At 40.6% G+C, this 72,089-nt stretch overlaps 1 protein-coding gene and 1 long non-coding RNA gene across 2 annotated transcripts; one reads left to right on the top strand and one right to left on the bottom strand.

The window, feature by feature from the left end:
* Window positions 1-61,262: 61,262 nt before the first annotated feature.
* Window positions 61,263-62,810, bottom strand: LOC110933472. Its single transcript, XM_022176692.1, has one exon. It carries the CDS (start codon window positions 62,808-62,810, stop codon window positions 61,263-61,265), a length of 1,548 nt encoding a protein of 515 aa, XP_022032384.1.
* A 6,586-nt stretch (window positions 62,811-69,396) lies between these two features.
* Window positions 69,397-70,579, top strand: LOC110934709. Its single transcript, XR_002588565.2, has 5 exons — window positions 69,397-69,621; window positions 69,700-69,741; window positions 69,915-70,107; window positions 70,249-70,395; window positions 70,465-70,579. It is a non-coding gene; the product is annotated as an uncharacterized LOC110934709 (long non-coding RNA).
* The last annotated feature ends 1,510 nt before the right edge of the window (window positions 70,580-72,089 follow it).

Raw genomic sequence — 72,089 nt, 5'->3', positions numbered from 1 at the left:
TTCTTTGTTCCTATAATGGATGCATGCTTACGTATTTTCTTGGTGAAGGTACTCTTGGATTTGAGAGAGGTAGGGGAGATGAATTTCATCAAAATCTTCATCAGTAGATGAGTTTCAAATGCGAATGAGGAGAGAGACATTGGTGGCAGAATATCATTGGTGGAGACCAAATTATCCTTTTTGTTGGCAGAATATCATTGGTGTAGAGTGGTTCTCACGGTTCTTACAACTGGGGGTGGTTTCCATTTTATATATATATATATATATATATATATATATATATATATATATATATATATATATATATATATATAGGATAATGCTAGATAAAAAACCTTAAAATTCTTAGAAAACTCTGGAAACCCAAATGGGAAGCCATTTTTACCCAACCTCCCGACATTTTTTTTTTTTTTGAAAAAAATTACACATGTAATATACATGTTTTAGAGTGTTTTGGGCCAAAAAAAACAAAAAAGCGCCGAAGGGATTTTTTAAAAAAAAAATAAACAAATTTCAGCTCCTAACACGTGTTAAGCAAAAAATCCATAATTTCGCTGAAAATTGCTGAAACTTGTTTTTTTTTTTTTAAAATATCCCTTCGGCGCTTTTTTGATTTTTTTGGCCCAAAAGTCTTAAAAACATGTATATTACATGTGTTATTTTTTTCAAAAAAAAAAATGTCGGGAGCTTGGGTTTTCTCGGGTTTTTTATATATATAGGGTTTTCTATCTAGCCCTACCCTATATATATATATATATATATATATATATATATATATATATATATATAGGGGAAGGATCCACTAAAAAGTGGATTTTGCCTAAGTAGCCTAAGAAGGATTGTGATGATGACATGTGACACCCCTAATAAGTAGGAATAAAGGCATTTTGGTCCTTATAAATAGGAGTGAAAATGACACGTGGCACCCTTTTTATTTTTTAAACACACAACAAAAAATCTAGTAAAAAAATCTAGCACAAAAATCTAGTACGAGAAATATAGCACAAAAAATGTAGTACAAAAAGTATAGCACAAAAAAATCTAGTACAAAAAATATAGCACCAAAAAATTCAGCAAAAAAATGTAATACAAAAAAATCCAGCACAAAAAATTGAGAAAAAAAAATTTAAGACAAAATAATTCAGCACAAAAAATTTAGCACAAAAATATAGTAAAAAATCCAGCATAAAAATGTTATACAACATAGAAATACAACACATTTTAGTGGGTTTTTTTTAGTCGTCATATTTTATATAGCAATATTGTACTCAAATTAAAGATAAAAAGACACTCGATTTTACGGTGAAATTTGTATGAAAAAATAATGTCGTATAAAAAAGTTTTGAACGTTTATAAAATGGGGGTGGAATATGCATGTTCCTTGAATGTGGAGAGAACAAGTCCATAAATAAGATTTTCCCAAGATACCCTTGCACTGCTTCTTTCTCCTACACTTTCATCTTAAATCTTAACCGTTGATTTGAAAAATGAATGGTTAAGATTCTTTCTCATCATACTTAGGCAAAATAAACTTTTTATTTGATCTTACCCCTATATATATATATATATATATATAGGGGAAGGATAGATAGAAAACCCACTTTAATTTAGAAAACCCGGGAAACTCTGTAATACCTCGGAAATTCCTGTCCAATAAAATAAAGACACGTGTCATGAGGGACGAACGTGTCAGGAAAACCGGATTAAATATAAAGATGTATGGTTGGATTTTAAATGAAAGGGCGTCATGTTATTTCAAAATACCTCTGAACGACCCAAGGGTGACATGTTATTAAAATACCTCTGAGCGACCCAAATTTATAAATCCCGAGATCCTTAAATCATTTGACAAACATCTTATATATATATTAGCCGGTCGTTTCTAAAGTTCCATCTTTTATATTTATATGGAATTTGGATTATTGGGAGTGTTGCTACTAAAATGCTGAAAAAATTCTTGTGTAAAAGAAATTAATAATAGTTAACTAACATGACCAACTCTTGTAAGAGTCCAAGAATTAAATCTTTGGAAATATCTGTCACTTTAAGAGATTACAAGATGCCAAGGTTGTAGAAATATGAAAGGGACATACAAGCATGCAATGGCTGAGCCACTAGGTCCCACAACTGAGAAAGTTAGCATGTAATTCGGCATCCACGAGGTTGCATGGTCAAGACTTGAAGTTTGTGAAATTTTTGTTTTCTGATCACCGGTTACGGACCGCAAGGAGGGTACCTGGGCGATTTCAGCAAGGGTCGGTTACGGATCGTAACTGTTTCAGCATACGGTCCGAAAGAGGAGATTACGGACCGCAAGGCCTTAAGCTTACGGTCCGTAAGGCAGTCGCTGGCAGCAGAAAATGGACAGCTGCATGTTCAGCCTATTACACCGACTTAAATGAGTGGTTTTCGAAACCAGGGTCTTGCTAGGCAGTATTTAGCCACATAGGGGCACCTGGAACCATCTCACATCAATTGTAGAGTTGCTTGTCATGATCTTGGACCATTTGGACCACTATATAAGAAGCTAAGTTGTGACCACTTAGACTTGCTCATTTTGCATTCTTGTTCAAGGCATTACTAAAGCTCCTGGTGTACAACAAGTCCTTCTTAGGCCCCATAAGCATTCTTAGGACTCTTGTAAGTGTCCTTAATCCTCTCTAATTATTTTTAGCTTAGTTATTTAGCTAAAAGTCAAACCATCGTAATTAAGGTTTGACTTTGGGATTAGTCTATAATTATTCACTAATATCCCGAATTAAAAATACCTATAAGTAGGTAATTATGTGGGTAACAAACCCTTAAAAGGGTATTTCCAGATTCCCACTCTAACTATGCTAATTGTCGAGTCAAAGCTTATTATAAAAAGTCAACAGAAAGGTTATTTGCGAATTAACGCATAATTAGCAATGTAGGTTACATGCAATCTGTTTGATCATTAAAATAACTTGGTAATTGATGTAAGAACATGTTCCAACATGTTCAACTCGACAATTTTCAGTTTAGGCTCGGTTTGGAACCGAAAGTCGCAAAGTTTGACTTCTGCTTTGACTTTCAGTTCTGAATCGTTTAAGCCAAGATTAGGATTGCCTTAGAGCTTCTTTTGAACCTATTTACATGTTAGTATAACTCTCTGAGATTATACAACTTGGTTCATTGGATATCCTATTCACATGCATGTTTCCGTTAATCGCTTATATGTTGACCATTATGCCCATTTGACCTTAAAACGTGATTTTTGAAAATATAAAAGGGTAGGCACCTTAGCTACTGATTTATAAACTTGCACCCAAAATTTGAAGTCAGTTTGAGGTCTAGATTAAGAGTTATGCTCAATAGCGTAATTAAGGGCTTTTTAGATAATTAAATGGCGTAAATTATATATAGCCTATCAAAACCCAAATTCTTATACCAAACTTTTTACCCACTGTTATAAAATAATATTTTGGGATTTTTGGTGATTTTTATTTATTTTTAGGCTGAGCATAACTTAGTGTTCTAAGATTTATTCGGTTTATGCCGGTTTTGCCCTTTTTAGCCATAAAACAAGTTTTACAAATCCTTTTGACCTCAAACCAATTTCTACTGATTTGTTATGATAAATAAATTATTTTGGGCCTTCTGGAATATTAAAAATATCAGCTTTTTACAGAAAACCCGGAAATGGCTCCAAATCGCATTTTTAGGCATTTTTAACACATAAGTGTGCTCTAGAACCTTATTAAGCTTAAGGGTTTGAACCTGCTAATGCAATCAGTGAATTTTTATATTTTAAACAGTAGGCAAACGTTTTGAACTCAGAATTCCAGAATTGACCTTTTAGGCACATGTGAAATTACCAAAATGCCCTTACGGTGCATAGTAAGGTTAAAAAATAATAAATTTCACATAAATTTGATACCCTACTGTTATAACTTAGTAAATTAAGTATATTTACTAATTTATTCAGACCTGTAACTCAGGTTATCATTTTAACCCTTTTACACCTTATGAAATGACCAAAACGCCCTTATGAGGCATAGTTTTGGTTTAAAATCATTTGGGGCATAATGGAAGGTATCATTCTGATATCACAACATTTTTTAAGCATATTGACTTCAGAAACTTGTATTTGACTCTTATGGTTACTCGTTACGCATTATACGCGTTCGGATCGGCTTTTGTGACTAGTTTGGCCATTTTAGCCGAAACGGGTCAAACCATATCTTTTTGGTCTCAAAATCCAGAATGTGATTATGTTACCCATATAAAACAAGTGTGCAAGCTTGTTGGGACAAAACCAAATTCTAAAACGGTCTTCGCCTTATTGTGCGTTTAAAACCGTAATCTTTCTATAAAGCTAACCGGTCTAAGCTTAAGACCTGTTAGGATTCTAATAGGTTATTAAAACCTTAATTTCCAGATCTAGGAGCCAGTAAAAGCTACATGCACTCGTTATATTTGGTTTATACTTTGCTCAGGTAAATACGTTTAACTTATTTTCCCTATACGGGCTTGGGGTACGGTATATAAAATACCGATTGGTCGGGGAATTGACCTTAACCGGTCTTGGTTATGTGCAGTCAATTTAACCCATTTGAAAATGTTGTTTTGTTTGTTTAACGCCTTTGGGGGCTTAATGACCATGTCCCGGATATCCTTGGCATCATTCAAAGAATGGCCACGACCTTAGCACTCGGGTGTAGGCGTACACCCGTAGTGTTGTACAACATGTATAATCGTCGGTACGAGAGAAGTCTCGCGGGGGAATTATATTAAGTGGTGTGTCTATTAATCTTTAACCCGGCATGACCCGGGCTACCGAACGCAGAACGAACATGTAATTCTTTTACATGATTATTAAGCAAATAATTATCCCAAGTTATAAAAAGTTTTATGCCACGAGCATTTAAATCAATTTTAAACATTTTCAAAATGAGTCAGTTAAATTGTATTTACCAGTGTAAACTGACGTATTTTCCAAAAAGACTAGGTGCAGGTACTACGCGTAATAGGCTGGTCACTCCTTAAGCATCCATAGAAGTCTCGCAAGCTTAGGATGCATGATGTCTGTTGAAATGAAGTTTCCTTTTTATTTGATTCTGCCTGTGGATTCTATTTCGACATTTTGTGATACTCGAATATTACAATAATTTAAGTTGAAATGAATCTATCTTTGCTTCCGCTGTGCATTATAATTCGTGTTGTTTGACTATGATGATATCAACTACGTCACGTTAATCCCCCATCGGGCCCACCGGTGACTCGTGGAAATTAGGGGTGTGACAGGTTGGTATCAGAGCCAACACTGAGTGAATTAAACACTAGCCTTTTGTGTTTAGTCTCAGTGCACGAATTGCACATTCCTCGAGTTCCGAGTCTAGACAAAGAACATAGGACAAACTCTGTTTTGTTTTATTTTTGGGTCTTATTATTATGTTGTTATTGTTATCTAAAACTTGTATGCAGGTCAACATGCCACCAAGATTTCTTCACGGTCGAGGCAAAGCACCAGTCACGGGTCACGATCACGAAGTCGGGCCTTCGCACCGGCGTACCCCATCCATCACCATGAGCACTAGTCCACAAGAGCCGTGGAGGCTCTATGTTGAACCCGGGAGACGGTCAGTTTCCCTCAGCTCTTCACCTTCTTACCAGCACTCCTTTGGGCCCCAATCGGAAAATGAGCCCAACGAACAACCACCCTCTTTCATACCGTTACAGAGATTCAACTCGCACCATTCCTTTGGTGACCCAACCCTAGTTTTCCAAAGCCGATTCAACCCGGCCAACATTTTCCCAGAACCCGGGGGTTTTAACCCACTCGGACCGGAAGACCACTTCTCTGGGGAAAATTACATGGACGAGGATACTGATCCAATGGATCCTGCTACAGGAACGCCGAACCACCCCATCGAAATCTCGGATGGGTCATCTTTCCACGGATCACCATACCGCGGTCCGGATAGTTATCAAGAGAGGTTCAAGCAGTGGGACTGGTACTTCACGCCTTCTGAACACTCGTCCCCATATCAGCAACAGCAGCAACAACAGCAGCAAGATCCTTCTGAGGATCAACGATTCGTGGCAGTCACTCCGCCACCACCACCACCAGTGGAACAGCAGCCGCCTCCGGAGCCACCGAGGCGGAGGAGGTCAAACGCACGGATGTCTGTGCGAGGGGGTGTCCGTATCAGCACACCCCAACCATCAAGTGGCAGCCATTATCCGCCACTTCAGGAGGAAGAAGAAGAACCACAGATGGGGGTTCCATCAAACCACATTCCAGATGTCAACTCAGTGCCTGGGGCGCCTCCGTTGGGTTTTGACAACCCAATTCCTGCTTATTCTGCGGCATACAACCCGTTTGAAATGCCGGGCCACAATAGCTTTAACTATGCCAACGTGGACCCATATCAGGAGGCTTAGGATTACAACGCTCGACACCCTGAAGGGCCCTATGGTGGTCCTTGGACTACCGGGTACCCTCCATATGTGTTCCAACAGCCACCACCTCCTCAGCCGTTGTACCAGCCGCCGCAGCCACAGCTTATCCCGCCAGAGCGTCAGCAGGAGGTTCTTGATAGGTTGAACCAGGTCGAACGAGAAGTTCGAGAAGACCGCAGAGAGCGGCAAGGCTTCTTCAAGGGTCTGTCAGACTTGCTAAAGGGGAAGTCCAAGAGGAGGGGTCACTGAAGACCTTGTTGTTTGTTGCTTAGTTGTAATCAGTCCCTGCGTGGACTTGTTGTTTCTGTATTCAGCTCCTACGCGAGCTTGTCTTTTTATATTCTGCCCCTGCGTGGGCATGTCTTTCAGTTAACCCCTGCGTGGGTTTGTTTGTTGGTTGTTTTGTTTGTTGTTAGTTGTATTTCGCCCCTGCGTGGGCATGTTATTTGTAGAAGCCCCGTTTAGGGCAAGTATTGTACTATTGAATCTTTATTTAGTGAAATGTTGCATTTAAATTTTCATGATTATTGCTATAAATAAGTATATAAATAAACTTAAAATAAAAAAGGTAAAAATGAAAATGACATTTCTTAAAATAAAGAAGACCTACCATTAATATAAAATGGCAAAATCTAAAGGGGGAGAAGACCTAGCCACATGTCATTTTAAGACAAGGCCAAGATGGTATCTCCATAATTAGATTCAGGTCCATAATTAACGTCTCAACTTAGGATTGATCTGCGTTATAAAGAGAATCTAAGGGGTAAAGCCTAGCCACGTGTCGTCGCAGACATGGCTAAGATGGTAGAACCTGTCTAGAAGATTCCAAATTCTGTTAACATCTGTAAGTATGTTAACATACTGGGCAAATTGTGACACAGTAAAAGTCACATAAGCCATCATTGAAAATTGGGTTAATTTAAAATTCCCTGTTAGTAAATGTCCATTCCTTGAGAATGAAGTGCCTACGGGTAATGATTAATGTCCTAGGGACTAAGAGACAGTTTGAGTCTGCAACTCACTGTCTAGAATAGGGTGATGAACTGTGATTCAGACCCTAATACCTTGATTCTGTAAGAATCCGGGTTATAAACTAACACTGACCTTGTGACTAAGTTATATGTTAATTCTTAACTATAATATAGGATTATAATACAGATCCTGAATTAATATTTGATTAATAAATTAACCTGCAATGGCTATTTAAGACCATGGTTAATAAAATGCATAAAATACTGTATTACCTGTTAAATAAAACCTTGCCCATTATTGTTATATGTAGCATTTGAAGCTACATGGCGGGGTCGGATGAAGTGAATAGTCGTCCGGTGGAAAACCACGATAATGCAAAGATACAGTTAACTGGTGCGGAGTTGAAAGCACTGGTAGATGATGCGGTTACAAAGGCATTAGAAAGACAGTACAGTGAGTACAGTGGGACCCACAGTAGAACCCTGTCTACACCGCATAATAAGTCTAAGACTCATTCGGAGGCTCACAGCAAGCCACCTTCTGTCCAACCCAAGTCTAAAAATGAGGAATCTAAGAAGGAGGATGATAGACATTCTTCGAATGAAAATGATAATCAGTCCAAGAAGATTGTGCTTTATGATGCCCCACGTGCCAAGGGTTGCACGTATAAATACTTTGTGTCTTGTAAACCCCGGGATTTCACTGGGGAGAAGGGGGCAGTGGACTGTATGACTTGGCTTGATGAAATAGAGACAGTAGTAGATATAAGTGGCTGTGCTGAAAGAGATATTGTGAAGTTTGTAACACAATCTTTCAAAGGTGATGCACTTCAATGGTGGAAGTCGCTGATTCAAGCCACCGGGAAGATACCTCTTTACAACATGTCTTGGGAACAATTTGTTGCCCTAATCAAAGAGAATTACTATCCCCAACACGAGGTGGAAAGGATAGAATCTGATTTTTTGTCCTTAGTCATGAAGAACCTGGACTGCCAGGCGTACCTCACCACCTTCAACACCTTGTCAAGGTTAGTTCCCTATCTTGTAACACCTGAACCAAAGAGGATAGCCCATTTCATTGGGGGTCTGGCCCTAGAAATTAAAGCGAGCGTCAAGGCCTCTTGGCCCACTACGTTTTGATCCGTAGCTGATATATCTCTGTCCCTTACGCAAGACGCAGTTAGACAGAGATCCCTGAGAGCTGCGGATGCCGAAAAATGAAAACGCGAAGATGATGGTTCGCGACGCTCAGATAAAAAGCGAAAGGGCAATGACGACCACAAGAAAGGGTCGGGATCCAGGAAGGGGGATCAACAGTCAAGTGAAAAGCCTAGGTGCAAAGTTTGTAAGAAGCACCATTTCGGGAAATGCAGGCAGGAGTCTAGATCCCAATCTCAGCAGAAACTAAGTGGGATTTGCAAGTCCCCGGATCATAAGGCATTATATTTCAAGAAACTTAAGGATGCCACCTGCTACAATTGTAATGAGAAGGGACATATTAGACCCAACTGCCCGAAGCTTGCCAAGAAATCAGAAGAGGGAAAGAAGACTAATGCAAGGGTCTTCCGCATGGATGCAAAGGAAGCTATTCAGGATGATAATGTCATAACAGGTACTTTTCTCATTAATGATGTCTACGCAAGAGTATTGTTTGACTCTGGGGCGGATAGATCATTTGTAGATAATAAGTTCTGTGAACTGTTGAAATTACCTGTTAAAGTTTTAAGTATGAAATATGAAGTGGAATTAGCTGATGGAACAATAGAAACAGTTTCGACTGTGTTAGATGGATGTGTCCTATCCGTTAGGAACCACTCTTTTCCTTTGTCCTTGTTACCCTTTAAGCTAGCAGGCTTTGATGTAGTAATAGGAATGGATAGGTTATTGCGTAACCAGGCCCAGATAGTGTGCAACAAGAAGCAGGTAGTAATCAAGACCCCATCTGGTGAGCCGCTCACTATTCAGGGAGATACTCAACACGGAATACCAGAGCATGTGGCCATGCTTAAGGCATCAGGATGCACGAGTAAGGGTTACGTCATTTATATGGCACAAGTAACCATTGATGAGAAGAAGCCCAGGATCGAAGACATACCAGTCATTTCTGACTATCCCGAGGTTCTTCCGGAGGAACTACCTGGTTTGCCACCAGACAGGCAGGTAGAATTCAAGATTGACATCATCCCCGGAGCTGCACCAGTAGCCAGAGCACCATATAGATTAGCACCAACAGAGATTAAGGAATTAAGGACACAGCTAGATGATTTACAAGCTAAAGGTTTTATTAGACCTAGTTCATGTCCTTGGGGAGCGCCAATTCTGTTTGTTAAAAAGAAGGATGGATCAATGCGTCTATGCATTGATTACCGTGAGCTAAACAAGGTTACTATCAAGAACAGATATCCTTTGCCTAGAATCGATGATCTATTCGACCAGCTACAGGGAGCGAGTTACTTTTCTAAGATAGATCTCAGGTCAGGCTATCATCAATTAAAAGTTAAGGATGAGGATGTACATAAGACCGCGTTTAGGACTCGTTATGGTCACTACGAGTTCCTAGTGATGCCTTTTGGGCTCACTAACGCACCTGCCGTATTCATGGATCTCATGAATCGCGTATGCAAGCCTTATCTGGATAAATTTGTCATCGTCTTCATTGACGACATCCTCATCTATTCAAAGAACCAAGCTGACCATGAGAGGCACCTTCGGTGCATTCTTAAGCTGCTCCATCAAGAGAAGCTCTATGCCAAGTTTTCAAAGTGTGAATTTTGGCTTCGCGAAGTCCAGTTCCTTGGACACGTTGTGAGTGAGCGTGGAATTCAAGTGGATCCCGCAAAGATAGAAGCTATCATGAACTGGCAGGAGCCCAAGACACCTTCAGAGATTCGTAGCTTCCTAGGTTTGGCTGGATACTATAGGCGTTTTATTGAAAACTTCTCAAGAATTGCTGCACCCTTGACGTCGTTAATACGTAAGAACATTAAGTTTAATTGGGGGCCTAAGCAGCAAGAATCTTTTGATATCTTGAAGCAGAAGTTAAGTAACGCACCAGTGCTAACTCTACCTGAAGGCATTGAAGAATTTGTGGTGTATTGTGATGCATCACACACCGGAATGGGTTGTGTGTTAATGCAAAAGGGCAAGGTCATAGCCTACGCTTCACGTCAACTAAAGGTGCACGAGAAGAATTACACCACCCATGACTTGGAGTTGGGTGCCGTTGTATTTGCACTAAAGCTTTGGAGGCATTATTTGTATGGGACGAAGTGTGTAATCTATTCCGACCATAAGAGCCTTCAACACCTGTTCAATCAGAAGGATTTGAACATGAGGCAGCGACGATGGATGGAAACCTTGAACGATTATGATTGTGAAATAAGGTACCATCCAGGCAAGGCCAATGTAGTCGCAGATGCTTTAAGCAGGAAGGAAAGAGTGAAGCCGATAAGGATCAATGCCAAGAGCATTGAAATTAAGAGTAGTTTGAATGAAAGGTTGTTAGCTGCACAAAAGGAAGCTGTGTTGGAAGCTAACTATCCTGAGGAGAAATTAGGAGTAACTGAAGAACAGTTGTCCTACGACAAAGACAGAATGTTGAGATTAAATGGACGAATATGGGTTCCTGTATATGGAGGACTTCATGATGTTATCCTCAAGGAAGCTCACAGTTCCAAGTATTCTGTCCATCCTGGGGCTGATAAGATGTACCAGGATTTAAAGGCGAATTATTGGTGGATAGGCTTGAAAAAGTCTATAGCTGCTTATGTAGCTAAATGCTTGACGTGTGCTAAAGTCAAAGCTGAACATCAGAAACCGTCAGGTTTACTGCAACAGCCTGAAATTCCCACTTGGAAATGGAAAATGGTGACGATGGACTTCATCACCAAATGGCCTAAGACACCGAAGGGAAATGATACTATATGGGTCATAGTTGATAGACTGACTAAGTCAGCACATTTTCTGCCCATTAGAGAGACCTTCAGCTCTGACATGCTAGCCCAACTGTACGTGGATAAGATTGTGGCCTTGCATGGCGTACCAGTATCTATTATCTCAGATCGGGATACTAGATACACATCTCATTTCTGGAAGAGTTTCCAACAGTCTCTGGGCACTCAATTGAATTTCAGTACGGCTTACCATCCTCAGACTGATGGGCAGAGTGAGCGTACCATTCAAACGTTGGAAGATATGCTGCGTGCATGTGTAATTGATCTAGGAGGAAGTTGGGACAGGCATTTACCGTTGGTCGAATTTTCCTACAATAATAGCTACCATACTAGCATTAAGGCTGCGCCTTTTGAGGCACTATATGGTAGAAAGTGCAGAACGCCCATTTGCTGGGCAGAAGTGGGAGATACGCAATTATCAGGTCCTGACTTAGTCTTCGAGACAACGGACAAGATTGCCCAAATTCGCGACCGCCTGAAAGCTGCTCGAGATAGGCAGAAGAGCTATGCGGATGAAAGGCGAAAACCTCTCAAGTTTGAGGTCGGCGATAATGTTTTGCTTAATGTATCACCTTGGAAAGGGGTGATGCGATTTGGCAAGAAAGGTAAGTTGAGCCCAAGGTATATAGGACCATTTGAAATCATCGAATGTGTAGGATCAGTGGCTTACAAGTTAAACCTACTTGAGGAGCTCGATGGTACTCATAATGTATTTCACGTATGCAATCTGAAGAAATGTCTAGCTGACGAGTCGCTAGTCATACCACACACAGATGTGCATATAGACGAGAGCTTAAAATTTGTGGAAAAACCTGTGTCGATTGAGGATCGACAGGTAAAGAAGCTTCGGAGAAAGCTTGTGCCTATTGTTAAGGTGAAGTGGGATGCTCGTAGAGGTCCTGAATATACATGGGAGTTAGAGTCCAAAATGCAGGAAAAATACCCTCATTTGTTTCCTTAAATCTCGAGGTCGAGATTTCTTTTAAGGGGGTGAGGATGTAACACCTCGGAAATTCCTGTCCAATAAAATAAAGACACGTGTCATGAGGGACAAACGTGTCAGGAAAACCGGATTAAATATAAAGATGTATGGTGGGATTTTAAATGCAAGGGCGTCATGTTATTTCAAAATAATCTCTGAACGACCCAAGGGTGACATGTTATTAAAATACATCTGAGCGACCCAAATTTATAAATCCCGAGATCCTTAAATCATTTGACAAACATCTTATATATATATATTAGCCGGTCGTTTCTAAAGTTCCATCTTTTATATGGAATTTGGATTATTGGGAGTGTTGCTACTAAGATGCTGAATAAAATTCTCGTGCAAAAGAAATTAATAATAGTTAACTAACATGACCAACTCTTGTAAGAGTCCAAGAATTAAATCTTTGGAAATATCCGTCACTTTAAGAGATTACAAGATGCCAAGGTTGTAGAAATATGAAAGGGACATACAAGCATGCAATAGCTGAGCCACTAGGTCCCACAACTGAGAAGTTAGCATGTAATTCGGCATCCACGAGGTTGCATGGTCAAGACTTGAAGTTTGTGAAATTTTTGTTTTCTGATCACCGGTTACGGACCGCAAGGCCCTAGTCTTACGGTCCGTAAGGAGGGTACCTGGGCGATTTCAGCAAGGGTCGGTTACGGATCATAACTGTTTCAGCATACGGTCCGCAAGAGGAGCTTACGGACCGCAAGGCCTTAAGCTCACGGTCTGTAAGGCAGTCGCTGGCAGCAGAAAATGGACAGCTGCCTGTTCAGCCTGTTACACCGACTTAAATGAGTGGTTTTCGAAACCAGGGTCTTGCTAGGCAGTATTTAGCCACATAGGGGCACCTGGAACCATCTCACATCAATTGTTGAGTTGCTTGTCATGATCTTGAACCATTTGGACCACTATATAAGAAGCTAAGTTGTGACCACTTAGACTTGCTCATTTTGCATTCTTGTTCAAGGCATTACTAAAGCTCCTGGTGTACAACAAGTCCTTCTTAGGCCCCATAAGCATTCTTAGGACTCTTGTAAGTGTCCTTAATCCTCTCTAATTATTTTTAGCTTAGTTATTTAGCTAAAAGTCAAACCATCGTAATTAAGGTTTGACTTTGGGATTAGTCTATAATTACTCACTAATATCCCGAATTAAAAATACCTATAAGTAGGTAATTATGTGGGTAACAAACCCTTAAAAGGGTATTTCCAGATTCCCACTCTAACTATGCTAATTGTCGAGTCAAAGCTTATTATAAAAAGTCAACAGAAAGGTTATTTGTAAATTAATGCATAATTAGCAATGTAGGTTACATGCAATCTGTTTGATCATTAAAATAACTTGGTAATTAATGTAAGAACATGTTCCAACATGTTCAACTCGACAATTTTCAGTTTAGGCTCGGTTTGGAACCGAAAGTCGCAAAGTTTGACTTCTGCTTTGACTTTCAGTTCTGGCCCGTTTAAGCCAAGATTAGGATTGCCTTAGAGCTTCTTTTGAACCTATTTACATGTTAGTATAACTCTCTGAGATTATACAACTTGGTTCATTGGATATCCTATTCACATGCATGTTTCCGTTAATCGCTTATATGTTGACCATTATGCCCATTTGATCTTAAAACGTGATTTTTGAAAATATAAAAGGGTAGGCACCTTAGCTACTAATTTATAAACTTGCACCCAAAATTTGAAGTCAGTTTGAGGTCTAGATTAAGAGTTATGCTCAATAGCGTAATTAAGGGCTTCTTTGATAATGAAATGGCGTAAATTATGTATAGCCTATCAAAACCCAAATTCTTATACCAAACTTTTTACCCACTGTTATAAAATAATATTTTGGGATTTTTGGTGATTTTTATTTATTTTTAGGCTGAGCATAACTTAGTGTTCTAAGATTTATGCGGTTTATGCCGGTTTTGCCCTTTTTAGCCATAAAACGAGTTTTACAAATCCTTTTGACCTCAAACCAATTTCTACTGATTTGTTATGATAAATAAATTATTTTGGGCCTTCTGGAATATTAAAAATATCAGCTTTTTACAGAAAACCCGGAAATGGCTCCAAATCGCCTTTTTAGGCATTTTTAACACATAAGTGTGCTCTAGAACCTTATTAAGCTTAAGGGTTTGAACCTACTGATGCAATCAGTGAATTTTTATATTTTAAACAGTAGGCAAACGTTTTGAACTTAGAATTCCAGAATTGACCTTTTAGGCACATGTGAAATTACCAAAATGCCCTTACGGTGCATAGTAAGGTTAAAAAATAATAAATTTCACATAAATTTGATACCCTACTGTTATAACTTAGTAAATTAAGTATATTTACTAATTTATTCAGACCTGTAACTCAGGTTATCATTTTAACCCTTTTACACCTTATAAAATGACCAAAACGCCCTTTTGAGGCATAGTTTTGGTTTAAAATCATTTGGGGTATAATGGAAGGTATCATTCTGATATCACAACATATTTTAAGCATATTGACTTCAAAAACTTGTATCTGACTCTTATGGTTACTCGTTACGTATTAAAACCGTAATCTTTATATAAAGCTAACCCGTCTTAGCTTAAGACCCGTTAGGATTCTAATAGGTTATTAAAACCTTAATTTCCAGATCTAGGAGCCCAGTAAAAGCTACGTGCACTCGTTATATTTGGTTTATACTTTGCTCAGGTAAATACGTTTAACTTATTTTCCCTATACGGGCTTGGGGTACGGTATATAAAATACCGCTTGGTCGGGGAATTGACCTTAACCGGTCTTGGTTATGTGCAGTCAAATTAACCCATTTGAAAATGCTGTTTTGTTTGTTTAACGCCTTTGGGGGCTTAATGACCATGTCCCGGATATCCTTGGCATCATTCAAAGAATGGCCACGACCTTAGCACTCGGGTGTAGGCGTACACCCGTAGTGTTGTACAACGTGTATAATCGTCGGTACGAGAGAAGTCTTGCGGCGGAATTATATTGTCACACCCTGGCTTTGTGGAAGCGTGGTTAATTTGGTGTGACTTCTTAATACCATAGCTTAATCATAACAAGCTATATGAATTAAAAATATGCAAGATCATCCATTGAAAATGAAATAGTAAAACATTGTCCTAACGGGTTAACACCCGACAACCATAAACTTGTCTAAACATTACAAATGCAAACTTAACATAAACATGATTCAAGGACTGTGACTTGTCCAGGAAAGAGTCACAAGCCTCGAACCCTGGATGACCTCGGGCCTAATGCAGCGGAAAACAAGCCATACCGCGCCAGATCGTTAGTTCCCTGAAATACATGTAAGTTGAAAAATCAACAATAATGTTGAGCGAGTTCATGCGAAAGTGAGTAAATAAACCTTTATCTTTATCAAAAACCTGGTATGTAGCAAATAAGGAAAAAGAGATCACCAATGGTTTGCAAGGCCATTGATATGTGTGAAGTGCAAGTAGGGATGACTCAAACCTAGCGGATTTATGCGTCGGGCACTAAGTCACCCCGAGGTCCGTTATGCTGGACCTGGGGCTGGGCTCGCTACACCCAGATAGATCTACCGCTCCTGTCCCTCGGTCCTACTACGAGGATTAATGGCCTCAAGTTGTGCCTACCCACTCACATGATCTAAGTAGTAAACCTCCTTACGCTAACCATACCATGTATAAACATATTCATAATCATTGTAACATGTATTTCACCCCCGCAGTTTATAAAACTGAAAACAGTTAAGAGAAAAGGGGGACATGAACTCACAGTGAGTGCGTCACAATACCAAGTAATCCAAATATCCAACTGCTGCGCAACGACCTACAGGTGCTAATTCTATTAGACGGATGGCCGTGCCTTAGCTTTATAGTTTACATTTTGGGAAACAGTTAGACAACCGTTTCTTGTATATACTTGGTAGAAAATCTCCTTCCCAAGGATGGGGGAATTAATACATGCGTGTTTATAATATTAAGTCTCACTTAATATATTTTATTTCTCATTCCAAAATATAATTATTTTTCTCAAAAATAATATATTTTCTCTTCGTATAATACTTTCCAAAATAATACGTTGACAACATCCGCATTCGTGAATATTTTCGTATAAAGTGTAAGTTACGTTTTGGCGATTAAGTGGTAATAGTAATTACCATTGTAACTTATATGTTTGTCGTATAAGCGTTTGTATTATTTTGGGTTCGACAAAGTTAGTAAATATTATTTTTACTCTAAAAATAATATTTATACATTTTCACAAAATAATCATAAACAGTGTTGTGAAAAATATATTTATCGAATATATATTTATCACGTTTAGTTTTTGTGAAAACCCCACCTCCGAATATTTGTAAATAAAGTCATGGCGAAATATATTTGAAAATATGTCAAAAGTAGTCTAACACTTGTAAATAATTCTAAGTGTTAGATTTTAGAAAATTTCGCCAGAGTTTCCCCTGTAACTGGAGGTGGCCACGCTATCAAGCGTATCATTTTCTTTTACAAAATCATTCCAATACTTCTGTAAATCAACCAATCAATTTCCAACACATTAAACAAGTTTCAACACTTCAAACTTGTAGACTAGTATGTAAAATCGCATTATTACATGAACTTGTAATTTTCTAAAACTATTGTGTAGATCTCGTTATATTTAGTGGATCTATGTATAATATAGTTTAGTCTTGCAAAAACCCCGTTTTTGGAACAAATCACTCTTTACAACTTCCCGACAATTTTTATAAAAATTGTTATTTTGTCGGATCTTTCGTTTCACAAGTGTTTATACACTTGTAGTTTATAAAAATCATCTTTGTTAGCATGTTATCCAACTTATATAAAACATGATTTTCTCGACACCCGGTTCTACGAATATACCACTTGTACATACGTAGATCGGCTCGTTTTAAATACTATTTTTCATGTCAAAACACTTTTACACAAGTTCATGATTCTCGTGTGGTGGAGTTTCACCTTTTAACCCTTGTACCATTAGAAACAAGCTTATGTTAAGATACATGATCTTAACAAAGTCGGGTTAAACGATGATAAGAGCCACCACATTGTAGATCGGGTCTCTACAACCAACATATTCGAATACTACAACATTTACACGCGTTATAAGCTTTTAACCAACAATATTCGAGTTTTAGTAGACTTTTTAGATTCAAAAGATGGGTTACCGACTTTTAACCGTTAAAAATCCTTTTAACCACTTTAGATACGATCAAGAACAAGTTTTAAATGTTATACCTCTAGCTCGGGGCTAGGGAAGATCTTTGGCGAAAATAGCGTGGATAAAAGCAAATGAACGTGGTCCTTCAACTTCCGCTTGCTTCAAGCTTCCTCGTACGTGATCCCCGACACTTGTGTGAGCTTGGAATGGCAAGACAAGAACCGAAAATATGAGGGATGGGGGTGGGTGGTCACGGCCGAGAGGAGAGGAGGGCAAGAGAGAGAGTGAAGTTGGTGAATGTGATGATCTCTCATGTGTGGGTGTGTGTTTATATATAGAAATTTATGCCATCGTCCAACGGTTTATGTCGTCTAGATATCCACGTAATCAAATTAAATAATCAAAAGTTGTACCCTTAGTTACAAAGGGACCAAACCGGCCCAAGGGGGGGGGGTCACCCGGTTGGATCTTGATTGTTCAGTTAGTGTTCAGTTTAGTTAAGTCGGTTACTTTTAGAGATTAACCCCGTTAGTTGTTTAATGCGTTATAATGCGGGTGTTAGGGTAATCAGGGACCCTAACTGGCTCAGAAAAATACCAATAATATTTCTGGCAATATTTTTATGTTCCGGATATAGTCCGGTTGTTCGGTTGGATAGTAATCCGTTAAAGTGCTTAAGTAATTCTTTAAGCGTTGTAAATAATATTTTTAGCGACACAATTTATTTTGCAAAGTGTCAGGAATATTTCCTCATGTTTTGGCACTTTATTAATTAGCTAGAAGCTAGTGTGTAAATAAAAGTGTTGTGTTTCGTGCTTTAAGTACGTTTTAGGCACATCCAATCTCTATATCTTATTCCTAGAGACGCAATTATACAACCCTTGTATCCCTACACACACTATGGGTGCAGTAAAATATTTCTGGCTCATTCAGGCCTTTAGAGGCAGTGTTGTCACACCCCGATTTCCACGTGTCTCACCGGTGGGCCCGGTGGGGGATTACCGTGACGATGTTGGCAACAATATAGTCAAACCACACAATTATATAATGCACAGCGGAAGCATAAGATAAGTATATAAATTTCAACCTCTGATTGTAATATCAAAATGTATTACAGGGGTTGGATATATCCACAGTGGATCGTAAATAAAAGTAAAGTATTGTTCCATTAGATACTGCAATCAAGCTTGCGAGGCTTATCCCGACGCTAGGGAGCTAATACCAGCCAATTACGTTTAGGTACCTGCACTTAATCTTTTTGGGGAAAATACGTCAGTTTACACTGGTAAATACATTCAACTGACACATTTGAAAATGTTTATTAAAATTGATTTGAATGCACAAGGCACAAACTCTTTTATAACTTGGGAAAATTCATAATGATCTTGTGAACGTTTTACATGTTCTTTTATGCGTTCAGTAGCCCGGGTCGTGCCGGGTTAAAGATTTATAGACACACCACGTTTGCGTAAAACCGTAGTACAGAAACCAACGGCTACGTCTTTTAGTTTTTAATGTCGACACTTTATACCGGGTGTACGCCTACACCGGGATGTCGATGGTCGTGGCCATTTCGTAAAATGATGCCGAGGATATCCGGGACAACGGTCATTAAACCCCCCAAAGGCTTATAAGCAACAAAACTGTTTAAATGAGCCAATCATATTTAATCAATTAACCACCTAAGCGATGGAATTATATAATGCTCAATCAAGCGGTATTAATATACCGTAACCCAAGCCCGTATAGGGGAAATAAGTTAAAGTACTTACCTTTGCAAGTATTAATCCTTAATTTAGATCAAGTCACCGATAGCTCTTACTGGGGCTCCTAATCTGGAACGAAGGTTTTAATTAACCTCTTAGAATCCTAACGGTCCTTGTATTAGCCGTAGCTTAAACCGGTTGATTCCGATATATAGATATGGTTAATTCGCACGAAAAGGCGAAAACCGAGAATGGAGTATGATTTGGACCCAACAAGTTCAGTGACTTGTTTTATATGGGTTTATAGTTCATACTCTGGATTTTGGGGTTCAAATAATATAATTTGACCCATATCGGCTATTGCACGAAAACTAGTTCCATGAGCCGTACCGTGTGCGCAAATAGGCGAAACGGTTAACCATAAGAGTCGTACGCTTATTTCCTAAGTCAATATGCCTTAAAAGTATTTTGGTATCAGTAGGATACTTTCCGTAATGCCCGTAACGAGTTTAAGTTAATATTATGCCCCGTAGGGGCTTTTCGGTCATTTTAAAGACTTTAAAAGGGATTTTCGAGTTCTACAGGAAATCTGAGTTTCCCGAACAGCTTATAAAGCTTAAAATACTTTATTTATTATTTAAAACCAGTGGCACTTGGAATCGGGTCAAAAGACCTTGTAGAACTCTCGTTTTGGCCAAAAAGGGCATATTCGGTATTTACCGAACCGTAGCCATAACCGCAGGTTATGAGCAAGGTAAAAATTATTAAAAATCTTTATAATTCCCAAAATATTATTTTACCACAGTGGGTAAAAGTTTTGGTGACGAAAACTTGGGTTAGATGGGCGTTATGCTAATTGCGCCGTTAATTACAAAACTTTCTTAAAAGTGCGCCTTTTAGCATAACTCTCATTCTAGACCTCGGATTGACGTGAAACTTTAGGGACATGCTTATAATTTAATAAGCAAGGTTTTGGTCCGTTCACGTGTCCGAAATACTCGTTTTAATTTTAAAAGGCCGTTACGGTCAACTTTTAGGCGAATGACGGAAATATGTAAAAGACTCGGATAACTCATGAACCGACCACAGAGGCTTATACCAACATGTGACCTGGTCCTAAGAGAGTCCTAAGGTATATTTATACCTCACTAAAATGGGTCAGAACTGAAGTCAAAGCAAAAGTCAAACTTATGCGACTTTCGGCTCCGAACCGGTTCAATATAGTAAATGATCGATTCAAACGAGCGCAAACAAGTTTATATACTTATTATCATGTTTTATGATTATCAAAACAGGTTCCATAACATATACATTACAGATTATGCATAATCGCTAAAATAGCTTTCTGTTGACTTTTTAACCGCACGTTTGACTCGACATTTGACATAGTTAGAGTGGTGATCAGGGGGAACCATTTTAGAGGTTTAATACCCACATAAATACCAACTCATAACCACTTTTGATTCGTCATAAGACTGAACCATTACTGATTTATCGTAAAGTCAAACCGTAGTTACGACGGTTTGATTTTTAGCTAAAAACTAAGCATAAATTGAACTATGGATGATCAAGGTAACTTACAGAAGTTAGTACTTGAATATGGAGCAGAAGAGAATGCTTGGAAGCACTTAGAATGATCAGTAGTTGTGTGTTTTGATGTTGTGAATGATATGAGCCAATGTAGCTTATTTATAGTGCTTAAGAGCCTTCAAGATCATTACACAACAATCTACAATTGATCATAGATCATGGGCAGGTGTCCCTAAGTGGTATGGGTCGTGTAGGGGGCACCCATGCTCAATTAATTGGTTGTTTGATCGTTCAAAAGCTCCAAAAGCCAAGTAGTTACAACCATTCTGCATCTGGGCACTTTACGCGGCCCGCATGGGAGTTCCCATGCATTTTAATGCGGGTCGCCTAAAGATCAAATAACAGACGCGAAACAAAGGAGGCTCGCGGCCCACCTCAACTAATCCTTAACCTTCACGCGGGTCGCCTAAGGTTAAGATTTCAGGATTTTTAAATCTTTTTGTAATGATTACAGAATCCGGTCATTAATAACGAAATCTTTCGTAATGATTTACCTGACCTTTCGGGTTTGAAGGGGTAACTTTGCGGTTTGGCCCTCGGTTATTTACCGATAGGGGCCTCGTGTTATTTACCCGCATTATAAAGTCCCCGGTTTATTTATTTAATTATATTGGAAAGCCTTAACTTTCACTGTCGACGCTTTTAACCCTTCTTCTACGAATTCGATCGTAACTTTCTCGTTTCATATCGAAACTTCGCGAAATTCATATATATTATTTTAGTGAGGGTATAATACCGTTACAAGTCTTTGGAACGTTAAAGGGTCACTCAGAGGTATTATTAAACATGTTGACACAGTTAACCCCTGTAGTTTGTAATCTCTCACTTTCTTCCGCGTTTTGTTTATGTACGATCTATAATTTATTCGTTTGAAGGTTTAAGCATTATTTAGGGATACTATACAGTATATTTACCCTTGTTGACATTTGTAACCCTCGAATTTATATATACTTTCAAGGTTTGTCAAAATTAGTCCTTTATTTATTATGGATGCCACGTGTAAACAAATGACACGTGTTAACACATCATTGGACACAAAAATTCGAGGTGTTACATCCTCACCCCCTTAAAATAAATCTCGACCCGAGATTTACTCAAATAAATAGGGGTATTTTTCTTTCATTGTAGCTTCGACTTCCCACGTATATTCAGGACCTCTACGAGCATCCCATTTGACCTTTACAATCGGTACGTGCTTTCTGCGAAGCTTCTTCACCTGTCGATCTTCAATCGACAAAGGTTTTTCTATGAACTTTAAGCTCTCATCTATATGCACATCTGTGTGTGGAATCACCAACGACTCGTCGGCGAAGCACTTTTTGAGATTGCAGATGTGGAACACATTGTGAATTCCATTGAGCTCTTCAGGCAAGTTCAGTTTATAGGCAACTGATCCGACTCGTTCAATGACCTCAAAAGGTCCTATGTATCTCGGACTCAATTTGCCCTTCTTGCCGAAACGCATCACCCCCTTCCAGGGTGACACCTTAAGTAATACTTTTTCACCCACTTCGAAGTGAAAATCCTTACGCTTTGGATCAGCGTAGCTCTTCTGCCTATCGCGGGCAGCCTTGAGACGTTCCCGGATCTGGACAATCTTGTCCGTTGTCTGGAAAACAATCTCTGGTCCCGATAATTGGACCTCTCCTACTTCCGCCCAACAAACAGGCGATCTGCATTTCCTACCATATAATGCCTCAAAAGGCGCAGCCTTTATGCTGGTGTGGTAGCTATTATTGTAGGAGAATTCGATCAGGGGCAGGTTTTTATCCCAGTTACCACCTAAATCGATCGCACATGCACGAAGCATGTCTTCTAGCGTTTGGATAGTACGCTCACTTTGACCGTCCGTCTGTGGATGGTAAGCCGTACTAAAGTTCAAACGCGTGCCCAAAGATTGCTGGAAACTTTTCCAGAAGTGAGATGTGTATCTAGTATCCCTGTCGGAGATAATAGACACAGGTATGCCGTGTAAGGCTACAATCTTATCAACATATAGTTGGGCTAACATATCGGAGCTATACGTCTCCTTGATGGGTAGAAAATGAGCTGATTTAGTCAGCCTATCGACTATGACCCATATTGTATCGTTTCCTTTCCTGGTTTTGGGTAACTTGGTTATGAAGTCCATAGTTACGCATTCCCACTTCCACTCGGGAAGTTCAGGTTGTTGTAGCAAGCCAGACGGCTTTTGGTGCTCGGCTTTGACTTGAGCGCAAGTCAAGCACTTTGCTACATGGGCGGCTACAGACTTTTTCAAGCCTATCCACCAATAATTTGCCTTTAAGTCTTGGTACATCTTATCAGCACCAGGATGGACTGAGTATTTGGAACTATGGGCTTCCTGGAGAACAACATCTCGTAGTCCCCCAGAAATCGGAACCCATATACGTCCATTCAGCCTAAGAATTCCATCCTTGCTAGGAGTCAACTGCTCCTCAGTTACTCCCAGCTTTTCATTAGGATAATTAGCTTCCAACACAGCCTCACGCTGCGCAGCTAATATCTTTTCCATCAAATTATTTTTAACTTCAATGCTCTTGGCATTGATTCGAATGGGTTTTACCCTTTCTTTCCTGCTCAATGCATCGGCGACTACATTCGCCTTGCCGGGATGGTACCTGATTTCACAGTCATAATCATTCAGGGTTTCCATCCAACGGCGCTGTCTCATGTTCAACTCCTTCTGGTTGAACAGGTGCTGGAGGCTTTTGTGATCAGAATAAATCACAAATTTAATACCATAAAGGTAATGTCTCCACAACTTTAGTGCAAATACAACGGCACCCAACTCCAAATCATGGGTGGTGTAATTCTTTTCATGCACCTTTAATTGCCTTGAAGCATAGGCAATCACCTTGCCCTTCTGCATAAGCACACACCCCATGCCTGTGTGTGATGCATCGCAGTAAACTACGAATTCATCTGTACCCTCAGGTAAGGTCAACACAGGTGCGTTACTTAGCTTTTGCTTCAGTATTTCGAAGGACTCTTGCTGCTTCGGGCCCCAAATGTACTTTTCTTTCTTCTTGGTCAAGGAAGTCAAAGGCGCAGCAATCCTTGAAAAATTTTCAATAAATCTTCGGTAGTATCCTGCTAAACCCAGGAAGCTACGGATTTCGGTAGGCGTCTTTGGCTCTTGCCAGTTCATGACCGCCTCTACCTTAGCGGGATCCACTTGGATACCGCGCTCACTCACAACGTGTCCTAAAAACTGGACCTCTCGTAGCCAGAATTCACATTTCGAGAATTTGGCGTAGAGTTTCTCACGCTGTAGTAATTCGAGAATGCAACGGAGATGCTTCTCGTGGTCAGCTTGATTCTTGGAATAGATAAGGATATCGTCGATGAAGACTATGACGAATTTGTCCAAGTACGGCTTGCAAACGCGGTTCATGAGATCCATGAACGCAGCCGGTGCATTTGTGAGCCCAAAAGGCATCACTAGGAACTCGTAATGACCATAGCGAGTCCTGAATGCAGTCTTGTGTACATCTTCATCTCTGACCCTTAGTTGATGATAACCCGACCTTAAGTCGATCTTTGAGAAGTAGCTCGCTCCTTGCAGCTGATCGAATAGATCATCGATCCTTGGTAAAGGATATCTATTCTTTATGGTAACTTTATTCAGTTCTCTATAGTCGATGCACAACCGCATCGATCCGTCCTTCTTCTTTACAAATAGGACAGGAGCTCCCCAGGGAGATGAACTAGGTTTGATAAAACCTTTCGCCAGCAGTTCATCCAACTGGGTCCTCAGTTCTTTCATTTCTGTTGGCGCTAATCTGTAAGGTGCTCTTGCTATCGGAGCTGCTCCAGGAATGATGTCAATTCTGAACTCCACTTGTCTATCTGGTGGCAAACCAGGTAGTTCTTCAGGAAAAACCTCGGGGTATTCAGAAATGACTGGAAGATCCTCGATCTTCGGCTTTGGTTCTTCAATTATCACCTGAGCCATGTAAATTACACAGCCTCTGTTCAAACACCTTGAAGCTTTCAGCATAGATACGTCTTCTGGCAATCCGTAGTGCGTATCCCCTCGAATGGTAAGAGATTCACCACTCGGAGTCTTTAAGACTATCTGTCTCTTGCCACAAATGATTTGGGCCTGGTTATGGGATAACCAGTCCATGCCTAGCATGATGTCAAAACCCGCAAGTTTGAAAGGAAGTAGAGATAAAGGAAAAGAATGGTTCCTAATGGATATTTCACATCCTTCTAGAACAGTAGAGACGGTTTCTATCGTGCCGTCTGCCAACTCTACTTCGTATTTTACGTCTAGGGTTTTGATTGGCATATTTAGTAGTTGGCAAAATTTCTGGTCTACAAAGGACTTGTCAGCACCAGAATCGAACAGTACTCTTGCAAATATATTATTTACGAGAAAAGTACCTGTAAGCACATTGTCGTCCTTGACCGCTTCCTTTGCATCCAAGCGAAAAACTCTCGCATTTGATTTCTTCGTTTCTTCCGCCTTCTTGGCATACTTCGGGCAATTACTCTTTATGTGCCCCTTTTCGTTACAATTAAAGCAGGTTGCATCCTTTATCTTTTTGCACTCCACTGTCTTGTGATCCTTGGACTTGCATAGCCCACAGGGTGGAGTCCTTTGTTGCGACTGCGAACCAGACGCAAACCTACACTTCCCGGAGTGAGGTTTCTTGCAGACCTTGCAGTGGGGTCTTCCATCAGCTTGCCCCTCTTTCTTTGCCTCCGACCCTCTCTTTCCTTCACCGTTTCCACAGTGCTTTTTCCCAGACTTTCGTGAGGTATCATCCTCACGCTTTCGCTTTTCAGCCTCCTTGCTCCTTTGTGCCCTCAGACGGACAGCATCAAGTGTAAGAGACAAGGAGAGGTCAGTAACTGACCTGAAGGTCGTTGGCCTAGAGGCCTTTACGCTAGCTTTGATCGCCGGCTCTAAGCCCCCAATGAATCGGGCAATTCTTCTAGGTTCTGGTGTCACGAGATATGGCACCAGGCGCGACATAGTGTTAAAACTTGTCAGATATGCTTGACAATCCAGGTTTGTCATCACCAGTGAGACAAAATCAGCCTCAATCTTCTCAACCTCGTGCTGAGGGCAGTAGTTTTCTTTTATGAGGGTAATAAACTCCCCCCATGACATTTTGTACAAGGCAGACTTACCTGAAGCCTGCACCAGAGCTCTCCACCATGCCAGGGCCTCGCCCTTGAATGACTGGGACACAAACTTAACCACGTCCCTCTCAGCGCACCCGCTGATGTCCACTATCGTGTCCATCTCGTCTAGCCAGGTGATACAGTCAACCGCACCTTTCTCCCCTGTAAATTCACGGGGCTTACATGATACAAAGTATTTGTAGGTGCAACCCTTAGCACTTGACGCATCAGTATATTCTCTATCGCGATGAACGCTGTGCTCAGTAGACGAATGCTTGTCGTCATCTTTCTTGGGTTCAGAGGGTGGTTTGGAGTGTGTCTTTGGTTTAGAGGGTGGCTTTGACACAGTTCTGCCTTGAGACTCAGTATTTTGACGATCAATAGCTGCCTGGACAGCATTGTTGATCAGAGCCTTTAGCTGTGCGCCTGTCAAATGTACTGACGCATTGTCATAGTCATCTTCATTCGTGTGGCTGTTCTCTCCATTGGGATCCGCCATTGTAACTTGAATCTGTTACAGAAGATAACAAAATTTTAATTTAGGAGATTATTATATGATTGTCTTTTATGACAATTTGTCAACCATGGTACAGAGACCATATTTGGTTAACTTTTTATTTCATTAAATATTAGGATCTGAATATATCCTATTCTAACTATATAAATAGTATTGGCGGCATAAAGCCTAATCATGATGATGTTTTATAATATTAGCCGAGATTTCAGAGAATCAAAGGCATAGAGAATTGAACCGTAGTTCTTTTTTTTCTCCTTCTGACAGAGAGTCATAGACTACCACTGCCTTTTGTCTTTATAAGACAATTATTATGGCCCATAGGCACTACACCTCTAATGGATGTTTCAATATGATTAGCCCGTAGGCACTACATCTCAAATGGATGTTTTTAATATGGTTGGCCCGTAGGCACTACATCTCTAATGGATGTTTTTAATAATATTGGCCCGTAGGCAACGCATCACTAATGGATGTCTTTATAATACTGGCCCGTAGGCACTACATCACTAATGGATGTTTTAATAATTCTGGCCCGTAGGAACTGCATCACTAATGGATGTTTTAATATGTTGGCCCGTAGGCAATGCATCACTAACGGATGTCTTTATAATACTGGCCCGTAGGCACTACATCACTAATGGATGTTTTAATAGTTCTGGCCCGTAGGCACTGCATCACTAATGGATGTTTTAGTATTGATCACCTTCATTGGTGATTTAACCCATGATTTATAAATCATTTAGTTGGGTTTTGAAATCCTTAAAGGATTATTGTATAAGAATGACGTGCGTGATTTTAACGAATCACATCTGCCATGAATGTTAACATGCGTACAGAGGTTAACAGGGAATCAGAATCTTTTCAGTTAGGTCGTACCATCTTGACTAGATCTTAAAAGACCCCAAGCTAGGTTTCACCTTTTAAGATTCTTTATTTAGGCAGATCAATATAAAAGGAATGGTTTTGATTTATTTTTATATATATTAAAACAAAACTCATAACATACATTCCAAAATCTCAAATACAATTACATATAGCCCTAAACGGGTCTTTCAAATAGTACATACCTCCATAGAGGTTTTAAAATAAGTGATAAGTCCACGCAGGGACTAATACAAGATAGGTGTCCATGCAAGGACTAAATATAAGTCCACGTAGGGACTGAAATACGATAAGTTGTCCACACAGGGACTTATTTTAAAGTAGAAATTACAGTAGTACAACTATTAAGGGCTAGTGGTCACGTTTCTTCTTTTTGCCCTTTAGTAGGTTCGCCAAACCCTTGAGAAATCCTCGGTGGCTTTTCTTCTCTTCCTCGAACTCTCTTTCCACACGATCTAGTCGATGGAGTATTTCTTCCTGTTCAGGAGGAGAAAAACGTGGTTGCGGCGCTTGATGTGGAACTGGAGGTCTGGGAGGTATTGGATACCCATGAGCTGAGTAATCCGGTGGTCCCATGTTTCCATGTGCTCCGTCAGGGTAGCGCGCATTATATCTAGCCGACACCACATATGGGTCGCGCTCATAGCCGTAGTTGTATTGTGCTTGTGACGGTTCAAACGGGTTGTAAGCCGTTGGACCTGTGTAAGCTGGTATGGGTTGGTCATACCCAAATGGTGGCGAATTTCGTGCAGTAGGTGCGGAGTTCGCCTCCTGTATAGGACTTGAAGGTCCTTCTTCTTGTAGTGGCGGATAGTGGCTACTACTAGAATGTCGAGGAGTGCTGAAGTGGATACCCCCTCCTCCTCGTGTAGACATACGAGCATTTGTCCTCCTACGCCTCGGCGGATCAGGTATAACTGGTTGTGCCGGTGGCGGAGGTGGTGGCGTAACTGCCTCAAAGCGTGAATCCTCAGAGGGATCCTGTGGATGTCTCGGTTGCGATGTCTGATGAGATGGTGTGTTGTACCACTCATGTCGGTCAAACAAGGCCATAAAGCTGTCTGGGCCTTGATACTGCGGACCATGATATGAAGATCCATCAGATACTTCTATCGGATGCGTGGGCGTACCACGAGCTGGTTCAGTTGGATCCTCATCTTCCTCCATGGGATCTTCAGAAAAATGATCTTGTGGCCCTAGTGGAACAAAACCTGAAGGTTCCTGTATGTAGTCAGCCGGATTAAACTGAGCTACGTAGTATGGAGTAGGGTCGTCATAATTCCGGTGCGAAACCGAACGTTGTAGAGGTATGAAGGAAGGTTGTGGGTTGTTGGGATTATTTTCTGAATCTGGCCCAAAGGAGTGCCGGTAGGATGGCGTCGAGCTGTGCGAAGTGGAATGCCTCGCTGGTTCGTAAAGATCTCTTCGTCGCTGTGGCTCTTCGCTTCTTGTCATCGAAGGATGTCTTGTACCAGATGGTCCAGCTTCTTGATCGTGATGTGTCACGATTTCTCCTCGGCCTCTACATCCCCTTCCTCTTCCTCGGAATATAACAGGTGGCATTTTCCTGCTCCAAAACTTATTAAAAATCAAATCGAAAATAAAGACAAAAAGGAGTAATAATCCGAATTTGTCCTAAGTTCTTGTCTAGACTCAAGTATGTGCAATTGTGTCACTGAGATTAGACACAATAGGGTAGTGTTTAATTCACTCAATGTTGGCTCTGATACCAACCTGTCACACCCCGATTTCCACGTGTCTCACCGGTGGGCCCGGTGGGGGATTACCGTGACGATGTTGGCAACAATATAGTCAAACCACACAATTATATAATGCACAGCGGAAGCATAAGATAAGTATATAAATTTCAACCTCTGATTGTAATATCAAAATGTATTACAGGGGTTGGATATATCCACAGTGGATCGTAAATAAAAGTAAAGTATTGTTCCATTAGATACTGCAATCAAGCTTGCGAGGCTTATCCCGACGCTAGGGAGCTAATACCAGCCAATTACGTTTAGGTACCTGCACTTAATCTTTTTGGGGAAAATACGTCAGTTTACACTGGTAAATACATTCAACTGACACATTTGAAAATGTTTATTAAAATTGATTTGAATGCACAAGGCACAAACTCTTTTATAACTTGGGAAAATTCATAATGATCTTGTGAACGTTTTACATGTTCTTTTATGCGTTCAGTAGCCCGGGTCGTGCCGGGTTAAAGATTTATAGACACACCACGTTTGCGTAAAACCGTAGTACAGAAACCAACGGCTACGTCTTTTAGTTTTTAATGTCGACACTTTATACCGGGTGTACGCCTACACCGGGATGTCGATGGTCGTGGCCATTTCGTAAAATGATGCCGAGGATATCCGGGACAACGGTCATTAAACCCCCCAAAGGCTTATAAGCAACAAAACTGTTTAAATGAGCCAATCATATTTAATCAATTAACCACCTAAGTGATGGAATTATATAATGCTCAATCAAGCGGTATTAATATACCGTAACCCAAGCCCGTATAGGGGAAATAAGTTAAAGTATTTACCTTTGCAAGTATTAATCCTTAATTTAGATCAAGTCACCGATAGCTTTTACTGGGGCTCCTAATCTGGAACGAAGGTTTTAATTAACCTCTTAGAATCCTAACGGTCCTTGTATTAGCCGTAGCTTAAACCGGTTGATTCCGATATATAGATATGGTTAATTCGCACGAAAAGGCGAAAACCGAGAATGGAGTATGATTTGGACCCAACAAGTTCAGTGACTTGTTTTATATGGGTTTATAGTTCATACTCTGGATTTTGGGGTTCAAATAATATAATTTGACCCATATCGGCTATTGCACGAAAACTAGTTCCATGAGCCGTACCGTGTGCGCAAATAGGCGAAACGGTTAACCATAAGAGTCGTACGCTTATTTCCTAAGTCAATATGCCTTAAAAGTATTTTGGTATCAGTAGGATACTTTCCGTAATGCCCGTAACGAGTTTAAGTTAATATTATGCCCCGTAGGGGCTTTTCGGTCATTTTAAAGACTTTAAAAGGGATTTTCGAGTTCTACAGGAAATCTGAGTTTCCCGAACAGCTTATAAAGCTTAAAATACTTTATTTATTATTTAAAACCAGTGGCACTTGGAATCGGGTCAAAAGACCTTGTAAAACTCTCGTTTTGGCCAAAAAGGGCATATTCGGTATTTACCGAACCGTAGCCATAACCGCAGGTTATGAGCAAGGTAAAAATTATTAAAAATCTTTATAATTCCCAAAATATTATTTTACCACAGTGGGTAAAAGTTTTGGTGACGAAAACTTGGGTTAGATGGGCGTTATGCTAATTGCGCCGTTAATTACAAAACTTTCTTAAAAGTGCGCCTTTTAGCATAACTCTCATTCTAGACCTCGGATTGACGTGAAACTTTAGGGACGTGCTTATAATTTAATAAGCAAGGTTTTGGTCCGTTCACGTGTCCGAAATACTCGTTTTAATTTTAAAAGGCCGTTACGGTCAACTTTTAGGCGAATGACGGAAATATGTAAAAGACTCGGATAACTCATGAACCGACCACAGAGGCTTATACCAACATGTGACCTGGTCCTAAGAGGGTCCTAAGGTATATTTATACCTCACTAAAACGGGTCAGAACTGAAGTCAAAGCAAAAGTCAAACTTATGCGACTTTCGGCTCCGAACCGGTTCAATATAGTAAATGATCGATTCAAACGAGCGCAAACAAGTTTATATACTTATTATCATGTTTTATGATTATCAAAACAGGTTCCATAACATATACATTACAGATTATGCATAAATCGCTAAAATAGCTTTCTGTTGACTTTTTAACCGCACGTTTGACTCGACATTTGACATAGTTAGAGTGGTGATCAGGGGGAACCATTTTAGAGGTATAATACCCACATAAATACCAACTCATAACCACTTTTGATTCGTCATAAGACTGAACCATTACTGTTTTATCGTAAAGTCAAACCGTAGTTACGACGGTTTGATTTTTAGCTAAAAACTAAACATAAATTGAACTATGGATGATCAAGGTAACTTACAGAAGTTAGTACTTGAATATGGAGCAGAAGAGAATGCTTGGAAGCACTTAGAATGATCAGTAGTTGTGTGTTTTGATGTTGTGAATGATATGAGCCAATGTAGCTTATTTATAGTGCTTAAGAGCCTTCAAGATCATTACACAACAATCTACAATTGATCATGGATCATGGGCAGGTGTCCCTAAGTGGTATGGGTCGTGTAGGGGGCACCCATGCTCAATTAATTGGTTGTTTGATCGTTCAAAAGCTCCAAAAGCCAAGTAGTTACAACCATTCTGCATCTGGGCACTTTACGCGGCCCGCATGGGAGTTCCCATGCATTTTAATGCGGGTCGCCTAAAGATCAAATAACAGACGCGAAACAAAGGAGGCTCGCGGCCCGCCTCAACTAATCCTTAACCTTCACGCGGGTCGCCTAAGGTTAAGATTTCAGGATTTTTAAATCTTTTTGTAATGATTACAGAATCCGGTCATTAATAACGAAATCTTTCGTAATGATTTACCTGACCTTTCGGGTTTGAAGGGGTAACTTTGCGGTTTGGCCCTCGGTTATTTACCGATAGGGGCCTCGTGTTATTTACCCGCATTATAAAGTCCCCGGTTTATTTATTTAATTATATTGGAAAGCCTTAACTTTCACTGTCGACGCTTTTAACCCTTCTTCTACGAATTCGATCGTAACTTTCTCGTTTCATATCGAAACTTCGCGAAATTCATATATATTATTTTAGTGAGGGTATAATACCGTTACAAGTCTTTGGAACGTTAAAGGGTCACTCAGAGGTATTATTAAACATGTTGACACAGTTAACCCCTGTAGTTTGTAATCTCTCACTTTCTTCCGCGTTTTGTTTATGTACGATCTATAATTTATTCGTTTGAAGGTTTAAGCATTATTTAGGGATACTATACAGTATATTTACCCTTGTTGACATTTATAACCCTCGAATTTATATATACTTTCAAGGTTTGTCAAAATTAGTCCTTTATTTATTATGGATGCCACGTGTAAACAAATGACACGTGTTAACACATCATTGGACACAAAAATTCGAGGTGTTACAAGTGTCTGCCTGATGCTGGCTATATCAGCATGTCCAATAGGTTATCCGTTCAAATGCTACTGTGCTTTTGTGCATCATGTTTGTCACTAGAGTTCAGTAAGTAATAATGTAGTGACGGAAATATCAAAGTATGATGCAGATATGTACAAGTATCAACAATCAAGTAGCAGTTTATCAGAAATCTCAGTTAAGCACAGTAATTAGGCAACAATTAATAGTTAATTAGGTCGTACGGATACCTGGTTTTGTGAGGGTTGTCACATTCTCCCCCCGTTAAATAAATTTCGTCCCGAAATTTTAAATTCTGCTTGTAGAAGCAGGGTTCTCAGGAAATAAGTGGGGGTATTTCTCTTTCATTCGGTCTTCACGCTCCCAGGTGAACTCAGGACCATGTCTAGCATTCCAGCGAACTTTGACGAGCTTGACACTCCTCCGGCGGGTCTTGTTAAATTTTCAATCCGTGACCTCGACAGGTTCTTCAACGAAGTGGAGCGTATCATCAATTATGAATTTCGTCGGTAGGAATGGCAACGTTAACTTGAGTTGGACTTCTCTTCAGATTGGATACATGAAATGTATCGTGAACATTATTCAATTCGGCAGGTAGATCCAACTTGTATGCTACGGTCCCAATTCTTTCCAAGACCTTGAAAGGACTAATGTAGCGCGGATTCAACTTCCCACGCTTCCCAAAGCGTGCTACACCCTTCCAGGGTGATACCTTCAACAGGACCATATCCCCAACCTCAAACTCTTGAGGTTTCCTTTTCAGATCTGCGTAGGTCTTCCGACGGTCACGAGCCGCACTAATGCGATCTCGGATTTGCCCAATCTTATCTGTAGTTTCCTGAACTACATCGGGACCTACCAATTGTCTATCACCTGCGTCAGACCAACAGAGCGGCGACCTGCACTTGCGCCCATATAACGCTTCGAATGGCGTGGCACCAATACTGGTGTGGTAGCTGTTGTTGTATGAAAATTCAACCAGGGGTAAATGCTTATCCCAGCTACCGCCTAAATCCATCACACATGCTCTCAGCATGTCCTCCAATGTCTGAATCGTCCGCTCACTTTGACCGTCGGTCTGCGGGTGAAAAGCTGTGCTCATATTCAGCTTTGAGCCAAAAGCTTCCTGGAAGGATTGCCATATCCTCGATACGAACCTCCCGTCTCTATCAGAAATAATCGAGAGAGGTACTCCATGGCGTGTAACAATCTCTCTCATATAGATTTCGGCCAATTTGCTTGTATGATCCTTCTCGCGGATAGGCAAGAAGTGTGCTGACTTTGTTAAGCGATCCACTATCACCCAGATAGTGTCATGGCCTCTTGGCGTCCTTGGCAACTTCGTAATAAAATCCATGGAGATTTCTTCCCACTTCCACTGGGGAATTTTTGGTTGCTGCAGAAGTCCCGAAGGCTTCTGGTATTCCGCCTTAACTTTGGCGCAAATTAAACATTTGCTCACGTAAATAGCAACATCGCCCTTCATCTTAGGCCACCAGTAATAATCTTTAAGATCCTGGTACATCTTATCCGCTCCAGGGTGGATAGAGTACCGCGACTTGTGAGCTTCATCAAAGATAACCTCTCTTAAACCACCAAACAGAGGAACCCAAATCCTTTTCTCAAAACACAACGTTCCTTCCCTGTTTGGCACCAAAATCTTCTCCATCCCACGGAGATATTTTTCCTCAAGGTTTCCCTCCTTGAGAGCTTCCTTCTGTGCTGCACGAACGCGTGAGGAAAGGTCGGTTTGAATTATCATTTCCATAGCCCTAACCCTTATGGGCTTGATTCTCTCTTTACGACTTAGGGCATCAGCGACCACATTCGCCTTCCCTGGATGATACTTGATCTCGCAGTCGTAATCATTCAACAACTCGACCCATCGCCTTTGCCTCATATTCAACTCCTTCTGGTTGAATATATGCTGGAGGCTCTTGTGATCTGTGAAAATTGTACACTTTGTACCGTAAAGGTAGTGTCTCCAGATCTTCAAGGCAAAAACCACTGCGCCTAGCTCCAAATCATGCGTGGTATAGTTCTTTTCGTGCACCTTCAGTTGGTGTGATGCGTAGGCTATAACCTTTTGACGTTGCATCAACACACAACCCAATCCTTGACGCGATGCGTCGCAGTATACCACGAAATCATCTGTACCTTCTGGCAGAGCTAAGACTGGCGCGTTGCAAAGCTTATCTTTCAATATCTGAAATGCTTCATCCTGTTTGATTCCCCAATCAAACTTCTTATCCTTCTGCGTGAGGAGTGTCAACGGTTGAGCGATCTTTGAAAAGTTCTCGATGAACCTTCGATAATAGCCAGCCAAACCCAAGAATTGCCGAATCTCGGTTGGCGTCTTTGGCGTTTCCCAATCTTTGATCGCCTCGATCTTGGTTGGGTCCACATGGATTCCATCTCCATTCACCACGTGCCCAAGAAATTGCACTTCTCTTAGCCAAAACTCACACTTAGAGAATTTGGCATACAACTGTTCCTTCTTTAGCAGCTCCAAAATGGCTCTAAGATGCTGCTCGTGCTCAGCCTTTGTCTTCGAATAAATCAGGATGTCATCGATGAATACAATCACAAACTTATCCAGGTACGGCTTACAAACTCGGTTCATTAAATCCATGAACACTGCAGGTGCGTTTGTCAATCCAAATGGCATAACGAGAAACTCGTAGTGTCCATATCGAGTTCTGAAGGCTGTCTTTGGGATACTCTCCTCCTGTATCCGTAGCTGATGGTATCCAGATCGAAGATCGATCTTTGAATAGAAGCTCGAACCTTGAAGCTGGTCGAACAGATCATCGATTCTTGGCAGGGGATACCTATTCTTGATCGTCAGCTTGTTCAACTCTCTGTAGTCAATGCACATACGGAAACTACCGTCCTTCTTCTTCACAAACAAAACTGGAGCTCCCCAAGGCGAGAAGCTTGGTCGGATAAAACCCTTGTTTAACAACTCTTGAAGTTGTGTCGACAGTTCTTGCATCTCAGACGGAGCAAGTCTGTAGGGTGCCTTAGCCACAGGCGCGGCGCCTGGAACTAAGTCGATGCGAAACTCCACTTGCCTTTGAGGTGGCAAGCCAGGCAAGTCTTCTGGAAAGACTTCTGGGTATTCCCTCACGACAGGGATGTCTTCGATCTTTGGCTCAGCAGCCTTCTTATCCACAATGTGTGCTAGAAAAGCAACACATCCTTTCTTCAAACACTTCCTTGCTTTCAGGCAGCTAATCATCCTTAACGGCGTCTCACGCTTCTCCCCATGAACAACAATGGTCTCACCATCATCGGTCGGGATACGAATAATCTTCTCGTGGCAAACTATCTCTGCCTTGTTACTTGATAACCAATCCATCCCTATTACCACGTCGAAGCTTCCCAACTGGACGAGTAGTAGATCTAGAGCGAACTCACGCTCTCCCAATTCGATTACGCAACCTCGAATCACCTCGTTAGCTTCTACTAACTTCCCATTCGCTAATTCGATCGAGTATGGAATATCTAACTTACTAGCGGCTAAACCAAGCATGTTTCTAAATTCTAACGATACGAAGCTATAATCGGCACCAGTATCAAACAAAACGGATGCCTAGCATTGGTTCACAGGGAACGTACCAGTGACAACATTGGGATCCTGGCGCGCTTCCCTGGCTTCCATGTTAAACACTCTTCCGCGTGCCTGGGTTAATTCTGGGCAATTCCTCTTAAAATGCCCTTGATCTCCATAATTGAAACATCCGGGCCTCTGCCCGTTCCCACCATTGTTTCCAGCTTGATGGTTTCCTTGGTTCCGATTCATGGCGCCTGCTTGGTTAGCATTATTAACACGGTTTCCATCACCTCCCTGGTTTCCTTGTGGGCGGTTCCCATTACCACCACGGTTATTCCTATTCCCAGATCCTCCCTGGCCTCCCTGGCCAGCACTAGCCCAACAAAAATCCTTCGTATGACCAGTCTTCCCACATGATTCACAAACTCTCAGGCTGCAACGACCAGAGTGATGTTTTTGGCATGAGTTGCACTTGGGGTGTGCACCCATGTATCCCTTCCCTTTCTTTCTACCACCAACTGAATCTTGAGCTGGCGCATTCGATTCTCCCTTTTTAACCACCATCCCGGTGCTTTGCTTGAAACTCGAAAACTTTCGCTTATTACCACCAGATGACTCCACATGAGTCTCCTTCTTCTTGGGCTCAACCTCATCTAACTTGTTCAACCGAATCGCCTCTTCGGTGAGAGCCACACTCAGATCAATGGCTTCTGTGATGGTTGCAGGTTTGGAAGAAGTCACCATGCTGATTATCTGAGGAGCCAATCCCCAGATGAAGGGTTCAATCCTTTTGAACTCGGGCATAACCATATAGGGTACCACGTGCGACAAATCGTGGAATCTCTGAACATATTCAGCTATCTTCGAACCTTCCATCTTTAGGTGCCAGAATTCGGTCTCTAACCTCTGAATTTCCGCGCGAGAACAGTACTTCTTGCGCATAAGCTCTTTCAACTCAGTCCACGTCAGTGCGTAAGCTGCGACTTCGCCAAGGGTCTGAACCTGTAGATTCCACCAGGATAGGGCTCCATCCACAAATAGCCCTGAGATGTAGGTGACTTGCTGATCCAATGCGCACTTGCTCATGCGAAGTACGGACTCGGTCTTCTCTGCCCAGCGGACGAAAGCAACAGCACCACCTGTGCCGTCGAAGTTTATGGGCTTACAGTCCAAGAATTGTTTGTAGGTGCACCCTGCACATACATTACATCATAGGAACGGCATTAGCATCTGCTAAAGGAATCCATTTAGGCCATGGTATGTCTTAATGACTTAGGGTTACCATGAGGAGGATTTTGGTTGCCGTTAATGTTCGAGCTACTTCCGCTTGGTCCTCCTTGCGAGGCAGCATATTGAGCAATGGCGGCAGCAATAACTTGCTGTAGTTCTTCAGGAGTAGTGGGCATCGGCTGCGGTTGACGTCTTGGTGCCATCTTCTAAAGATGCGTACGTCGATTAGGCCATAATAAACATACGTATATAGTAATAGTAATAGCATATAACATCTCATGTTATCAATATATCACACACAACATCCCATGTCCCAACATCCCATGTCACAAATATCATACACACAACATCCCATGTCCCAACATCCCATGTTGCAAATATCATACATACAACATCCCATGTCCCAACATCCCATGTTGCAAATATCATACATACAACATCCCATGTCCCAACATCCCATGTTGCAAATATCATACATACAACATCCCATGTCACAAAACATAAATAAGCAATCAAGTGAATCAGATATGGTGAGAATACGGCGATTGTTATATATATCGAGACCATAATGTGGTAAGGGTATCAGTACGTCACTGTATCATACAATCACAAATCAAATAGGGGCTACATCACCCCTGTCAAAAACAATATCACATCAGTGTCACATACATCCAGTACATCAACAAATATCAACAAAAATCAGTATCGTCAGATGGTCTCCAAAAGGCTGTGCAGTCACAATCGCGGTCGTCTCACCATCGTCTACCACTATGGCACCAATGAGCCCTATGCGGATGGGGGTGGAGGAGGGGGAAAGTGAGTGTAGAGCAAGCGGCGTAAATGTAGCCAGTCCTCCTCCATCGCCTGCAGAGTGCGAATAACAGATGCGATCTGCTGCTCCATAGTCGAAAGTCGGGCAGCAAAGTCCGGGGGTAATGATCGAAAAGGCTGAAAAGATGAGGATGTCTGACCAAGATATGGACCTAGTGATAACTGAGCTCTCTCGAGCTCCTGGAGTCGCTGTGTATGGGAATCATGCTGATGGACAAAGGACATCAAGACGTCCTCTATGGTATGTCCCATATGGAATGGATGATATGGATCAGTGGGTGGCATCTGTGAGGAAGATGACCAAAGCAGTGGCATGCTGGTGGGATCGAATGGTGCTACATGAACAGAAGATGGAACAGGTGTCATCTGAGGTACGAAAGGCATAGGCATCGGTATGTGCCCAAAGGGGTGGGCTGAAGAGCCCTCTCCAGGCCCTGCTGGAGGTACAAACGGTGGGATCTGAAATGAAAAATCAGTATGATGTGCATCAGTGTGATGTGGTGGAAGCGGTGGAACATCCTCGTCAGCCGGTATCCAACCGTGCTGAGCCTCCTCATCGGGTGGATCCATATGCTCTGCAAACAGAGCGTGCTCAGGCTCGAGGGGTACAGGATCAAACAGAGCAATGACAGGATCAACGGGTGCAACATGCTCAACTGGGTGGTCAACAGGGATATCAGCAATCAAAGGGGGATCAACAAAAGGTGGATCAACAACAGGATCATCAGCTATAGCATGATCATCAGCAATCAAAGGAGCATCACCAACAGGTGGGTCAGCCAAAACGGGCTCAACAGGAACGTCAGCATGTACCAAGTCATGCTCATGCACAGGATCGAGAGCAGCTGCCTGCTCTGGGGCCAAGGCAGGCTCTGGGTCATCAAAAGCCATGTCAAAATCAAACTCTGGATCAAAGGGATCGATAGGATCAACGGGATCAACAGGGTCCTCCATATGCTGGTCCATAGGAATATACTCAATATCGCGGTCAGGATCAAATCCTGGAGGAAAAACGGGATCCGAATCCTCAATGTCGTCGTGGTCGAACACAAAGCTCGGGATGGGTGCGGCAGAAGATGCCTGATCGGGGTCCGAGTCATGTACAAAATGCTGCGTGCTCACCTCGTGAGACGGTACAGATGCCACAGACTCAAAGGAGTCTGGGACTGGCGAATGGGCGGGCGAGTCCTCAACAGGAGCACCAGCGATCATCAAGAGACCGCCAGCGGGTAAAGGGGCTGCATCAGGAACCTCGTCCTCAAAAGGCTCGTCCTCGTAGAGATCAATGTCGCCGTCAGCCTCGACGTCTGGTAATAGCTCGTGTGCTGGGTAAGAAGCAAGGGGAATCGGAGCTGGAATCACAACAAGGGGAAGATACTCAGCAGGTGGGTCATCGATAGGCTCATAGGCACCCTCGGGTAGAGCGAAGGGCAAGGAGTCATCAGTATGCTCATCAGCGAAAGGTATGGGCGCCGGAATCTCTGCCGGGCGGCGCTGAAAGTCATCGTCATCAGTGCTGGTGAAGTCGGAGGTATGCACCTCGTGCTCCGATGACACAATGTCATCCGACACTATGGGTAGAGGTCCAGTGGTATCTGAGTCTCCGGTGCCTGATGTATCCATGTGTCTGTAACACAATCACAAGTATGCACAAATAATCAGTAAATCAGGTAATCACATAAGTTACCAAATAATAATCACATAATCCTCCTAGTCCCACTAGCCTCCCAGCCTCCCAGACTGTCCTTCCTAGTCCCACTAGCCAACTTTCCCAGCCTCCCAGACTGACTCCCTAGTCCCACTAGCAAATTCTCCCAGCCTCCCAGACTGACTCCCTAGTCCCACTAGCAAATTCTCCCAACCTCCCAGACTGACTCCCTAGTCCCACTAGACAACTACCTCGATCCATTAGATCGAGCCTCGGCCTCCCAGACCGAGCCTCAGTCTCCCAGACCGAGCCTCAGCCTCCCAGACTGAGCCTAAAAATAATAAATAAAATATGCTCAGCATTTGTTTATAAAAACGTTTTGGATCTGGACTTAAATGGTATGCAGAAAAATGTTTTCGTGAGAGCCCTAGTGATCATAGTCTAGACTCGAGAAGGAATCCTAGTTCGCTATGATCAGAGCTCTGATACCAAGCTGTCACACCCTGGCTTTACGGAAGCGTGGTTAATTTGGTGTGACTTCTTAATACCATAGCTTAATCATAACAAGCTATATGAATTAAAAATATGCAAGATCATCCATTGAAAATAAAATAGTAAAACATTGTCTTAACGGGTTAACACCCGACAACCATAAACTTGTCTAAACATTACAAATGCAAACTTAACATAAACATGATTCAAGGACTGTGACTTGTCCAGGAAAGGGTCACAAGCCTCGAACCCTGGATGACCTCGGGCCTAATGCAGCGGAAAACAAGCCATACCGCGCCAGATCGTTAGTTCCCTGAAATACATGTAAGTTGAAAAATCAACAATAATGTTGAGCGAGTTCATGCGAAAGTGAGTAAATAAACCTTTATCTTTATCAAAAACCTGGTATGTAGCAAATAAGGAAAAAGAGATCACCAATGGTTTGCAAGGCCATTGATATGTGTGAAGTGCAAGTAGGGATGACTCAAACCTAGCGGATTTATGCGTCGGGCACTAAGTCGCCCCGAGGTCCGTTATGCTGGACCTGGGGCTGGGCTCGCTACACCCAGATAGATCTACCGCTCCTGTCCCTCGGTCCTACTACGAGGATTAATGGCCTCAAGTTGTGCCTACCCACTCACATGATCTAAGTAGTAAACCTCCTTACGCTAACCATACCATGTATAAACATATTCATAATCATTGTAACATGTATTTCACCCCCGCAGTTTATAAAACTGAAAACAGTTAAGAGAAAAGGGGGACATGAACTCACAGTGAGTGCGTCACAATACCAAGTAATCCAAATATCCAACTGCTGCGCAACGATCTACAGGTGCTAATTCTATTAGACGGATGGCCGTGCCTTAGCTTTATAGTTTACATTTTGGGAAACAGTTAGACAACCGTTTCTTGTATATACTTGGTAGAAAATCTCCTTCCCAAGGATGGGGGAATTAATACATGCGTGTTTATAATATTAAGTCTCACTTAATATATTTTATTTCTCATTCCAAAATATAATTATTTTTCTCAAAAATAATATATTTTCTCTTCGTATAATACTTTCCAAAATAATACGTTGACAACATCCGCATTCGTGAATATTTTCGTATAAAGTGTAAGTTACGTTTTGGCGATTAAGTGGTAATAGTAATTACCATTGTAACTTATATGTTTGTCGTATAAGCGTTTGTATTATTTTGGGTTCGACAAAGTTAGTAAATATTATTTTTACTCTAAAAATAATATTTATACATTTTCACAAAATAATCATAAACAGTGTTGTGAAAAATATATTTATCGAATATATATTTATCACGTTCAGTTTTTGTGAAAACCCCACCTCCGAATATTTGTAAATAAAGTCATGGCGAAATATATTTGAAAATATGTCAAAAGTAGTCTAACACTTGTAAATAATTCTAAGTGTTAGATTTTAGAAAATTTCGCCAGAGTTTCCCCTGTAACTGGAGGTGGCCACGCTATCAAGCGTATCATTTTCTTTTACAAAATCATTCCAATACTTCTGTAAATCAACCAATCAATTTCCAACACATTAAACAAGTTTCAACACTTCAAACTTGTAGACTAGTATGTAAAATCGCATTATTACATGAACTTGTAATTTTTCTAAAACTATTGTGTAGATCTCGTTATATTTAGTGGATCTATGTATAATATAGTTTAGTCTTGCAAAAACCCCGTTTTTGGAACAAATCACTTTTTACAACTTCCCGACAATTTTTATAAAAATTGTTATTTTGTCGGATCTTTCGTTTCACAAGTGTTTATACACTTGTAGTTTATAAAAATCATCTTTGTTAGCATGTTATCCAACTTATATAAAACATGATTTTCTCGACACCCGGTTCTACGAATATACCACTTGTACATACGTAGATCGGCTCGTTTTAAATACTATTTTTCATGTCAAAACACTTTTACACAAGTTCATGCTTCTCGTGTGGTGGAGTTTCACCTTTTAACCCTTGTACCATTAGAAACAAGCTTATGTTAAGATACATGATCTTAACAAAGTCGGGTTAAACGATGATAAGAGCCACCACATCGTAGATCGGGTCTCTACAACCAACATATTCGAATACTACAACATTTACACGCGTTATAAGCTTTTAACCAACAATATTCGAGTTTTAGTAGACTTTTTAGATTCAAAAGATGGGTTACCGACTTTTAACCGTTAAAAATCCTTTTAACCACTTTAGATACGATCAAGAACAAGTTTTAAATGTTATACCTCTAGCTCGGGGCTAGGGAAGATCTTTGGCGAAAATAGCGTGGATAAAAGCAAATGAACGTGGTCCTTCAACTTCCGCTTGCTTCAAGCTTCCTCGTACGTGATCCCCGACACTTGTGTGAGCTTGGAATGGCAAGACAAGAACCGAAAATATGAGGGATGGGGGTGGGTGGTCACGGCCGAGAGGAGAGGAGGGCAAGAGAGAGAGTGAAGTAGGTGAATGTGATGATCTCTCATGTGTGGGTGTGTGTTTATATATAGAAATTTGTGCCATCGTCCAACGGTTTATGTCGTCTAGATATCCACGTAATCAAATTAAATAATCAAAAGTTGTACCCTTAGTTACAAAGGGACCAAACCGGCCCAAGGGGGGGGGGTCACCCGGTTGGATCTTGATTGTTCAGTTAGTGTTCAGATTAGTTAAGTGTTCAGATTAGTTAAGTCGGTTACTTTTAGAGATTAACCCCGTTAGTTGTTTAATGCGTTATAATGCGGGTGTTAGGGTAATCAGGGACCCTAACTGGCTCAGAAAAATACCAATAATATTTCTGGCAATATTTTTATGTTCCGGATATAGTCCGGTTGTTCGGTTGGATAGTAATCCGTTAAAGTGCTTAAGTAATTCTTTAAGCGTTGTAAATAATATTTTTAGCGACACAATTTATTCTGCAAAGTGTCAGGAATATTTCCTCATGTTTTGGCACTTTATTAATTAGCTAGAAGCTAGTGTGTAAATAAAAGTGTTGTGTTTCGTGCTTTAAGTACGTTTTAGGCACATCCAATCTCTATATCTTATTCCTAGAGACGCAATTATACAACCCTTGTATCCCTACACACACTATGGGTGCAGTAAAATATTCTGGCTCATTCAAGCCTTTAGAGGCAGTGTCTGCCTGATGCTGGCTATATCAGCATGTCCAATAGGTTATCCGTTCAAATGCTATTGTGCTTTTGTGCATCATGTTTGTCACTAGAGTTCAGTAAGTAATAATGTAGTGACGGAAATATCAAAGTATGATGCAGATATGTACAAGTATCAACAATCAAGTAGCAGTTTATCAGAAATCTCAGTTAAGCACAGTAATTAGGCAACAATTAATAGTTAATTAAGTCGTACGGATACCTGGTTTTGTGAGGGTTGTCACATATATTAAGTGGTGTGTCTTTTAATCTTTAACCCGGCATGACCCGGGCTACCGAACGCAGAACGAACATGTAATTCTTTTACAAGATTATTAAGCAAATGATTATCCCAAGTTATAAAAAGTTTTATGCCACGAGAATTTAAATCAATTTTAAACATTTTCAAAATGAGTCAGTTAAATTGTATTTACCAGTGTAAACTGATGTATTTTCCAAAAAGACTAAGTGCAGGTACTACGCGTAATAGGCTGGTCACTCCTTAAGCATCCATAGAAGTCTCGCAAGCTTAGGATGCATGATTTCTGTTGAAATGAAGTTTCCTTTTTATTTGATTCTGCCTGTGGATTCTATTTCGACATTTTGTGATACTCGAATATTACAATTATTTAAGTTGAAATGAATCTATCTTTGCTTCCGATGTGCATTATAATTCGTGTTGTTTGACTATGATAATATCAACTACGTCACGTTAATCCCTCACCGGGCCCACCGGTGACACGTGGAAATTAGGGGTGTGACAAACTCTCCCGATGTTTTTTTTTTCTTGAAAAAATTTACACATGTTATATACATGTTTTTAACGGTTTTGGGCAAAAAAAAATCAAAAAAACGCCGAGTAGATATTTAAAAAAAAAATAAACAAGTTTTGGTGTAACACATGTTACATTCATCTGACATATTTGTAACATGTGTTACACCAAAACTTGTTTATTTTTTTTTTAAAATATCTACTCGGCGCTTTTTTGATTTTTTTTTTGCCCAAAACTCTTAAAAACATGTATATAACTTGTGTAAATTTTTTCAAGAAAAAAAAAACATCGGGAGCTTTGAGTTTACCGGGTTTTCTAAATTAAAGGGGGTTTTCTATAGATACTTACATTATATATATATATATATATATATATATATATAGGGGACCGCTAAAATGAAAACCACCTCAAGTTGTAAGAACCATGAGAACTACACCGTACGGGGTGAGTTGGACCAAAATTTTTTTTCAAAACGTAGATGCCCGTATGATAAACACATTTGTAAAAAAAAAATTCAAAAAAAAAATGTCGTGTGTATAGTTTTGAGCACCACAAGTTTGTGTTTACGTGTACCGTAAATTTTAAATAAAATTTACGGTACCCGTAAACAAAAACTTGTGGTACTCAAAACTACGCACACGACAATTTTTTTTTGAATTTTTTTTTTTACAAATGTGAAAAATTTTTTGGTCCAACTCTCCCCCGATCAAAAAGTTCTCATGGTTCTTACAACTGGAGGTGGTTTTTATTTTAGCGGTCCTCTCTATCTATACTATATTAATAAGCATATCCGAAGGGCAGAAATGGTCATTTGCCATTTACAACCGCTTAAAGCTTATTGTACAACCATATAAAGCAGACCATGTTGAATCCCTGGATTTTTGGCGGGCAAACCATTTTTTGGGCGGCCAGATCTATCCATTCAATTTTTGAATTCCTTTACTCCTCCCAACTCCCAAGGCACCCATTACCATATTCTCTCACTATCAACTTTTATCTCTCACTGTTCTTCCGTCTTCTCCCAGAGAAACCCTAATATTGCCACCACCCACCGCCATAACATCGCAGCAACAACAAAAGCCCCAAATACCTTCTCTCTTTAAAGAACTCAATGCCATCAGCCACCATCGCCTCCTATGAATCTGTTACAACTCGAATTTCCAAGATTCCTATTTCGCATTTATTGCACGTTCATGTACTGTTTAGTTGTTTATTGGCACAATTAATTGCTATGGAATTGTATACGTTTTGATTCAATGAAGTGTATTGTGTGTTTGTGCATGGTTATGTGTTAATTGTGATAGACTTGTCAAATGCATAAACTTGGTGGTGAAACTGTGAAACTGTTTGAGATGGTGTAATACTGTAAAATATAATAATAAAGGGTGTGTAGAGTTATTAGTGAAACTTATATGATACTTAACCCTAATCCTTCACTAAACCTCACACAAGAAACCAAAGCACGTACTTCACATTCTCTGGCAATCATCACCATCATTATTGGCAAGCTATTCATCACTTTCGATTCCGCATTTTTCTCTAGAATCAACACAAGGTAAATGATTATTGATTATTTGATTGCATCAATTCTTGATTCTTGTAATATGTGTAAACCCTAGTTTTCATATGATAGTTCTGTGATTGATTGATGTTTGATTATTGTGAAATGGGTATGGTTGATGTGGAATCATTGTTTGATGATTAGGATACAAGATACGTTAGAATGATCGATTGATAATTGAATAGTTCACTGTGAAAATGTATGAATTAGGGTTTTTGGGTCGTATGAAAACGTAACTGATGTTCATGAGAATGATGTTCTGCTCGATGATTGATATCACTTCTGGCCCGACTTTTGATTGGCAAATAGTCTGAGTTTTGTGAAATATGTAATAGTCCGAATTATTCAAGTAGTATGTTGTCCGAGCTTCTTTATACATTGACATGATCCGACTTTTGTTTAGTTATCAATGTCCGAACTTTAACCATGTGTACTTGTCCGATCCTTTTGCAAAAGTGTATTAGGTCCGAATTTCATATACAAACATAAACATGTCCGAGTTGTTACACAAATTAACAAGTGGTCCGATCTTTTTTGTTAAATGATGATGTCCGAGTTCTTATAAGCATCAAGTGTCCGACCTTTGTGAGTTCAATAGTGTCCGAGCTTTGTACCTCATAGGTTGTCCGACCTTTAAGTTTAAAGGGGGTCCGAGTTTTGTGAGCCACCCCTCTTGTCCGACTTTGTTTGGGCTCAAAGGTGGTGGTCCGAGTTTTAAGGGGGGGACACCCCTGTCCGAGTTTTAACCCCCCCCTCACTTGGTCCGAATTTTGATTGGCTTCCCTTGTCCGACTTTCAATTGATAAGGAACTAGTCCGACTTTTTAAGCTACTAATTGGGCGATGGATGTAATTGCATTGATAATATATTGTTTAGCGACCAACAACTCGGAACAGATATACACATGAGTCTGACTTATGTTAACCAGCAAATGCTACTTTAGTTTAATGGAGTATTGATGTCCGGATAATGATAATGTTACTTGATGATTTCTTGATGGTTCCAATAACATACTTATGACTTTTGACCATTGAATGATTCTGTTACGTGTGTTCTCTACGCTAAGTGCTTGCGTGATACATGATAATTGTTTAAACATACTTCGTGACATAAATGGCAAGTGAATCATTACGAGTTTAACTGATTGAGTATACGTTCACTATAGGATTCGACTGATTGATTGGTTGTTTACGAACACATAGATTAGCATACCGAGCAAACCAAGGTGAGTTCACACCCTTACTAAGGCATGGGATTCCCAAGGGCTTGGGAATGGGATTGAAGGAATGAGTTTTGGCTAGATTCGTACATACTCTGTTACTAGACTACCATACCATAGTCCTCGGTTGTGAAGGACACATACGTAAAACCTACGTATACTTGTGCTATTCATTGTCCTCAGGTTGCGAAGGACACTCACGTAAAACCTACGTGAACTTATACTCACTACTATCCTCGGTTGTGAAGGATTACTTACGTAAAACCTACGTAAACCCCCGCGTACCCCTATCCTCGGTTGTGAAGGATTACTTACGTAAAACCTACGTAAACTTGTACGTGTTACTGTTCTCGAGATATGTAGAACACTTATGGTTACGAATAGTCTAGTGGTTATACAACATGGGAAGCCCCCACCAATAGAACATACTATCGGCCCAGTAGAGCCACATGTTACAAACGAACTTACTATTACGCATTTACTTTCTGTGAACTCGCTCAACTAGTTGTTGATCCTCTGTTACATGCCTTGCAGGTCGATAGATACATGGAGCTTGCACAAGGAGGAGCTGGTCGTTGTAGGCTTGGATTGTGATTGACTTGTTAAACACTTATGACATTACATACTTATTTATGTTGGGTTTTATATATACGTTTCCGCTAAATGGTGATAACATACTTATGTTTTGGAACACCTTTCATATTGGTGATTGAATGGTATTGGGTTTGGTTTAATGGCAATTACTTTTACTATATATATTGTTCTATATGATTGGTGGGTTGATCCTGGTCAGTCACGCTCCCAAGCGGTGATACTCCGCAGGTGGATTTTGGGGGTGTGACAGATTGGTATCAGAGCCATTGGTTATAGAGAACTTGGTTTTAATATGGGGAAAACGTTTTTACTAAAACCAGACTATAACCAGAACAGTGCTCTCAACGATCCACAACGACGCTTTGCTCCACGTGCAAGACTCAACATACTAGGTAATAAGGTTTATGTTTATTGCCTGCATGCTAGAATTGCATAGAACTTTGCTCGTAGTATGCTTAGATTACACTGCTCATTACTTGTTATTGCTTGAGAACACCTATGTGCTTACACTCTTCTATCATCGCACTATTCGCGAACCTTTCTCACTTATGTTGCCTTTGATGTGAAGATCAATGGCCGGACGAATTAACATGACACAAGCCCAGTTGACGGCTTTCGTTAATGAACAAGTTGCTGCGGCACTTGCAGCTGCTCAAGGAGGTAGTATACCCTGCAGTTTAGACTCACACTAGGATCTTTAGATCCTACATTAACTCTTGTGTTTAACCTTGTCCTATTCGTACACAATAGGTCAACACGCTCAGCAGCCCGTCTGCACTTTCAAGAACTTTATGCATTGTCGTCCTAGCACATTTAGTGGCACTGAAGGAGCGGTTGGACTCCTCCACTGGTTTGAAAAGCTCGAGTTTGTGTTCGAGATGTGTGAATGCCCTGAGGCTCGCAGGGTCAAGTATACCACTGGTACTTTAGAGGGGATTGCTCTAACTTGGTGGAACGCGCAAGTGCAGATCTTAGGGTTGGCAGCTGCTAACGCCACCCCTTGGAATGACTTCAAGGAACTGATTAAACGTGAATACTGCACTCAGGAAGACATCCATAAGCTGGAGGATGAGTTTTATCATTTGAAAATGACTGGGTCAGAAATCGAAGCTTACACTAAACGGTCGAACGAGCTGGCCGTGCTGTGTCCAACTATGGTGGACCCTCCAATCAAGCGCATCGAGTTGTATCTCAAGGGATTAGCACCAGAGATTCAGAGTCATGTGACATCGGCTAATCTTGACAACATTCAGGCTATTCAACGCCTCGCTCATCGTATTACAGATCAGGCAGTGGATCAGAACAGGCTGCCTAAACGTATCAGCGCTACTGCTACCGCTACCACTGCTACTACACTTGCTACTCCCAGTGACAACAAGAGAAAATGGGATGGGGATTCTAGCAAGGGATCAGCTTCAGTTCAGTCACAGGTTCAGCAACGAAAGACTGACAGTTATCAGAGTCCCAGTCAGCATTCCTCAGGCAGCCACAGGCAGGGTGGATATCGAGGGAACCTCCCAAAGTGTAACAACTGCAACAGACACCACAGTGGCCAGTGTAACAAGGGTCGCTGTCAAAGATGCCTCAAGATGAGTCATGAGGCCAAAGATTGTAGAAGCCCTCGGCCTGCGAACCAGAATCAGCAGCAGCCTCAAGCACAACAGAACCAACAGCAGGGCAACAAAGGGTGTTTTCATTGCGGTGCAGAAGGTCACGTCAAAAGGCACTGCCCTCAGCTAAACAGGAACCAGAACAACAACAATAACAACAATCAGGGAAATGGCAACAACAACAATGGTGGGAACAACAACGGCAATGAAGCAAGGGGTCGTGCATTTGTGTTGGGGCAGGGTGATGCCAGAAATGATCTGATGTAGTGCGTGGTTCGATAAATGAAGATCAAACACGTTGATTCTAGGAATACCCATGTAGTTCTTCCCCAACCCCAAAATTCAACCCAAAGGGCACGGAATTTGAAGTGAAAAATCAGTTTTCTCAAAATTCAAGTCTGAACTTTTCATTATCTTTAGCAACATATAAATAGAGACTGAAATTCGAAAATGGGCCTAAAACACACTTGGGCCAAAAACTAGAACAAAACAAAAGTCCAAAAAACCCACTAAAAAACATAAAACATAAAATAACTCATGGAAATAAGCATTTTTTGGCCCGGACGATGACCTAAACCGCCGTAGGCCGTTTGCAGCAAGATAGAGCTTGTTCTCACGTTCGAATCGCCTGGTCGCACGTCCCAAACGGACCCCCGTAGCCCAAGTTAGAGCCATTTTAGTGAGGCCCCTTTTGTTACGCGGTCTTGGGCCTCCAAATACAAAATAGCCCGCTCTTCTACACTTGGGCCTACATCATTCCCTCCTGGGTAGACAAAATTCGACCTCGAATCCGCAGCAGCCTCATCATCAGACGAATCCCCATGAAAAGGCAGCAAATGTTTGACATTGAACACATCAGAGCAACGAATATGGCTTGGTAACTTCAGACGATAGGCATTAGAATTTATCTTCTGCACAATCTCTACTGTCCCAATCTTCTTGGTTGACAACTTATTATACTCCCCCACTGAAAAGCGGTCCTTAGTCAAAATGGCCCAAACAAAATCACCCTCTTCAAAATCAACTTGCCTACGCTTTTGGTCTGCAGCTTGCTTGTACTTTGAATTAGCGTTGGCCAAGTAATCCTGCACAGCTTTATGAACATCATGTAACCCAACCACAAAATCTTGCACCTTCTTGGGAACAGAGCCTGGGGTAGGAAGTGACATCAAATCAAGAGGACCCCGAGGCTTAGCAGAATAGACCACCTCAAACGGACTAAACCCAGTACTCCTATTAACAGCATGATTATGAGCAAACTCAACCTGACAAAGCTTTTGATCCCAAGACTTCACATGATCTCCCACAAGACACCGCAAAAGATTACCAAGTGATCGATTAACAACCTCCGTCTGCCCATCAGTTTGTGGGTGGTAAGCACTGCTAAAATTGAGCTGAGTGTTCACCATTTTCCATAAACTGCGCCAAAAGTGACTCAAGAAACGAGTACCCCGATCAGAAACTATAGAGGATGGCAAACCATGCAAACGATAGATATCCCGAAAGAATAACTGAGCCACATTAACTGCATCTGTTGTCTTCTTGCAAGGAATAAAGTGAACCATTTTCGAAAACCGGTCCACCACTACAAAGATCGAATCATTACCACGCTGAGTACGGGGTAACCCCAACACAAAATCCATGCTAATATCAACCCAAGGCTGCTGAGGAATGGGTAGAGGCATATAAAGCCCTGCATTAGTAGCTGTGCCTTTTGAAACTTGACAGATCCTGCAACGTCTAACAAATCGATCAACATCCCTTCGCATAGTAGGCCAAAAATAAGAAGACTGCACTAGTCGTAAAGTACGGTCTCTCCCCACATGCCCTTCTCCATGCAGTTCTTTAATTATTTGAAGTCGGAGGATGGAATTGGGAATACACAATTGATTTTCCTTAAAAAGAAAACCATCATGCACAAGAAAATCTGCCCTCTTCCCAAACTGCACATCCTGCAAAATGACAGAAAAATATGGATCTGTTGTGAGCTGTTCCATGAGATTGTCTAGCCCGGGTACAACAACTCTCATAGAAACAAGCAGGCTACTCCTCCTGCTCAAGGCATCTGCCACACAGTTCGAAATTCCAGACTTATGCTTCACAACAAAAGTAAACTTTTCCAAGAATGCCATCCACCGGGCATGCTTATGTGACACTTTATCTTGACTCCGGATATGCCTCAACGAATCATGGTCTGTAAACAAAACAAACTCCTTGTGAAACAAATAATGACGCCAATGTTTCACAGCCTGGACCACTGCATAAAATTCAAGATCATAAGTGCTACAACGTAGCTTTGGCCCAGTCAACTTCTCACTGAAATAAGAAACTGGACACCCCCCTTGACTTAGGACTGCCCCAATACCACCCTGCGAGGCATCTGTGTGCAACTCAAAAACCCGAGAAAAATATGGCAATATTAGAATTGGTGTTGTTGTAAGCTTTTCTTTGATTAACTGAAAAGCTGACTCTGCCTCCTCAGTCCATATAAAAGTCTTCCCCTTCATGCAGTCTGTCACTGGCGCCATAAGGGAACTGAAATTTCGAATGAACCGTCTATAAAATGAAGCAAGACCATGGAAGCTACGTACTTCAGTTATTGTAGTGGGGGTTGGCCACTGCTTAACAGCCGCTACCTTTGACTCATCCACCTGTATTCCGTCACCAGAAACAACATACCCCAAAAACAGGACCTTAGGGACCATAAAGACACACTTCTTTTTGGCTGCATACAAGTTATCCCTTCGGAGCAAGGTCAAAACCTGCCGTACATGCTTCACATGCTCATCAAAATTAGGGCTATAAATAAGAACATCATCAAAATAAACCACCACAAACTTGCCAATAAAGGGTCTAAACAACTGGTTCATGACCCGCATAAACGTACTAGGGGCATTGGACAAGCCAAAAGGCATCACTAACCATTCATACAATCCCTCACGAGTGTTGAAGGCGGTTTTCCACTCATCCCCAGGCCTGAGTCGGATCTGGTAATACCCACTCTTCAAGTCTAGTTTCGTGAAAATAGTGGCACCGCTAATTTGATCAAGTAAATCATCAAGTCGGGGAATCGGAAATCGGTACCTTACAGTGATCTTGTTGATTGCACGACTGTCAACACACATACGCCATGTCCCATCCTTCTTTGGAGTCAACAGAGCAGGAACAGCACAAGGACTCATGCTTTCCCGAACATACCCTTTAGAAATTAAGTCTTCAACCTGCCGACGTAATTCCTCATGTTCTTTTGGACTCATCCTGTAATGGGGCTTATTGGGTAGTTAGGACCCCGGTTCCAAATCAATGTGATGTTGGATGTCTCGTAGGGGTGGCAACCCGGCAGGTAAATCATCTGGGAAAACATCAACAAACTCCTCGAATAACGGGACCATACATTCAGGAATGTCGACTTCCTCGGCCACAGGCTTCCCAATCAAAATAAAAACATTATCTGCTTCCTCCAACTCATCTTGAAACTGACTAATGGTCAAACACTACGTGAAAAAGGGTCTACGGACACACTTTTGGCAAAACTGCCCTGCCACACATTTGAAAAAATGTGTGGCTAAAGGTTATTCATAACATTTTAAAACACCTTTAGCCACACATTTTATTATTAATGTGACCATTTATACCAGTTCATTATCATTAGCCACACTTTTAGAAAAATAATGTGACATTTATTAGCCACAACTCGAAATGTGTGACCGAATGTTTTCTATAGCCACATATTTTTGTTTCGTGTGACAAAAAATTCATGTATTTGACACCTTTAGCCACACTTTAAGAAAAAAATGTGACATATATTAGCCATAGTAGCAACGTGTGGCCAAATGTTATCTATGATCACAGTGTTTGTTTTCATGTGACCAATAACATATTTATATAAAACCTTTAGCCACGTTTTTAAGAAAAACTGTGACATTTATTAGCCACACTAACAAAATGTGGCTAAATGTGATCTACAACCACAATATTTGTTTCATTTGACTAAAAATAGATATATTCGAAACCTTTAACCACATGTTAAGTAAAAACAACTACACTAGAAAAGGGTGGCCAAATGTGATCTATGACCACGTTATATGCTTAATAATGTGGCTGAAATCTAATGCATATGGCCACATATATGATTTTTTGTGACCAAAGTATAGACAATAGCCACACTTAAAATTACAAAATTTCATGTGGTGTTACATAAACGTTTGTCACATCATCGTCACTTTTTTATTTTGTGTGACGAAATGTTATAAAATATCATGGAAAAAAATGTGTGACCAAATGTTTAACTCACTACATCTTTAAAAATTTCCCCCAAATATTTCATCTCAAAAATTAATATCTCCCCCCCCCCCTCCCAAAAAAAAAAAATTCATCTTAAAACTTCCCCCATAAAAAATTTCATCCAAAAACTTAAACTTCCCTCTAAAATATTACATCCAAAAATCTAAACTTCCCTCCAAAATATTACATCCAAAACTTCCCTCTCAAATAAAATTCTCATTTAAAAATTATATTATTTAATATTACTAATCAAAAAAATCATACTACATATTTAAAAATTCAAACTATTATTAAATATTGTATATATTAAACCATATTTGTTTTCCTCTAAATAATAACTTAATGTATTATATTAATTACGTTTATATACATTTTTATTGTATGCATATTAGTACCAGTATCGAATTTTCCGTACCGAATTGTTTTTGGTACCCACTTTGTGGCATTTTTGGTACTCGTGGTTTGGTACAGTACTCGTATTTTTTCCGAATTTACTTTCATATACCGGTATCGTACCGGTACTGTACAGTACCATACCAAACATTTTCGGCACCGGTACTAGTACCCATATTTGACGATTTTAGGTACTAGTATTTTCGGTACCGGTAGCGGCACCGAGCTCGTCCCTAATCATATATGTATTAATAGACGACATTGGGCCTTAATGGGTCACAAAAGGCAATAGTGGGCCTTAATGGATCACAATCGACAACAGTAGATCAAACATGTCTTAATAAACCATATTGGGTCTTAATGGAACACAATGAACAACGGTAGATCAAACATGTCTTAATAGACCATATAGAGCCTTAATAGATCACAATGGCGAATAGTGTATCAAATATGTGTTGATGTGGGCCTTAATGGATCATAATGGATAATAGTACATCAAACATGTCTTAATGGACAATCTTGGGCCTTAGGTGATCATAATGGCCCATAATGGATCATACATGTCTTAATAGACTATATTGGGCCTTAATGGAGCAAGATGGGCAATATTGGATCATATATGTCTTAATGGGCCTTAATAGTAGTAGACCGTGCATCTCTTAATGGATCATATTGGGCCTCAGGTACGATGGACAACAGTAGATCATACATGTCTTAATGGACCTTATTGGGCCTTAGGTACGATGGACAATAATAGACAGTACATCTCTTAATGGACAATATTGAGCCAAAATGGATCACAATGGACAATAGTAGAGTATACATATCTTAATGGATCATATTGGGCCTTAATAGATCACAGTGGACAATATTATAGCATACATGTCTTAATGGACCATATTGGGCCTTAATGGATCACAATGGTCAATCGTAGATCATACATGTCTTAATGGACCATATTGAGCATTAATGGATAACAATGGACAATAGTAGAGCATACACGTTTGAATTAATCATATTGGCCTTAATGAATCATGATGGAAAATGGTAGATCATAGATGTCTTAATGGACCATATTGAGCTTAATGGATCATGATGGCTAACAGTATATCATACATGCCTTAATAAACCATTTTGGGTCCTAATGGACCACAATACACAATGGTGGATCATACATGTATTAATGGACCATATTAGGTTTTCATGGATCATAGTCGACAACGGTAGATGATACATGTTTTAATGGACTATATTGGCCTTAGTGGATCACATGGAAAATAGTAAATCATACATGTTTTAATGGTCGTATTGGGTTTTAATGGATCACAATGGTTAATAGTAGATTATATATATAACATATAATTTATATATTAAATGCATAAAAATATATAATTTCAATTTATTTTTTTATAAATTCATATGTATTAATTTATATAAATATAAATATGTTAGTTTGTGTGAAAAAAAAAAAAATTAGTTTACTAGCACTAATTTATATGGATTAACTTAAACGTTCCAAAATTTACTTTTTATCAATTATATGTATTAAGTTACTTTTTATAGATTTCAACTTACTTTAAACCTTTCATTATTATAAATTTCAATTTACTTTAAACCTTTCAAAATTTTTAGATTTTTACCTCTAAAATTTTAGTTTCCCTCTCCATCTCCATTCTAAACCCTAACTCCCTCCTTCCCCAATTGCAAAACACTCCACCTTCTCAAAATTCTCTACCAGATTTGTTCAAATTTCCGATGATATGCCGGCTTCACAGCGGCTATTCAAATATAGTCGCACAACTCGAACATGTAAAGCTTCACCAGATCCGTGTATGAGATCAACAAAAAAGACCACTGGAACCCCTTTATTCTTTGACCACCGTTATACTACCCCCACCCCCGACTATATACTCCACCACCTCTATACTTAATAACAAAAGAATTCCCTAAAACCTCCATCACCCCTACAAAAACCCTCACGAGTGCAGGGGAGGTGGTTATTGACGGTGTGTAACAGTTGCGGGAAAGATGGAGGAAGCACCAGAGATTTGAGGAGGCGATTCCGATTCCAGGCGTTCCTTGTGACCTTTTTCCTACAGCTCGTGTAGCTTATTGCTGTTCATACTAAAGTTAGAATTCCAGCACTGATTTTGCTTGCTGATGATGGTTTTTAGGTAAAAGAGAAGATTAATTTTACACCTACTACAGATCAGAAAATTCAATATTCTATATATACCCTTCACGTCCTTCTTCCGTTCCTCAAGCGTCTCAACGAGGACTACATAAAGGAGAAAACAACAGAGTCTGAGATTCAAGGTATTTATTATTCAGTTGTCATTAGTACCCAATCTGAGTCATATATCCATGCTTTACGAGTAGCTTTTGCTAAACTTGTCTATTTGGATAGGATCTACTTTATCTGATGTACAGTTGAAGAAGGCAGCCTGTGGCTTGGACGAGCGCATGTACTGGTACGCCATTTCAATCATTGTATGTACGTTCATCTTGTATTTTGTTTAATTATGATTTTGATTATGTGTGCAGTGACTGCTGTAAAACGTCGATTTTTGACTTGCATAGAACCTGCCCTGAATGCCATTACGACCTCTGTCTTCAGTATTGCGTGGAATTGCGTGATGGCAACCCGCAGATAAACAAACAAGGGGGTGATTGTATTGTTCAGAAGAAGAAAGCAGTACCAGAAGAAGTTATAAATCATGATTGGAAGTCTCTAGAAGACGGCAGAATTCCCTGTCCACCAGAAAGTATGGGTGGTTGTGGGCGTGGAATCTTACGGTTGGTGCATTTAAAGCCACTCAAATGGGTTCCAAATTTGTTGGAGAATACGTTAAAGCTCTTAAAGCATCACAAATTAGAGGAGGATATGAGAGAGATTCCTGTGGAATGGTGCACTTGTTCAGATTTTATAAATGGGTTCCGTTTATTTTCCAGGAACTCATTATCAAACTCTTCGTTTTGATGCAAGTTTATTGGACCAACTGAAGTTCTTTTTATTGATGTGACTCAGGTAACATCTGATTTCTAGAAGCGCCTTACTTATAGCATTTGATTTCATTAATATCTACTAAAATTAGGAGGTTGACAATGTCGAATGTGGTTTATTGATTATGTAATTCTTGATTGATTAACTATGTTTCAGGGGTTCCGTTTCCAACATCATTTCTGTTTGTTTCGCAGCACAAAAGTTTCACTAGATTTATCCGATTCTGTATGACGCAACCTATAATTTAGGTAAGTGTTTTGAATTTGATGTAGATTTCAATCAAATGTAGTGACATTTATATAGTTCTTGGGGTGTCATACTATGTCAAATAATAATAATTCTTCTATTTATACTCACAATATCCATAGAGGCCAGATTAAAAACTGAACAAATTTGAACAAAAAGAACAAAATTAGTTCCAGTTAGGTTAAAAACCCAGCAGATTCCAACAGATTCTTGATTTTTTGTAATTTTTTTCCGATATATGACAGAGCTGCTAATATTCTGTTATAAAAGAGTTATTGATATTCTGGTACGTTAAATTTAAAGTAACTTTTAGTTAAGAAAACAAATAAATCATGTGGGTCCGAAATCAATAGATTATACAGGTGAATTGTAAGTTGATAACTTTAAATTGTAACATTAGTAAAAAATCTATTACCGGTCTGATCATGTGAAGGAACGCTTAAGACTTGCAAATCTATTGTTGTTTTGTGGACCAAGGTTTTTATATAGTTCAGAAAAGTTGGTTGATATGCTGGGGTGCTAAACGGGTCGTGTTAGCGGGTTGGTGGGTTCAACTCGACCCGAACCCGAAAATTTTACACAAACCCGAACCCGACTCGAACCCGAAAATCGTATCATACATAAGAACCCGAACACAACCAAGTAGGGGACTAAATGCGTTAAAAATTGCTAGCCACAGGGACCATCCATGTACTTTTGCAAAAAGCTAGGGACTAAATTTATTACAAAGGGCAAACAACAGGGATCATCGGTGTACTTTTGGAAAGCTAGGGACCAAATCCAAAATTTTGGTAAACCACAGGGACCATTCGTGGACTTTACTCTTAAATTTATTTGATGCGCCAGCCTATTCTGAGTGCACACAACCTCTTAAACCATTATTTAAGATTTATATTATTCATATAATATTGTTTTTGTAATCATAATTAGTACATCACGTGTTTATGATCTTTTTCGTTTTGACATGCACTAGAAAAGACCCGTTTTAATCCGCCATTACCAGAACACAAGTTAGCCATTTCGGCTATCAGTCTACACATGATATTGCATCTGTTTACTAACATGAAAGTGCTCTACAGGAAGATAGTTTGTGGATAAGAAAGAACATAGCAAAATTTTCTCAGGCGTGGAACGAATTCATATTTTCAATGCGAATGGAAGATTTGATCAGCGACAGGTTGAAATTGCTTAATATTTTGTTGGTAATAATATCGAACGTAAAGGTCATAACAAGGTATGGTATGAGATGAACCCATTTTGACCCGTTTGATACCTAACCCGTTTGAAAAACTGGTTTCAAGCCGACTCGACCCAATGGTTCGGATACCAATTTATTATCTCGATCTTTGAAACCGGTTAAACACTGGTTCGTTTGTAAAAAACGGTTTAAACCAAAAAAAATACGTTGTTTTACTGTTTTCAATCCCAAACTGGCTGTTACTAGTTCAGGTTCACATCTCCTTAAACCAGTTTACAGTCCGTACCGGTTTTTTTGCCCAAAAAAACAGCTCGGTTAAAAAACCGGACCGGTTTTCTAAAAAAAGCGATTTGTCCACCCCTGATTGGGCCGGGATTGGGCAACAGGTGAAAAAACGGGTTCAGGTCAAGACGGGTACTTTTAGTGTGTGTTGAAATGGACCGATCGGATATGGCAGCTGGAAATACTTTTTTTTATTTTTGTAAACAATCAGTGTTTTATGAATTTAAAAGCTAGATTTTGTATTTGTTGACCACAAATACACTTTGTGCAACTTCGAACGCGTTTATTTTTTATCTTAAATTCAGCGTTTTTTGTTTCTTCAAAATATTACCAATGTACATCCAGTCCTGTCCCCTTTTGGTCAGGTTTTTGTACATCCTAGGCATTAATACATGGGTTTTTTTTTTGTCATGTGTGGGTCACTATGTAGACTTTTTGTATCATTCGGGTCATTATCAACTGTAAAAAAAATTGTTCCGTTTGTAATATCATTAGATACGTGTTTGACCCATTAAAGATCAAACCTAACTCGTATTAACCAATTCATAAGTAAAGAGTCGTCATTGTTCTCTACTTTTGCAAGATTATATAGTTCAATTTGATTTATTGATTAATTTATGTTTTGTAGGTACAACTTTGATCCGGTGATGAGAAGCCGTCTATGGTGGTATGATATAGTTTTTTGGTTCCTATTTAAAATTTTACAAAACTTCACTGTTACCAGTGGGTAACAATGATATATTATAGGTACAACTTTGATCCGGTGATGAGAAGCCGTCTTGGTTGGTGCATTGAATGGGTAAAAACAATATACTGTTGCCAGTAGTTTCTTTCATTACATGATATGTTATATACTTAAATCCTTCCTATTAATGGATCTTCAATCTTGCAGCTTCAAGCAAACTTTCTTGTGCTTGATGATATCATGAATGAGTCTCATACACACACAGGTATTTAGTATCACCTACTGAAATTGGTTGTTGACTTCATGATATCTTTTTAATAATGTAGAATACTTCCCTTTTTATATGTGCAGAGAACTTCATGACAGGATATCAGTTGGTTTTTTATAGGGAAAATCTTACACTCGGATGCTCACACTCAAGATGTGAGTATATCAACCATTTCTTTTTACAGACAGTTAATGTCAATTGTCAACCACCTTTTGTCATATTTATTAGCTTTGGTGGGTATAGTGGTCTATTTCAAACTTTTTTAAGACCATTATGCACTTGAGGATATGTACAAATCCCTAATATCGTTAATGTTAATAAGGTTGTAAATAAACCTACTTTTAATGTTTTGATGAAAATTTGTTATGGTTTAATAAATCTAACTCCTTATATTGAAATTGTAGATTTTCTTTGCATGTTTGTGACCTTATAGGTTCTTCGTCTATTTATTAATGAATGGAATAAAATGTTAGAAACCGGAATGGGTTGTGGTTCGTAATAGACGTCATAAATGAATCTGATATCAGTCGGGACACCCGCCGCAACACGCGGGCATTCCAACTAGTAAGTATATGAAATCTGGTTGTTTTGTGTGTGTGTGTGTGTGTGTGTGTTTACCGCTTACATTTTCTAATCCTTGATTTAGAGGAAAGAGAGAAGATATACACAACAGGAGGAGTGTGTGCAAATCAGATGATGAGCCAGGAGTGTCTAGGATTCGAGCTTCAATCGACGAGACACCAGAAGGTCTAGGACTCGTGCTTTCAAGAGCTTTCCGTGACTTTTTTGTCAAAGTGCTGCTAGGATTGATGCAAGTTTATGTATTTAGTATTCAAATTGGCAACTTATGTATGGATTTTGGTTTACTATTGTTAATATTATTAACTTTGTTTTTTAGGTTTGTTCATCTTTGTTATTGTTTTAATTCTACGAAAAAATTGAAAATAAAATTGCTAATTACACGAAAATGGCCACATAGCCACAACAATATATGTGACTATAAAATAGAAACGACCACACTTACAGTAAATTCGTGTGACTGTTGATACCATTTTGTCACACTTAAGGGGCTATTTTCTTAATTACAACAACCTTTTTGTCACATTTTTTTAAAATTCATGTGGCTAAAACAAACTTTTTAGTGACTATATAATAGAAACAGACACACTTATGGTATACTCATGTGACTATACAATAGAAACGGCCACAGTTAAAATAAATTCATATGGCCATCGATACCATTTAGTCACACTTAATGGACCATTTTGTTAATTACAACAGCCTTTTTGCCACAGTTGCTTAAAATTTATGTGGCTAAAACAAACTTCTTAGTGACTATATAATAGATACGGCCACACTTACGGTGAATTCATGTGGCTATATAATACAGATGGCCACACTTACAATAAAGTCGTGTAACCATTGATACCATTTAGCCACACTTAATGGATCATTTTCTTGATTACAACAACCTTTTTTGTCACAATTTTTTAAAATTAATGTGGCTAAAACAAACTTATTGGTGACTGTATAATAGAAATGGCCACACTTATAGTAAATTCATGTGGTTGTTGCTACCCGATTAGCCACACTTATTTGACAAAATGATTGATTTCAACAAGACCTTTTAGCCACAGTTTAAGTTGCTATGGCCACACATAAGTGAATGTGGCCGTATGATGCCTACGATGACTCGACCTTTGGTCACACTTGAGCTGGAAAAAAAAAGTGTAGCGAAAGGCGTATGGTCACACTTTTTTTATGTGGCCATAAGCCATTTTTGACGCAGTGAAAAGAGTACCCGACTGTTTCGTGGCTAACTGCTTAGGTTTGCTAGGAACAAGAGTGATCTTCACACCACCAAACAGAAAACTATAAGTATTGGACCGCCCGTTATGTTCTATATTACGCTCGTACTCCCAAGGTCTGCCCAACAATAAGTGACACGCGTCCATAGGGACCACATCACACACGACATCATCCTTGTACGTGGACCCAATGGAAATTGAAACAAGTGCCCTTTTGGATACCGTCACTTCACCTCCCTTTTTAAGCCATTGAAGCTTGTACGGTTTCGGGTGACTCTCTGTCTTCAAGGCCAACTTTTGAACTGCCTCTTCAGAAATCAGATTGTCACAACTCCCCGAATCAATGACAAACGTGCAAACCTTCCCCAAAATGGTACATGTTGAATGGAAGATGTTGTGTTTCAGCCAGTCATCCCCATCTGCCTTCGGTGTGTAGCAAGAGCGCCTGACCACCAAGTTCACCCCAACATCACCGGTCACAACCTCTTCTTCGTACTCAGTTTCTTCATCAAACACAAGGTTATTTTCATATTCCTCATACTGTTCATCCTCAGACTCAGCAAACAAGTGTCTTTTACCGGCCTTCTTACACTCAGCTTGACGATGGCCTGTCTCACCACAATTGAAACATCTCGGACCACTACTACTAGCCCCCTTAGAAGTAGGCCCGGTATTGCTACCCCCCGGCTTCTGCTGACTAGGCCCGCCACGAGGTGCCCCACTACCTGACCCAAAGTTTCCCCCAGCAGGGGTAAATGAACCGCCCACCTGACGGTTTTGTTTCTCAAACGCCAACGCCCGTTGGTGTGCCTCTGGAATGGTTAACGGATCAAAAAGGTTCACGGACTCCATAATTTGAACCTTAAGACCCCCAATATACCGAGAAACAAGTTGTTCCTCCGGTTCTTGAATATCATTCCTCGCGATCAATTGATAAAACTCCGTTGTATAATCATCAACAGATTTGGCCCCCTGTTTTAAATTCTGTAGACGTTGGTACATCAACCTTTGAAAATTATGAGGCAAAAAGTTGGACCGCAAGCATTTCTTCATCTTGGCCCATGTCACGATCCTTGACTTTCCGAGCCTATTCCGTGTTAATTTCAATTGTTGCCACCACGCAGAGGCCCTACCACGTAATCTGGTAGCGATCAAGGCCACCCGCTTGTTTTCAGGCACCTCCTTGTACTCGAACACTTCCTCTACAGTAGCCAACCAATCGATGAACCCCTCCGGATTCAAACTAGACCCATCAAATTCCGGAATATCAACTCTTATCCCAGAATCCCAACGCCTGTTACCCCCTCCACGTTCACCCCCTGGTTGCCCCTCCCGTTCGTCTTCGGAAGTCGAATCATCACCAAATGGGTTACTAAGTTCAGAACCATACCCGTCATTGGGTCTCTGCCTCCTACGATTGATCAAGTCGGCCATCCGGTCAGTCAACTGATCGACCACTTGATCCAACCGCTCATCCACCCTTGCCATAAGCCGCTGCTCCAACTCCCGTTCATACACTTCATCGAGAGGCCTGTTGTTGTTTCTCCTCGGAGGCATTTTGAGCCAGGAATTCGGCTCTGATACCAACTGATGTAGTGCGTGGTACGATAAATGAAGATCAAACACGTTGATTCTACGAATACCCGTGTAGTTCTTCCCCAACCCCAAAATTCAACCCAAAGGGCACGGAATTTGAAGTGAAAAATCAGTTTTCTCAAAATTCAAGTCTGAACTTTTCATTATCTTTAGCAACATATAAATAGAGACTGAAATTCGAAAATGGGCCTAAAACACACTTGGGCCAAAAACTAGAACAAAACAAAAGTCCAAAAAACCCACTAAAAACATAAAACATAAAATAACTCATGGAAATAAGCGTTTTTTGGCCCGGACGATGACCCAAACTGCCGTAGGCTGTTTGCAGCAAGATAGAGCTTGTTCTCACGTTCGAATCGCCTGGTCGCACGTCCCAAACGGACCCCCGTAGCCCAAGTTAGAGCCATTTTAGTGAGGCCCCTTTTGTTACGCGGTCTTGGGCCTCCAAATACAAAATAGCCCGCTCTTCTACACTTGGGCCTACATCATGATCCCAACGTAGTTATGGGTAAGTTTCTTCTCGACGATATTTATGTTACTGTTTTGTTTGATTCGGGTGCGGATACGAGTTATATGTCTTTGAAAATGAGTAAATTGTTAAAACGTGCACCCACACCCCTAAACACCAAACATGTCGTAGAACTAGCAAATGGTAAAAGTGTAGAAGCCACACATGTAGTCAAGGGTTGTAACATCGTTCTAGCGGGTCAGATCTTCTCGATTGATCTTATTCCAATAGTTCCGGGTAGTTTCGACATCGTCATCGGCATGGATTGGTTATCCAAGCAGCAGGCGGAGATCCTATGCAAGGAGAAGATCATTCGTATTCCTCGTATGGGAAAGGAACCTCTCGAAGTTCAAGGCGATAAGAGTGGTGCTGTGGTTGGCATCATCTCTTTCTTGAAGGCTCAGAAATGTTTACGAAAGGGTCATACGACTATCTTGGCACTAGTTATTGATGCAGCGACGAAAGAGAAAAGAATAGAGGATATTCCAGTTGTACGTGATTTTCCTCAAGTGTTTCCTGAAGATTTACCTGGTCTACCGCCTCATCGCCAGGTCGAGTTTCAAGTCGAGCTAGCTCCAGGAGCAGCACCTATAGCTCGAGCACCGTATCGTCTAGCCCCAACTGAACTGGAAGAACTGTCTAAGCAACTACAAGAGCTCTTGGATAAGGGCTTTATTCGTCCAAGCTCTTCGCCTTCGGGAGCTCCAGTACTATTCGTGAAAAAGAAGGATGGCACTTTCAGGATGTGCATAGACTACCGTGAGCTGAACAAGGTCACAGTGAAGAACCATTATCCTCTTCCATGCATTGACGACTTATTCGACCAGTTGCAAGGGTCGAGCTACTACTCCAAGATTGATCTAAGGTCAGGTTATCACCAGCTGAGAGTCCGGGATGAGGACGTCTCCAAGACAGCATTCAGAACTCGCTACGGTCACTACGAGTTTTTAGTCATGCCATTTGGGCTTACGAACGCGCCTGCAGTCTTCATGGATCTTATGAACAGGGTGTGCAAACCCTATCTTGACAAGTTCGTCATTGTCTTCATCGACGACATTCTGATCTACTCCAAGAGTCAGGAGGAACACGAGCAGCACTTACGTCTTATCTTGGAACTTCTTCGAAAGGAACAACTGCACGCCAAGTTTTCAAAATGCGACTTCTGGCTTCGTGAAGTCCATTTCTTAGGCCATGTGGTGAACAGGGATGGGATTCATGTCGATCCATCCAAAGTAGACTCGATCAGGAACTGGCCTGCACCGCGTACACCAACAGAGATACGCCAATTCTTGGGTTTGGCGGGGTACTACAGACGATTTATTAAAGACTTCTCCAAGATCGCACAGCCGCTCACTATGTTGACACAGAAAGGTGTTACCTATCGTTGGGGTAATACACAAGAAACTGCTTTTCAGTACCTGAAGGATAGACTATGCAGCGCACCTATTCTCTCATTGCCAGAGGGCACGGATGATTTTGTGGTCTATTGTGACGCATCGATACAGGGGCTTGGTTGTGTATTGATGCAGCGGGATAAAGTTATTGCCTACGCTTCGCGGCAACTCAAAGTTCATGAACGGAACTACACGACGCACGATTTAGAGCTGGGAGCTGTTGTTTTCGCGCTCAAGATATGGCGACACTACCTGTACGGTACCAAGTGCACTATTTACACCGATCACAGGAGTCTCGAGCATATCTTCAAGCAGAAGGAATTGAATATGCGTCAACGAAGATGGGTCGAGCTACTTAATGATTGTGAATGCGCCATCAAGTACCATCCAGGCAAAGCCAATGTTGTGGCTGACGCTCTCAGTCGAAAGGATACTTTACCTAGGCGTGTACGAGCTTTGCATCTCACTATTCAGTCTGATCTTCCTGCACAGATACAAGATGCTCAGGTGGAAGCATTGAAACCGGAAAACGTCAGGGCTGAAGCCTTACGCGGCGCGAGGCAACGATTAGAACAAAAGGAAGACGGCGCCTACTATGTAACGGGGTGTATTTGGGTCCCACTTTTTGGCGGTTTACGCGAGCTGGTAATGGACGAAGCTCACAAGTCTCGCTACTCGGTACATCCAGTGTCGGATAAAATGTACCACGACATCAGAACTACATACTGGTGGCCTAGCATGAAGGCCCACATTGCAACTTACGTCGGCAAATGTTTGACTTGTGCGAGAGTCAAGACGGAGTACCAGAAACCCTCAGGCCTACTTCAGCAACCCAGGATACCACAGTGGAAATGGGAAGAAATTTCCATGGATTTTGTTATAGGCCTACCTAGATCTCAGCGTGGGAATGATACCATATGGGTGATCGTGGATCGACTCACCAAGTCTGCACACTTCCTGGCTATTAAGGAAACAGATAAGTTCTCTACCTTAGCAGACGTCTACTTGAAAGAAGTTGTTTCGAGGCACGGAGTGCCAACCTCTATTATTTCGGATCGGGATGCACTATTCACGTCAGAGCTATGGCAAGCGATGCACAAAGCTTTTGGCTCTCGTTTAGACATGAGCACAGCGTATCATCCTCAGACGGATGGGCAGTCTGAGCGAACGATCCAAACTCTTGAAGACATGCTTCGGGCATGTGTTATTGATTTCGGCAACGGCTGGGAAAAGCACCTCCCTTTGGTGGAGTTCTCATACAATAACAACTATCACACCAGCATACAAGCCGCTCCATTCGAGGCATTGTACGGGCGTAAATGTCGGTCACCTCTCTGTTGGGCAGAGGTAGGGGATAGTCAGATCACGGGTCCGGAGATTGTAGTGGACGCCACAGAAAAGATTGCACAAATACGACAACGCATGGCGGCAGCACGCGACCGTCAGAAAGCATACGCGGATAAGCGTAGGAAACCGTTGGAATTTCAGGTCGGGGACCGGGTTTTACTAAAAGTCTCACCCTGGAAGGGTGTGGTTCGTTTTGGCAAACGGGGCAAACTAAATCCGCGGTATGTCGGAACGTTTGAGATCATTGAGAAAATAGGCAAAGTGGCCTACAAGCTAAACCTACCAGCTGAACTTGGTACAGTTCACAATGTATTTCACGTGTCGAATCTGAAGAAGTGCCTGTCAGATGAGACCCTCATAGTTCCTTTTAAGGAACTCACTATCGACGAGCGGTTGCAGTTCGTCGAGGAGCCAGTTGAAATCACGGACCGGGATGTTAAGGTCCTCAAAAACAAGAGAATCCCTCTTGTCCGAGTTCGTTGGAACTCCAAACGTGGCCCAGAGTACAGTACACCTGGGAACGCGAAGACCAGATGACAGAAAAGTACCCCCAGTTATTCGGAACCAATGCAACCACTACTGAGACTGAAGCTACTACTGCGGAATTTCAGGACGAAATTCCAAATCAACGGGGGGATGATGTGACACCCCAGGAAAACCAGTGAACAATACAGCTTACCTAGCTTCCTCAGTGAGTGCGTACCAAATTTCGGGACGAAATTTCTTTCAAGTTGGGGATAATGTGACAACTCGAATTTCCAAGATTCCTATTTCGCATTTATTGCACGTTCATGTACTGTTTAGTTGTTTATTTGCACAATTAATTGATATGGAATTGTATACGTTTTGATTCAATGAAGTGTATTGTGTGTTTGTGCATGGTTATGTGTTAATTGTGATAGACTTATCAAATGCATAAACTTGGTGGTGAAACTGTGAAACTGTTTGAGATGGTGTAATATGGTAAAATATAATAATAAAGGGTGTGTAGAGTTATTAGTGAAACTTATATGATACTTAACCCTAATCCTTCACTAAACCTCACACAAGAAACCAAAGCACGTACTTCACATTCTCTGGCAATCATCACCATCATCATTGGCAAGCTATTCATCACTTTCGATTCCGCATTTTTCTCTAGAATCAACACAAGGTAAATGATTATTGATTATTTGATTGCTTCAATTCTTGATTCTTGTAATATGTGTAAACCCTAGTTTTCATATGATAGTTCTGTGATTGATTGATGTTTGATTATTGTGAAATGGGTATGGTTGATGTGGAATCATTGTTTGATGATTAGGATACAAGATACGTTAGAATGATCGATTGAGAATTGAATAGTTCACTGTGAAAATGTATGAATTAGGGTTTTTGGGTCGTATGAAAACGTAACTGATGTTCATGAGAATGATGTTCTGCTCGATGATTGATATCACTTGTGGCCCGCCTTTTGATTGGCAAATAGTCTGAGTTTTGTGAAATATGTTATAGTCCGAATTATTCAAGTAGTATGTTGTCCGAGCTTCTTTATACATTGACATGATCCGACTTTTGTTTAGTTATCAATGTCCGAATTTTAACCATGTGTACTTGTCCGATCCTTTTGCAAAAGTGTATTAGGTCCGAATTTCATATACAAACATAAACATGTCTGAGTTTTTACACAAATTAACAAGTGGTCCGATCTTTGTTGTTAAATGATGATGTCCGAGTTCTTATAAGCATCAAGTGTCCGACCTTTGTGAGTTCAATAGTGTCCGAGCTTTGTACCTCATAGGTTGTCCGACCTTTAAGTTTAAAGGGGGTCCGAGTTTTGTGAGCCACCCCTCTTGTCCGACTTTGTTTGGGCTCAAAGGTGGTGGTCCGAGTTTTAAGGGGGGGACACCCCTATCCGAGTTTAACCCCCCCCCTCACTTGGTCCGAATTTTGATTGGCTTCCCTTGTCCGACTTTCAATTGATAAGGAACTAGTCCAACTTTTTAAGCTACTAATTGGGAGATGGATGTAATTGCATTGATAATATATTGTTTAGCGACCAACAACTCGGAACAAATATACACATGAGTCTGACTTATGTTAACCTGCAAATGCTACTTTAGTTTAATGGAGTATTGATGTCCGGATAATGATAATGTTACTTGATGATTTCTTGATGGTTCCAATAACATACTTATGACTTTTGACCATTGAATGATTCTGTTACGTGTGTTCTCTACGCTAAGTGCTTGCATGATACATGATAATTGTTTAAACATACTTCGTGACATAAATGGCAAGTGAATCATTACGAGTTTAACTGATTGAGTATACGTGCACTATAGGATTCGACTGATTGACTGGTTGTTTAAGAACACATAGATTAGCATACTGAGCAAACCAAGGTGAGTTCACACCCTTACTAAGACATGGGATTCCCAAGGGCTTGGGAATGGGATTGAAGGAATGAGTTTTGGCTAGATTCGTACATACTCTGTTACTAGACTACCATACCATAGTCCTCGGTTGTGCAGGACACATACGTAAAACCTACGTATACTTGTGCTATTCATTGTCCTCAGGTTGCGAAGGACACTCACGTAAAACCTACGTGAACTTATACTCACTACTATCCTCGGTTGTGAAGGATTACTTACGTAAAACCTACGTAAACCCCCGCGTACCCCTATCCTCGGTTGTGAAGGATTACTTACGTAAAACCTACGTAAACTTGTACGTGTTACTGTTCTCGGGATATGTAGAACACTTATGGTTACGAATAGTCTAGTGGTTATACAACATGGGAAGCCCCCACCAATAGAACATACTATCGGCCCAGTAGAGCCACATGTTACAAACGAACTTACTATTACGCATTTACTTTCTGTGAACTCGCTCAACTAGTTGTTGATCCTCTGTTACATGCCTTGCAGGTCGATAGATACATGGAGCTTGCACAGGGAGGAGCTGGTCGTTGTGGGCTTGGATTGTGATTGACTTGTTATACACTTATGACATTACATACTTATTTATGTTGGGTTTTATATATACGCTTCCACTAAACGGTGATAACATAATTATGTTTTGGAACACCTTTCATATTGGTGATTGAATGGTATTGGGTTTGGTTTAATGGCAATTACTTTTACTATATATATTGTTCTATATGATTGGTGGCTTGATCCTGGTCAGTCACGCTCCCAAGCGGTGATACTCCGCAGGTGGATTTTGGGGGTGTGACAGAATCAGCTCCTCCCACATAACTTTCGCAGCTCATAACCTACCACAACTTCTTGATTTAAGGTCGTATGGCCTGGATCGGCGGTTTACTGGGCCAAATCTGCAAATTTCAGGGCATCAAGTACACATACGGCTCCGACCGGGTAGAATCCGGACACACCCTGAAAGCCGACGTCGTTGCTGTGAAGCCCACCCACGTGTTCAACGCCGCTGGTCGACCGAACTGTCACACAAGGTGGTACATGTTTGATTTTTATGTGGTTTTGAATAAGTGTGTGTGAACCCGTTTGATCGTGATTGGTTTGTGTTTCAGGGTCTGTGTTCAAACATCCAAATCCTCTACAAATTAAAGAAGGTCAGTCAATTCAATAATTTTTCGCTTTTAGTTTTTTTTTTCCGGTTTTAGTAAGGGTTTTATATTTTTTGTTCAAATTTAGAGCATAATCTGATATAGATTGATGTTTCTATTGTAATCATGAGCTTGTATGTGATTATTTGGTCAATAATCGTGTTTTTGAGAAAGCCGAGTGGTGGACTAGGAATAATGCCAACAAAACTCGAGATAAGAGCAAAACGGTGAAGATGGGAGTGAGGATTGTTACTCAGTCGACTGGTTATACGCATCCTTGGTGGCATAGGATTAAAGATGGTGTTGTGTTGTCTTTTGGTTAATCTAATGGTGTTGGTGGTGATACGGATTCGTCTACAGCTCCACAGTCTGGTATATGTTAATGGAGTTTATTTAATTAGATGCTTTTAAAGATGTTTTTAATATGATTTGTTGATCAGATGTTTTCATTTTCATGTTTAAGTAGATTTTTGTTCTAGGGGTTTGATGATGTTGACTGTTCATATTTTGCAGCTAATTAAACACTACAATGTGACGCCACTCTGAACCATAATTTGGCGGAGAAGATAGGTTTTATAATCCGGCAAAAACGAGAAGAAGCTGTCAAAATCAAGATGAACTCCGTGAGCACAAAGTGATGCCACTCCGAACCATAATTTGGTAAACCATAATTTTTATCAGATTATTTACATTTGTGATCTTGTAGTTATTATTTTGAGTTGCTTGCAGGAGCTATGATGCAAGTGACATTGAAACTCCTAGAAATGGTTTGTATGCGATTGGTTTATCATGGCGAGTCACCAAGAGAGATCCTGAGAAGCATCTCTCTGCAGAAGGAAAGGTATGTCCGAGACGATGTCTGTAAATAACAATCAATAAATTTTATAGAATCATGGTAATCTAAACTTTTGTTAACTTTTGATGGAAATTGGTGATTAATTTTTGATATGATGATTGGAGAATCCATTCTTAAATTATGCTAGCATATGATCATAATGATGGAATGTATCGTTTCAGGTGGAAGATGTTCCCCTTGTCATAGATCCGTGGACACGGGAATTTTATTGGTTTGGGTTTGTATACATGTCGAGTAGCAAGGTAACTAGCTGATAATTGTAACAAGTACTTAGATGGATCTGTTCTTGATGGTGGTGTTTGAAAAACTCACAGGAGGAAGTCAGGTACCTGCATTACTGTGATATGTTTTTAACACAGGTTAGCGAATAATTCTTGTGTACTTGATCTGATTAATCGGTTGTGTCAAGAGGTTGCTTTTAGATTTACAATAAAGGGTTAATTAGTTTATAACCACATGTGGATATTGTTTGTACTTGTAGGTCCCTCGGAGGATGAGGTTCAACCTTATCCTTGTTATACTAACACACTAGCAAGTGCGGAATCCAAGCTAGTGTGCAACCGAGTTGAGACAAGCACAAACACAACACACAAAGTTCACCGATTAACACCACTTGTATTAATACGAATGAAAGGTTCCGGTTACAAGCTCAATGTTTACAAATCAGTTTTGCAAACTCTCTAAGTGTGTGTGTTCTTGACAGAATGCTCTCCTATCTCTCGAGTGTCCATCTTTCTGTCTATGTGCATCTGTCTTCTAGTGAACACACTGCATGGGTATTTATACCCAAACACAGCAAGTCTGTCCGAAGGATCATGCTCACTGTTCGATAGATGATCTATCGAGCATTCAGCTATCGAAGGATACACATATACCTCGAAGGATTGCATATCCTTCGAGGTCCATCTGCATCTATCGAATGTTTACTTTTGAGCTTATCGAAGGATCTAAATCATCCTTCGATGTCTCATCCTTCGAGACAGACAATTACAACCATGTATCAACTGTTTGTCCAAGTCAAACCAGGAGGATGGTTGACTTGGTCAAACTTACAAGACTAACAAGGACATCGTTTTACATCGTGACCGAATACAGACAAAGTACAGACACAAGTGCACCAACAAACTCCCCCTTGGCTGTAGCTTTGTCTCGATCATGATCATCTTTGATCTTCATGTCTTCAAGACTCTGATGTCCTTTCAAGTCTTCAATGTCGGAGGATCTTCAAAGTTTTCACGTCTTCAAAGCAGAGAGTATATCAACAAACTACCCGTATCATGTAAGAAGTGTGTTGACAAACTCCCCCTTAACATAAGCTCCCCCTTGAGTTATGCTCGTGATAGACTTGATCATTAATACTTGAGATCCTTGTGGTGTTGATGATGGTCAGCAGCAACTCGATCACCTTCATCTTTTGAGTGCCTTCACGTCGTGTCTTCATTCCGAAGCTTGTCATCGACTATGTTCTCCTTGCCTTTAGGATCTGCACATGCAAGAA

This window comes from Helianthus annuus, chromosome 2 (genome assembly GCF_002127325.2).
Source record: "Helianthus annuus cultivar XRQ/B chromosome 2, HanXRQr2.0-SUNRISE, whole genome shotgun sequence".
NCBI lineage: Eukaryota > Viridiplantae > Streptophyta > Magnoliopsida > Asterales > Asteraceae > Helianthus > Helianthus annuus.
The sequence above is the reverse complement of the archived record's forward strand: the minus strand, read 5'-3'. Positions and strand labels throughout refer to the sequence as shown.

Bases quoted from the DNA above. Each gene is read 5' to 3' on its own strand.
- LOC110933472 (XM_022176692.1), bottom strand. From the start codon at position 62,810: ATGGCAAGGGTGGATGAGCGGTTGGATCAAGTGGTCGATCAGTTGACT.